Raw genomic sequence first — 64,247 nt, forward strand, 5'->3', positions numbered from 1 at the left:
TCGGTGAATTTTTACATATAAACTACTTGATCCTCCTTGTGATCTATAAGCGTGATGCAGGTGAAGTTGCAGCAAGGTTGCAAAATGTTAATTTTTCAAGTAACTGTTATGCTTGTTCCAGTAGTTTTGAGCCTTTGTTCAAAGCTTGCAATTGTCCACTATATTCTGGTCTGTGCTTGGAGATATAGGCTGTTCAATGCTTCCCTAATTAGTAATTGTAGGTCTCTCTGAAAGTTTACTCTACCAACCAAGAACTTTGTATTATCTGCACACATTCTATCCTATTGTTTAATGTAACCTTTAATTTCACAGGAATTTCCCCTATTATTACTATGAACTGAAGTTCCACATCCCACACACCAATGCCACTCTGCATGTGCTAATGTTGGACACAGTGCTTCTTTGTGGAAACACTGATGACTTCCAGGATGGAACACCAAGTGGGCCTGCAAGTAGTGTGTTGGCCAACCACCAGCTGCTGTGGCTGCAGGAACGCATGCAGAGCTCCACAGCTGATTTCCTGCTTGTGGCTGGTCATTATCCTGTCTGGTCAGTGTCCAAACATGGGCCCACTGACTGCCTGTTGAGAAGGCTTCGCCCCTTGTTGGTGAAGTACAAAGCCACAGCTTACCTGTGTGGACATGATCACAACCTGCAGGTAAGTTTATACAATTGGAAGCTTCTACTTGGGCTGAAGGGATTAATGGTAGGTAGATTTCCCAGTGTAAGCAAGGTCCTAAAGGTGTTCGTCTATGGGACTCTAATTTGGGAAGTTTTGCACATTAGTACATCTTTAAGTGCAGAAGACTGCACTGTTTTGGGTACAGTCCTTTTTGTATGAAATCAGTGGACTGCTAACCCTAGGACAGTGGTAGCTTGGTGGTTAAGGCAGTGGGCTACTGATCAGCAGGTTGTTGGGAAGCCCATTAACTCTAAAGTGCTCCCTTGTATCATGTCAAAGTTGCTATGGAAAAATCAACCAAATGAAGTATATGTGAACTGTGTTCCATGGATGGAGCACTATTACCTGTAATGCAACAAAAATCCAGTGTAACCCATGGTGGGGTGGGGGGGACTCCCTAAGGTATGAGGAAGAAACATTGAGAGTAACTAGACTCAGAAGGGAACCATCCTCATCTGGGTAACAATGGATATTGTAAAAGTTCATTCTGGTTTGTACATGAAGTCTCCGAACTAGTCCACTGTTCACCAAAGGAGACCTGAGTGCAAAACTGCATGTGGTAACTATAGTCCTAAGGCCATAGCAACCATAGTCCCATCAACCACTGTGAGAATGTCCATGTGGAATTGAGGTCCAAAACTATTTCATGGTACTTCAAGTGGTACCATGCTAAGTAATCTACAGACTACCTTCTAGTTGAGAGCTCAATTTCAATGGGATTCAAATCCAGTCTTGACTATTCTATAACCCTCCATTTCTTTTTGAGCCATTCCTTGGATGATTTACTAGTGTGCTTAGGATCATTATCCTGTTGAAGGACCCACTTTTGAACAAATGGCCTTATGTTATCTTTGATAAGCACTCTTTGATATGATGCAGAATTCATAGTTGAATCAATGAATGCAAGTTGTCCAGTCCCTGAGGCAGTGAAGCAACCCCAAACAACCTTTTCAATCAGTGCTTCAGTTGGTATAAGGTGCCTCTCCTGAAAAGCTGTCTTTAGTCTGCACCTGCACTCCCTAAACGGGTTCTAATCACTCCCACCCAATCTTGAACACCAGGTTCTCCTCTTATGGATTTAAAGATGTGAAAAATGTAAGCTGCCCACCCTCTCCCCCCATGAGTTGTGTGTGGGGTTTTTTTTTTTTTTTTTTTTTTTTTTAAAACATAATTTGTATTTGTGAACATTACTATACAATGTAAATTGTCATTTGAGTGCATCACCTTTTAATAGGCACTGTTTCAAAGGGAACCAAATGTTTGCTAGTCAAAGCCAGCTATTTCCATGGGGTGTACATATTTTCACTCATTAGACTGTAGAACAGTCTGAGCAAGTGATTTAAGGGAGAGATTTGAGATGGCATTGCTCTTTTTGGTATTGTAAATTGATTAGATCTAATTCAGATTGTAGGTAGGAATAATATAAATATCCTAATACTTTATTTCTGTTTCAGTATTTCCAGGAGTCCAGTGTTGGTTATGTTGTGAGCGGTGCTGGAAACTTCATTGACCCAGACATGAGGCATAGAAACTCTGTTCCTCGAGATTCTCTGAAGTTCTTCACAGGCAAATCCTCTACGCTTGGTGGCTTTGCTCACATGGAGGTTACAGATAAAAAACTAACTGTAACCTTCATCCAAGCAAGAGGAACTTCACTGTATCGCACTGTGCTACCTAAACGCAACTTGTAATTCACACGTTTTAATTTTTAGTGCATGCTTGTAATTGACTCCAATCTAAATTTTATGAGTTTTACAGCTTTGAATGCTTTCTAGCTTGTATAAGTTTTATATGTATTAAAAATTAAATGTATTGTTTTAAATGCAAATAAATGATCTTTTGATTTAAGAGCAAATTGACTTTGTGCCCTTCTCTTCCTTTTGTGGTCAAGAGTAGCCCATCATAGCAGGGGGAATGCATCCTGACAGCTGGGAATGTTAGTCAGATACTGTTTCCCCCTGCCTTCAATAAGAAAAAGCTGTCAAATTTAGTTTTGAGTAAACAATTGAGTGCTATAAATTAACCATGAGCTTTCTTATTGAATTCAGGGAGAACAGTATCTGACAGTAACATTCCCAGCTGTTGGGATGCCTTCCCCCTGCTATGTTAGACAAATATGGATAGTAGGCTGAAAAACGCAGGACGTACTTGTGGGTAAACAAGCCTGCAGTACAAATTTGACAGTATTACAGGAAACATGGGATAAAAAGCAAGCAGAAATCAGAGTATCCTCTGCTGCACTGATGTCATTGTAACGTCTGTCCACTTGGGGGCCACCTTGGCAATGCTTCTGGGCTTTATTTTCAGTCCTACAAGACAAGCTCCTACCTACTTGAATGAGGAAATACCATTTATACCAGCACAAGATGTTTCAATCACTTGAAATATTTCCGATGGACTTGAAATGGCTGATAAAATCTGACAATTGCACAAATGTTTGTCAATTACCCCCCCCCCCCCCCCCCCCCCCCCCCCCCTTTGAGGCTCTTGCTACTGCACATTTCCATAACTATTAAAGCAAAAACCAGTTTAAGAGTCTGACAGGCCAGACATTTTCTGCTAATGTCTTTTCATAATACAGCTGCAATGTTTTCCTAATAAAATGTAGTGTAAAGTGTCTGTCTTGTTCAAGAGTTTCCTGAGACCAAAAGGGAGAATTAATGTGTAAGGGGAATCAGACCTGTTAGTTGTCCATGCAGCTTAACAAGAAGCATAAGTCCTAGAATTCCACTTGCTTCATAGTCTCACCAGACAAATCTCTACTCTGATTCACCTCTTTTCTCTATAAAATATTTTGATCAATCAGTTAATCAGCCTTAGTCAAAGTATAATCCAATCATGTATAAGGTATGAGAGAGTGTGCATATTAATTAAGGAAACTAGGACAAATTGATGTAATTCTGGCTTGTGGGAAATCACAGCACAGGGCTGTGACTGTGGCCATGACAACCACATCACCTCAGTGGTAGTTTGCCACCGCAATGGTGGAGTGCCATCTGCTGTAGTGTCACATCACACCACATTAATGCTTCTGCTTGAGTGGGCACTATGACAAGTACAAAGTACAACGTTTTATATACAAGTGTACTAACAGTTTTAATATTCATTTGTATTTATAGCCTACCATATAGCTGGAGATTTTATATTAATACACAAATTACGTAATCATAATCAAACGCCTTATATGGTGTTGTCTGTAAGTTTGGTGCGGGTTTGTTTGAACACAGCAAAATCCAGTCATGCCGCTACGATGGATCTTGTTGCGAAACCAAATGTTACATCAGTGATCTGGGAACATTTTGGATTCGTGCTGAACAAGAGAGGTGAACCAATCAATTTGGATGAAGCCATATGTCGGCTTTGTAGTAAAATAAGTGTTAAACAGGCAAACACTTGCCTACAAATCTCAGGAGCCAGCTCTAGGCATGTCAACCAACCAAGTTTTTAAATTTTATTAACTATTTAGATTTTTAACATATTATTTAGGTTACCGTCCTACTGGTATTTCTTTCAAAGTTTTTATAGCCTTGTGGCATACTACACTTGTAAAAGAAACAAAGTATTCGTCAGAGAAACGTGCGACTGTCCACTTCTTCTCCGGTCAATCACAATACCGTAATCCAACAGCGCCTTCAGGCTGTTTTTCATTGCAACAACATGACACTACAAGGATGTATTGAGTTGTTTCACTGATGGAAGTGCAAAAATAAAGCCTCATTTATTTTTTTTTATATTTAGGTTTTTATTTAATTTAAACCTATAAAATGTTGCTATTATTATTATTATTGTATTATATATTACATTATATTATATAGTGATAGAAATTTGGTCATTAACCACAGTGGTGGTAAAAAATGCCATCGTCACAGCCCTAACTGAGCACACATTTCTCACTTCTAGTTTGCATCTTTTTGAAAACAATTGAGCCTGTCCTCTGTATCTTTTTGATAGCTTGGAATGTGTTATTCCTTAGTGGGTATACACTATTATTGCCAAGCTATATGAGTGGTCTATTGTTCAAACTTCAGAAGTTAGAAAAATACAGAATTTCCACGTATGCCAAGGCCCGTGATGGAGATGGAGTCTGGCAGTCGCTTTGCAAACCAACTCGGCTCTATCGCTTTGGTAAAAAAGTCTCTTTTTTTCTCATCAAAAACCCAGACACTCAGAAGTTTTTATTTTTTGCTGAAGAGATTCCATGACATCTCTTACTGTGCTTCTGCTTTCTTGCTATATTTTTCACTCCCTGCTTGAACACATTTACTCTCCATCTCAAACATATATACTGTAGACAGCATCACCAATAAGCCATATCCATGGAAACAACATAGCAACAAGTTGTTCATTGCAACCAATCAGGGGACTCAGTGCCTCTGACTGTAGTCCAGTTGCTTTGGCAGATTGTGAGTTTGCCAAATGTGAATAATTCTAGAGGCATGTTTTGCTTTATGTTATGCTTAGTTGCAGAATTTCCTCCAATATGTCTCTCTCACTCACTCACACACACACACACACACACACCCCTCATGGTCCAGTGACTCACTTTTAAAGGCCTGGTAAACCTAAAAAATACATAGTATCGCTTAGTATACTTCAGTGAACCAATTAAACCAAAAGCTTTCTACAGTCAACTTATTAAAATAAACAATAAAAGAAACATGTTTACATGTTTAAAAACAACAACAAATAAAAAGTCTACACTGCTTAATTGATAAGTATTCACCCACCTATGGTTCAGTAATGTAAATTAGGATGTTGTTGTTAAGCCCAAGAAACTGCCTGTGAAAAAAAAATATGGCATAACAAAAATACTACCAAGATCAGGCCGAACTGAATGTTCGGGCAAGAAGGGCAGTTGTCAGAGAAGTGTACGAGAGTCCAGCTACAATACTGAAGGGGTTACAGAGACCACTGGCTGAAATAGGAGAACCTGTGCAGATCTCAACAATATCATCAGCTCTTCACAGATCCAGCCACTACGAGAGAGTGGCCAGAAGGAAGCCACTTCTGAGAAAGGCCATATTAGAAAATGACAGCTTTTATACAAAAAATTTGCACAGTAATATTGAATAGGTCAATACCATTAAAGCTATTATTACCAATTGTATTCAGGTTTTTAGTGCAGTTATAATTAAGCCTTATATGATTATTACTATGCTTTCAAATGGATAAATCACATTTTGGGGTAGTGTGTATCTGGCACTGTTTAGATCCAGGAACATACAATAATATACAGCAATCAATGGGGAAAGATAGCCAACAGGGTTTCATTGATTAGATAAAGATCTAGTTGCAGTGCTCTCAAGGTGAACATTCACTACATTTTTGATCACTGAGAGAGACAAAAACCAAGCTAACATTCTAACCTGTTTCTAGGAAACAACACTCTTTTTTCCTCTGAAACAAGGAGTATATTAATCAACAATGTGGCATATCCTCAGTGGAAATGGTCACAGCTGCTGTTACTTGGTTTTAGTACTCAAAATCGTTCAGCTTATGCTACTAGGACCACACCATAATTCCATCAAGTCATTGTTGGTTTCAATTCAAACCTTGTTAGTAGCTATAAGTGTCTAACTGATCTTGCTTTTTGAGTTTACATTATATATATTTACATTAAGACTGTTTTGCTATTAATAAAGTCACTGTTAAACATTACTTTTAAATAAAACATTTTTTTTTTTGTAGACGTTTCAGTGTTTGATGTTTATTCAGTTTGATCGCTGCAAATGTTATGTAATTGTGTATGCTTTGAAAATTGTGATGGATGAATGATATGACGAAATAATTCTGGTCATAACTTCATCCAGTTAACCTTATTGTGTAAAAATGGGTATTTACTCATCTTTTTTCATCCAGAAAACTGTGACAAACTGTTATATCATAGCAACTGGGGCTTAGCATGTCTTTCTGTAAGGCATTATACTAAGTGAAGTAAATTATATTGTTGAGAAGATAGTTTCGTGTTTAGGCACATGTATGCCTTTCTTCTGTTATTTAAAAAAACAACTCTTTTCATGGGTGATACTGCATTTTTTTGCCAGTTATCTCCAGTCACATGATTAGTCTCACAGGATGTAGTATCCTAGCAACCGCCCCTCCTCCTGTACCCCTCTCGACTTTCCCCTCCAGCTGTCCTCAGCTGGTTCTTTCCATCACTGGGTGTATGTGGGTGTGACGGACTGATCAGGTGTAATGGGGCAAAGTTATTTATAAATCTGATTGGCATGTGATTGGATGGTGTGTTTTCTAAAATTAAACTATGCCTCTTTCTGTCTAAAGGCCCCTCTCTCTCTCTCTCTCTCTCTCTCTCTCTCTCTCTCTCACACACACACACACACACACGTCAAGTGGGTTTTTATTGTCATTCCTCTATATAGCTTGTATACATTGGACGTTTCTTCAGGACCGTACTGCAGCACGGAACAGTATGCAAGACTACATAAAGTGCAAATACACAACAGTGTGAGGACACACTGGTGGCTTTGCGGGTGCAGTGTTTTTGAAGGAAGTGTTGATGGTGGATAGAAAGACCCCAATGAACTTTTCAGATGTCCTCACAATTCGCTGTAGGGTTTTGTGGTCGGAGGCTGTGCAGTTCCCGTACCACACAGTGAGACAGCTGGTCAGGACGCTCTCTATCGTCCCTCTGTAGAAGGAGGTGAGGATGGGAGGGGGGAGTTTGGCTCTCTTCAGCCGCCGCAGGAAGTGGACGTGCTGCTGGGCCTTCTTGACTAGGCACTTTCCAATTGTGAGGCTTATTCATGGCAAAACTGATGAGCAAGCAGTGACAGACATACAAACATTCTGAAGCCTTGTACAAATACAAATAAGTCAAAATATACGTTTTGAATATCATTTGATGAGGTGCTAAAGACAAATGGAAGATGGAAGATGTTTGAATTCTCATTTAGAGTGATCTATCTTATGTGTAACAGAAGAAAGACTGCTATAACAGGCTGTTACCTGATGTGTGCAAAACTGCATGATTATAATTTGAAACTCTGTTATTTATTGAGGAGTGACACTGTTATGCATGATTTGGAGCTATTACAACAACCCTTTTGACCGGTGGATATAGGTTGACAGTGCTGATCCCTTTTAATGACAAAACTAGGCCACTCCTCTTTTCCCATCCCCCTTTTATCTCTGCATGCATGAATTTATAGTTTATAGATTTACACACATAGACACACACACACACACACACACACACACACACACACACACACACACACACACACACACTCACAGACATCAGTGCTGTGGATGGCACATGCATTTAATACCTACACATCTCAATTCCAATCTTCCTTTCATGTCTTCCCCTTTTTGCTCTATCACTGCTTTGCCTCCTCCCTCACTTTCATGCATCCTCCATTTTCTTCTCCAGCAAGGTCATTACCAATGTCATCATAGCACATCATCTTCCTGCTGATTGGCTGCCACAGTCAGCTGAGGCTTAAAGAGACCGTAAGCATCCTGCCATCTTGGCTTCTCCTGGCCTCACTAAGAACATTCTCAGTGTAGAAGAGATCACACAAAAACAAATACAATAACAAAATAGTGTGCAGCACTTTATTCATAATAAACAAACAGTGGTGGAATACTATCTGAATTTGAGTAACAGGACAAGATTATTTGGGGATTGTCATGGGACTGGTATATTCATTCCTACTGAAGCTACATGTACTGTGACCTGCTCATATAGATATTGCGAGGAAGGAATACACATAGACTGGTGTGGAAAAGAGAGAGGGGGAAAATGGACAAAAAGGAAAAGGAGCAGAGAGACTGGCGTAAAACACAATAGGACTGAAAAAATATGTGAAACATAAACCTGTCTAGGAAGGTCTAGAGAATCTGCAACCCTTCTGGCCATGAGAGGAAAGAAATAGATCCTCAAGAATAATAAAGAGATTGGAGTAAAGGACAAAGATCTGCTAGTGAATAGAACTGTTGTTGCAAAGATCAATAAATGGAAGCTTGTGTTATTGGATCCTAATTGTGTATCCTCAGAGTCAGTGAATAGCTGCAAAGTGAGTACCCTTAAAAAACTCAAAAGTGGCTCATTCCACGCTGGTCCCTTGTGGAGACCGTCTATCATCGTCCCAGAGAGCACGGGTTGCCATCCAACATAGGACACCACATTGAGACTCCCCCAGTAGTGGTGGTACTCAGCCACCCCTATTCTTTACCCCAATGGTCACCAACCCTCTTCCTTGAGATCTACTTTCTCTGCAGGTTTCATTTCCAACCAAAATCGAATACACCTGTTTCAGTTGATCAAGAACTTCTTAAAGCAATGATTAGATGGACAGTTGGGCATGATTATGGTTGGAGCTAAAGTCTTCAAGAAGGTAGATCTCCAGGAACAGGGTTTCTCACCACTGGTTTACCTGAACAGAAGAAAAATGTAGTTTAGGATGAACTCAAGGCTATGTTCAACCTGGGAGTAGTCAAGGAGTTTTTCATTGTTTGATTAAACCACTCAACCAGGCCATCCATTTGCAGCTGGTAAATACTGGTGCAAATGAACTTGACCCTTAATAACTCCTACAGATCACTTAGTGATCATGACATAAACCTCATGCTCTGCTCAGTCAGGATCTCTTTTGGGATCCCAACTCTGGAGATTACTCAGAAGAATGCATTCACATTGAATGCTGAGATGTTGTGAAGCAACACTGCTTTTGGGTATCAGCAGGCTCTCAGACAGACAGGTTCCCAACTGCACAAACTATGGTCTGTCTGACAGGTAGGTCATGGATGTGTCCACCTGCGTTCATCTCATCTACTCTCTCAGCAGGAGGGGTTGGATGGTGTTAAATGTGCTGGAGAAATCAAAGAAAGTGATTCTCACTGTGGTGGAGTTGTAGTCCAGATGGGACTGGGCATTTTTCAGTAGATATATGACTGCATTGTCCACACCTACCTGTGGCAGGTAGGTAAAATGCAGGGGATCCACAGAAAAGCCAACCTGAGGTCTAAGATGGAACAGCACTAGTCTCCTCAGGACCTTCATGACATGTGATGTGAGGGGTATTGGTCTACAGTATAATTGTTCAGGGATGATGGAGTTGTCTTCTTCAGAACAGGAATCAACCTGGCTGCTTAATGCTCCCAGGGACAAGTGTCAGCTCCACCACTAATCCACTCCAATCCACTTCAGACATTACAATGCTCTCACTCACCTGAACACTAACACACCTTCTACCTGTTTGTAAAGCAATCAAACAGTGCATGTTTACACAAAGCTCTGTCAATGTGTGGTTGCCTGTTTTGGACTACGCCTTAGCTTGAAGATTTGGATGTTTGTTCTTGCAACTACATCAACTTGCCTTCCAAAGTCATGATGTCTGTAAAGTGTATGAACAGGGAGGCCATAAAGATATATATATATGAGTTCACCACTTCAAATTCATAAATAATGAATGTATGTACTTTCAATACTTGCCATACAGGTGCATCTAAACAAATTAGAATATCGTGGAAAAGTTAGTTTTTTTCTGTAATTTAATTCAAAAAGTGGAACTTTCGTATATTTTAGATTCATTACACAAAGTGAAATATTTCAAGCCTTTTTTGTTTTAATCTTGATGATTATGGCTTATAGCTCATGGAAATCAAAAAATATTAGAGTAAAGTATTTATAATACAGAAATGTCAACCTTCTGAAAAGTATGTTAATTTATGCACTCAGTACTTGATTGTGGCTCCTTTGCATGAATTACTGCATCAGTGCAGTGTGGCATGGAGACAATCAGCCTGTGGCACTGCTGAGGTGTTATGGAAGCTGTAAGCCATAATCATCAAGATTTAAAAAAAAAAAAAAAAAAAGGCTTGAAATATTTCACTTTATGTGTAATGAATCTAGAAGATATGAAAGTTCCACTTTTTGAATTAAATTATGGAAAAAAAATATGAACTTTTCCACAAATTAATATTTTTTGAGATGCACCAGTACATTTATGTTAAGCATATTAAAGATATTCTGTATATAATTTGGATGATACATCATGGTTGCACCACATGATCATTTTTAAGATGAAAAAGTGCTAAATACACAGACAATTCTGTAAATATAATGTGTATGCCATATTCCAAATGTTTAAACTTGTTTAAACCAAATGTTTAAAAATGTTTAATTGCTAAAGATATGCTTGATTTAAAAAGTTTGCTTTTTCAGAATTCTCATTCATCACTGACTCAAATACACACAATAAAGCATGAGGAAGCCACTCACTGTTACCTGATATAATTAATCACAAATTACCTGCTCAGCAAGGACTGGGTTCTACTCCCGTCAACTAAGAAGAGGAATCTGAGGCTACAACAGGTACAGGCTCAGGGCAGTTGAAAAAAGACTGGGTGGTGTTTTTCACTCTTCAGCTGTCCAGTTTGGGTGAGCCTTTGCCCACTGTAGACTCAGATTTCTGTTCTTAGTTGACAGGAGTGACAACCTATGTGGTTTTCTGCAATTGTAGTCCATTCATCTCAAGGTTGTGTGTGTTGTGTGTTCTGAGGTGCTTTTCTGCTCACCACAGTTGCAAAGACTGGTTATTTGAGCTACCATAGTCTAAATAGTCTCAACACTGACTCAACACTTTTCCTGTTGCAGAACAAAAAAGCCGAATAGTTTTCATTGTAGTAATGTTTTAATTAAGTATTCTTTTTTGAGTTGGAAACATTTGATTAAATTAGCTGTTTCAGTACTTGTTTTTAAGATTTTAAATGGTTTTGCTCCACCAGTTTTTAAGGATGATATATATATATATATATATATATATATATATATATATATATATATATATATATATATATATATATATATATATATATATAATCAAATAACAGGACTGTACACAAGAGCGGGTATAAGGGGTGATAGTAACATACCATTGAGAAGAAGTACCTTTGGCCAGTTATCTTTTGGTTTTAGAGGAACCCATGAATGGAATAGACTTCCAACAGAACTAAAAGAATTAAAACATATCATAACAGGTCATTGTGGAATCTCTAGAAAGCTGAAAATGTGCTTGATGTCGAACCAAAATTGTGAGCATTTTTAGTGATTCTGGTATGATAGTTTTGTATTTGTGTAATGAAAATTTTGTTTGTTTGTTTTATATTTGGTTATTATAATATCAACCTGCCTAGGGACTACAGTCTGTTAGTTCACCTCACCTCCCAATCCGAGTCGTTCTTTTGTCATGTCACTTTTGTCACGTCACATTTGTCACGTCTGTTCCCTGGAAACGGAAATGATTAGTTCAGCTCTCGACTCTTTGGGATCTTCTTGGGTGCAGGAGGTACAGATGCACTATCTTCTGCCACAGCTTTTGTTCAAGGAAACATTATTCCGTTTCTGTTCATCAAATGTCTGTGAAACTTGTTCAGTTTATGTCTTAGCTGTTGAATCTTTTTATTGTAGCCAGGTGTGTGTGAATAGACATGCACCAAAACTTGCTCTCTTTTTCTGGGGTTTTATTTTCTGACTGCTGTTTTGAAAAAAAATCAGCAGTCTATGGAGCTTTTATAAAAAATTAAGTACATTAAACAAAATATGGGTATGTCTTTCTTGAATTGTACTTAATTAAATCTAAAAATAAATAAATAAATAAAATGAACTGGATAACAATACCTCGTAATTACCTATACAATCCCAAATAAAAGTATAAAATATATCAAATTATGATACCAGTTACAAAACACCACAAAGAAATAAAATTAAATCTTATCTATGAAAGACGGCAGTGGATAAACATGAGAGCACATAGAAAAAAGAAATATAATCCAGATTAGTTTAGCCACCTTTAGCTTGATTTCACATTGCACATCTTATCTCTTAAATATAAACACTTTTAATTCAACTCAAGCACTTTAAATAAACAGTTTTATTGAACTGAAGTGTTAACCCAGAAATGCACGATACATATAACAAACGTTACGCTATGCACTTTTCATGAATTATTCTTAAATTTCACATACTTAAACCCTTTTAGTTTCACCACGCGGTCCACTCATGTGAATCTCCATGCAGCTAATAAAATGACACCTCAATTTTAGACTAACACATGAACTAAATAGTGCATCTTTACAATACAAAATGTATATTTATTAAATATAACACTGGGGCATGTGATTGTGGTGGGTGGAAGTGGTAAAATGAGGATATCAAATTTCATTCCTTATTACATGTGTAATAAAGAATAAAATTCCTTGTTGTAGGAAGAGAGACTTTTTTACGATGCATCCTTGCATCCTACTGATCTATCTTTCAGTGTTCTCATCCCTCCTTTCCTCAATCTTTGAAACAGATATAGGCAGAAGACATGGTGTCATGTAATGGAGGTTAGGACGGATGAAATTGCAGTTAAGAGCTTTAATGAGGATTACAATATCCAGAGGGCAAGGCAAAAGACATAAAGAAAGACAGGCAGTGGTCAGGTGATCAGGCAAAGAGGGTAGAGCAGGCAGAAATCAAGGTCAAAGGAGTAAACAAAGTCAAAAACCAGGCTAACAAACACTAGATTAAGGATTGGTACACGACATACAAAAGATCAACTGAGCGTATTACTTTGTAAAGACATTGTGTATGAGAGTCTCTTTTATGTGTAGTGTGATTGTGAGTGTAATTGGGAACAGGTGTCTCTGATTAGGCCTCAGGATAAGGTGTGTAGTTTTGGGACTTGGCAATGTTGTTGACCATGTTTGTAGTTTGTGGTTTGCCATGACATGGCACATGGTACTGCCAATTTATAAATAGTGAAAATAATATATCACTTCAAAAGAAGAAATTTTACTGCAGTTGGTAAGGCTTCATACATATTATATCTATAGGACACGTACACACACACACGGCAGTGCTCAACCGTTTGATGGCAAACAAGAGCACGGCTGCATCCGAAACCGCGTACTTGCCTACTATATAGTAGGTGAAATACACGTATTTTGCTTACTATATAGTAGGTAAGTATGCGGTTTCTGACGCAGCCCACAGCTTCAAGCAGTCGTCTATTTGCACATATAGCATGACAAATAATTAACTGCACTTGAAGCTTTCGTAAAATTAAAAATGAAACATCCAAAACTGTATACGGTACCATAATGAAGACGAACTGAATGTTGATACATGAAATTCTGGAGGGAACGTTGGACGGCTTGGGGACGTAATGACGTGTGACATTAATCCATGTATGTTCTATAACATGTAAAACAGGAAAGGAATGTTCTAAAAGCGACTCATGTAAACATCTTAATCAGAATATCGTCTTATTCAGAATAAGGTCAATAGTTAGATTATTGCTGTCCATGTAAACGTAGTCTCCTTTCTCTTGTCCTACCTGAAAGTCATAAAGATTGCATTAATGATTGCCCTTGACTAATTTACAAGTTTAAGAACATAAAAAAAATGAATTAAAAACAGCAACACAGTGTTTCACCATGGTGTGTTAACAAGGCAGGTAACACTAATTGACCAGACTGATCCTCAAATATAAGTGGATTTTATTATTTTTTTAAACAACACTGATGTAACTATATATACATACTACATACACATGTCTTTGTGGTATATAAATATTTTAAATCAACGCATTTATTGTCTACTAATGACCAAAAATCGCAGTTTTGTCTCTCTAACTGTATGGATTCAAATAGTCTGCAAATAACTTCCTGAAGTCTACATGAATCACGTGACGATCAAGTGTTTTGAACTTCTTTTGTAACTCCCTCTCCCTCCCTCCCTCTCTCACTCAAGGGCTCTGCACAGCACGAACTACTTCTCTCTCACACATGCGCACTGCTTGCCAGACAGAAATCTCACCACACAGCACGAGGATGTCTTAAAGGTGCCACACCAAATTTTTACAGAAAATGATTTTTTAAACCACTTAGCTACATTATGTTAATACAAATATTTACACATGTTAATTTGCTGGAAATAAAGGCAGTTGAATTTGGACGTTTCTTTTTTTTGCTGAGTTAGGAATTGCAGTTTTGGAAATGTATGTTCTTCCTGGCAATTCATATATACTTGTCAAATTTCTGCAGCATTTCTTTGAATGCTGGGTTTTCTATTGTACTGAAAGGCAGTACAATTTCTTTGGATTTCTGTGAGCCATCTAGTACTGTCATGTTGTTATTTAGATACTTGCCCGAAAGCCTCCCTAATATCCAGCTGCCATAAAGAAACTGTCGATACAGCTGGCTTTCCATGTTTAGCGAGTTGGGTGGGGTGGTGGCTCTATAGATGGTTTCTCAGGTTTGTTGTATTAGTACCTTTGACTGCCACCTTTTTATTGCAGATCCAACAAATCACCTCCTGCAAGTTATTGGCCTCTTCTTTTATTTGGCTTAAAACCAAAACGTAACCACAGCAGCCATGTTGTGTTCATTGGGGGAACTTTGGGCAGTACCTGAGGTGGCCTGGTGGGAAAATGTTTTGCTACACATGTGAGGTCATAATCACAATCTGACAACTTTGCTATTACTGATTGGCTATGAAATGAGCCGATGGGAAGGCTCCATTAGATCCAGAAGCAAACTGTTTTCTGATTCCAGGAGAAGTACCCAAAACATTAGTGCCTAATATTTCCATTAGTTTCCTACAGCACTTCTACAGTGCTACTTTCCTGTTGTACTCACCAGTTTGCCCTTCATCCATCTCGCTGTCTCATTTGCTCAATATATTACTGTCTGCCTCATGATTAGGAAGCAAGGTTACTTAGCTCCTGTTACCATGGTGACCTCTGGGACTCTGTGTGTGTGTGTGTGTGTGTGTGAATTATTGAGCAAGTGAGAGAGAGAGAGTGTGTGTTAATAATGGTAGAATGGAAGGGAGAACAAAGATATTGAACCTTGAATGTTGTCAGCCATTTTGTTCTCTAAAGGCACTATTTATAGAGTCAGGTAGGTAGGTATAGAATAGGTTGAGAAATAGAATAGGTTGGGTCAACATGCGCGTAAAAACATGTGCTAATACATTACAGAGAATAATATATTTCAAGCAAGCATAATGTACCGAAACATGTTCAGTGTGTTGTTCAGTGTGTTGCTCATTGTAAATGACCTTCTGTCCCTAGTGTTAATTTAGTATTTATGGCCTTTCTAATATCTTTTTTAAAAAATCTTTCCTGTCTTCCCTTTGTTCTCCACCTTTAACAACGGCTTGCAATAAGGCAAAATATTTCAATATTTGATGCAGCAGAAATTGCTTATATAGAATATTAGGTTTAGACAGTCCATTTGGGGCCATCCTCAGCAGCATCAAGCGACTTCCAACTGATGAGTACTCCAACCAGAAGTAGGACAACAGGATATATCGGTCAGGTCCGGTGAAAAGAAGCGGTCAGGATCACTGGTATGAAAAATTACCTGACTGTGTATGGGATTTTCTGAAATTTCGGCTTTCTCTTTTGGCATAATTATAGGGTTCCTCAGATTAAGTAATCTGAGCAGAGGCCATGTGTATTCTAAAGATTTTTGCTTCCTTCTGGCGGTTCAATGTGGTAAGCAGATTTGCTAAACAGATTAGACGATATAGACTCCTATGTAAAATATTCTGCCTTTGTCTGTCCTGTTTTAATTAACATGTAAACTTCAGTAAATTTCACTTTTGTGAAATTTTTGTGAAAGTATACATATTTGTGTATTAATCATTGCCCTTTTGACATTCAATAGTTTTTTCAGTGTTTTGTACAATAACAAGACATATTCAGCAGGACATATTGTGGTTACATCTAACTGCCAGACAGTGGTTTTGGCCTTAATACTGGCTAACAATGCTGCTTCTGAACCTATATGTTTGCCAATCTCACAATCTCTTTTTCATTACTTGGGAATAAGACCCCAAGGTTAAACTTAAACAGTTCTGCCAGGGGCGAGGTCTCTTGCCCCACCTGACACAATCATTCCACTCCTTTTTGGGGGGAGGGAACCATGTTCTTGGACTTGGAGGCACTGATTTTTTTGCTCAGTGGCAAAATGATTGACGTATCAGAGGTCCAACTAAGATGAATGCAAGAGAATAACATAATCTGCAAATAACAGAGATGTTACCTATAGTCCACCATACTGGACTATCCTTGATTGTGTCTTGATAACCTCTCCATGAAAATGTGGAGATAAGACACACCCTTGAATGATATCCACCTTAAAAAGTTTTAAATCAATGCCAGGAATGCGCACACAACTCTAACTGTGCTTATACAGAGACTGGATTGCACAAATTCTCATACTCCTGCGTTACCTCCCACAATAAATGTTGAGGCACACAATCATGTGCTTTCCACAGAATCCACAAAACTTATGTAGACTAGAATTGCCTACTCTTTTCACCACAAATAAACCTATGCAAGAGTAAAGAGCTGGTCCACCTTTCCATGGAACTGTGATGAACCTACATTGTTCATCATGAATCCTAGGTTCAATTATAAGATGCAGTCTCCTCTCCAGAACCTTGGCATAGACCTTTCCTGTGGGATAAGGTTAAGGTGTGTCATTCCTCGATAATTGGAACATACCTTCTTCTTAATTTTTAAAAAAAATATAGACCCCCATCCTGGTTTGGCAGTCCAAAGGCACTGCCCCAAATCGCCATCAACATTAAAGAGGCATGTTTACCACAGGACCCAAGCCATGTATAGTGCCTTCAACATCTCTGGCCAAATCTCCTCCACCCCTGCAGCACCATGGAGTCAGTAAGAGTTAACCTGCTCCTCTGTCTGTAATAAGGCTGAATACTCCAAGTGATTACTACCTCCAGGCCTGGCTCCAGTGATTCCAGTGTTTTATGTGGGTTTTTAGGATAATTTTTGTATGATTGCTCCCTTCATATCTGTTTACCAAGTGTAGCCCTCCTGGTTGCATTAAGGTCCCAGTGACATTGCCCTGAAGTTCACCAATATAAGCAAGCCCCATCACCATGAAAAAGACTTTTCCTGTTGTAACAACATAATTGGTTTTGTTGCTGCAATGACACTTTGGTCATCAATATACAGTATGTTGTGGCTACAACGTACTGGTTAGCTTGGTACAGACTGACCAATTGTGGATTAATTTAGGGACAAACCTGCTGATATAAAGCACACAATGACCATGAATTGTAGACCAACATCAAGCTGTTTGTAGTGGCAGCCAACTAGTGAACATAATGGAACTGAAAGTCACATTCTCTATTTATAATTTCACATTCTCTGACTTTTTTTTTTAAAGAAATGCTGCATTCATGTCCTGTTATAAATAATGTTAGTTAACAGGGGGATAAAGTGATCAGGAAATGAGAAAAGTATTAATAGTTACTTTCACAAACAATTAATGGCATTTGCCAGAAAAGGCATTAATATGCGTTGCTGGTAGGCGTGTTTGTAGGAGATTAGGTGGATATATATTTTGTGCTCTGCACACACTACACTCTGCCATGAGCTATACTAATAGATTTTAAGCACTGGAGCACACAGCTTTGAACGCAAGCTGACAAGTGCAGTTAGTTTCTGCTCCATCTTCCTCAAAACCAATGTGAATGACCGAAGCATCGCTATTGGCTGATGCGCATATATGCCAACATTGGTTTCTTCAAAAGTTCAACTCTAACGACCTTTTTAACAGACAACAGAGTGTGTTATGTACACTTTAACCTGACCTGGCATGCTTGATGCATTGTTCTCATTGAAATGAATGGTAGTCCTTGTAAACATGACCTTGCATGTTGTGCAGCAGAGAAGTACAGTTGCAATCAAAATTATTCAACCCCCATTGCAAATCAGGTTTAATGTCAAAATGTACAGACTTTCAACTGTTTGCAATGAACAAATCAAACAAAAGCAATTGAAATAGTTCAACACAACGAATGCTTCAAGTGGTTTCCCCAAATTCAACTGAAAATGCAACTTATAATGACTTCTCCAGTTTCAAAATTATTCAACCCCATGAATAGAATCCCTCACAACAGCACAAATATGCAAAACAGGTGTCGTCTCAAGCACACCTGATGCAACTAATCAACGGCTTCATTAGTTGCACCTGGTGTGCTTGAGCTGGAACACATGAAATACCTGAACTGGTTAGGGGCAGAAAATTCTTGAAATAGGGCAGAAAAAGGAAGCTATCAATGGCTGCAACCTGACTTCTGTGAAGGCAGGTTGTGAAAAACACTCGATGGACTGCAAAACACGTGCAGCAAGACTTGGTGCCAACAGGCACAGAGGTTTCAGTGAGCACAGTATGGCACATACTAAACACAGAAGGTTTCCATGCCAGTATTCCAAGATGTACACCACTACTGACCCAAAAGCACAAGAAAAGTCGGCTCAAAATCATATAAATAATAAAAATAATAAATAAGCCACAGAAGTTTTGGGATTCTGTTCTGTGGAGCAATGAAATAAAACAAACTTTTCGGCATGATGGATCAGCGGTATGTCTGGAGGAAGAATGAATAAAGAATACTCTGTCCACAGTCAAGCATGGTGGTGGCTCGGTGATGCTCTCGGGCTGCTTTGCATCTTCTGGCACTGGAAACCTGCAGCGTGTGGAAGGCAAGATGGATTCATTGAAGTATCAGGAAATCCTAGGAGAAAACGTCATGCCGTCTGTGAGGAAGCTGAAGCTTGGGCGGTATTGAACCTTCCCACAGGACAATGATCCCAAATACCTCAAATTTCCTCCACCAAGGCTTGGTTGCATAAGAAGTCCTGGAAGATTATAAAGGGCCATCACAGTCACCTGACTTGAACCCCATAGAAAATCTCTGGTGGGATTTGAAGAAGGTGGTTGCAGCACGCAAACCCAAGAATATTACTGAACTGGGGGCCATTGCTCATGAGGAACGGGCTAAGATTCCTCAGGAATGCTGCCAGAAGCTATGCATCTCATTTGCAGCAGGTCATAACAGCAAAAGGGTTCTCTAATAAGTACTAAAGATGCTTGCCATGAAGAGGTTGAATAATTTTGAAACTGGAGAAGTCATTAAGTTGCATTTTCAGTTGAATTTGGGGAAACCACTTGAAGCATTCGTTGTGTTGAACTATTTCAATTGCTCTAAAAGTCTGTTAATTTTGACAATAAATCTGATTTGCAATGGGGGTTGAATAATTTTGATTGCAACTGTAAATAGCTCTGATTGATTGAATGCTTACTAAGTATGTGTTCATCCATTTATTAATCTTAACTAATTGCTTTATCCTGGTCAGGGTCATGGTGGATCCAGGGCCTTTCCCAGAAATGAACCCAGGACCCTAAAGCTGTAAGATAGCAATGCTTTCCACTGCACTACCTTGATATGTGTTCAGTAATAAAATCTGTCCAATGCCATTGCTTTCTTATCATATTATCTAGCCTTTCTAATTGTATTTTTTATACAAAGCTAGGTTAGTTTATTTTCAACTTAAAGGTTCAATTGGACATGTATTTTATTCTGTGTGTCATATTGTCTTTCATTAGCTAATAATTATTGTTTAATTTGATACATGCAAATCTAATTTTATAATATGGTGTGATTTGTTATGTTTATGTTGTTATGCTTGAATATTCACTGCTATAGTTAAGTAGGTTATGCACTAGTTGGTGTGTTAAAATTTTGATCCACTTTTTAACTTTGAGCAGCTATCCCTCTAAGGCAGGGGTTCTCAAACTTAAGGACTTCCTTTAAATGTGTAAATTTCACATACCCCCACACAAACAGATTTTATTCATATAATTCAAATGATTCAATATTTGGCTCATTATTTACAGTGCCCTCCACTAATATTGGCACTCTTGCTAAATATGAGCAAAGAAGGCCGTGAAAAACCACTGCACTAAGGGTCTCTGCACAGTCCTGCATCACAAATTTGATAAATTAATAATATCTACCCCTGACTAGATGTGCTTTGTAATTTCCATAATGTATCAACTAGTCTAATAGATATTAAATAAAATAAACAAGAACATGTAGGCTATTTAATGTCTGAAATATGGGCCTTTGTTACACTATATGGACAAAATTATCACCCATATGTGGTTCTTCTCCAAACTGTGGCCAAAAAATTTGGAATCACACAATTGTATTGAATGTCTTTGTACACTGTAGCATTACAATTTCCCTTCACTAGAGCTAAAAGCACCAAACTTGTTCCAGCATGACACAAAGTGCAAACAATGTTTATTTTTTAACAGAGCCCACTTTTTTTTTTTTTTTTAGGATAGGCCTAGTATAAGTGACTTATGGCCTTTTTAGTATAAGCCATAAGTCACTTCATGGAAAACATATAAATACATTTGCCAAATACCAAAAACATTTAGAAAAAGTTAAATAAAACCCAGAGGTGGATTTCTGGACCACCTTTCTTGTTACCAACTTCCTGAACAGGAATTTTGCAACAAGAAAATAACTTTCTTGTTGTCAACATCCTGTACAGGAAGTTGGCAACAAGAAAGTGACATTCTTGCTGCAAAATTCCTGTACAGGAAGTTAGAAACAAGAAAATCAATCCAGACATATACTGTACTGTGCAAAAGTTTTATACACATGCAAAAAAAATGCTGTAGAGCAAAGATGCCTTCAAAATAATTAAATTAAATGTTTCTACATTAAACAATACCATAAAGAGCAGTAAACAGTAGTAAATGAAACAAAGTCAATATTTGGTGTGAGAAAAAAAAAAAAATAGTAGTCTCTGGTACAATTTGTGCAGTTTCATAAGGAAATTACCTGTAAGTTTTAGTGAGCATCTTGCAGAACCAGCCACAGTTCTTCTGGAGACTTTGACTTGCTTCTTATTTTTGCAGCAAAACCCAGCAGCCTTCATTGTGTTTTTTTTTTTTGGTCTGAAAAGTGTCTCTTATGTAATATGCTGCTTTCTTCTGCTTTTCTGACATGCAGACATTTTTCTGTAACATTTAATCTTGTGCTAGAAAACTAATGTTTGGGACTTTAAAATGTGTTGTTTTTTTTTGTACTGACTTGATAATGTAGAAATCACCAAATAATAAAATCTATAGCAAAGTTTTATCTATAACAAACCTTTGCACAGTACTATATATATATATATATATATATATATATATATATATATATATATATATATATATATATATATATATATATATATATATATATATATCCCTGAAAAGGAGTAAGCGGTAGTAAGCGGCTTCATTTCCCAGCTCATAGGGTATTTTCCTGGTCACACCCCCACTCTTCTATACTATATTCTCTTGTCAATTCTCTACTATCCCTACCCCAACAAAGCAAAAAAGGCCCCAAAACCAATAAAAACACATTCTTGTGATTTAAACTACTTTAAGGTTCATCTTTTTAACCATATTTTTACCAAATGTTAGTACAAAGTCCAAACAATAAATGTTGTTGTGAATCTTTTTTTATTTAAGAGACCCACTTTGTTAGTCAATTTAAACGAATGTTCTGCATTGTGCTCTCTGTTCTCTTTACAGGCCATATAAATGTAATGATATTATTAGAAAGGCAACATTATCCATTTTCCTTTAGTGCTTAAAACACAAAATGTTTGGAAAAAAATGTGTTAAGCGAATCAAAATGATTGACAGGATAACATTAAACATTAAAACATTATTACTATTACTACTATATGACCTATATATGTAGTATATGGTCATTATTGTCTTTACATATCTCACTCACTTTACACTTAACAATTATTGTGAATTGCTTGCTACTTATAGTAAAAGTTAATAAGTAAAATTATTGTAAGGATTTGACAGCATTTAAAAAAACCTTATGAGAAGACTAGTATATGTTATGCTCCCGCCTGCAGATGGCACTGCGGCGTTGACATGCCCGACCGGCTTTAGAGAGCGCACGTGCGCGAGACTCTTGTATACAGACACGCACCTTTGTTTGTTTTGGTTCTTCCCCTGTTTAAGCATTGGTTGATGTTTGAGGGTGTGGCTTGATTTACTCCAAGTGTCTGTGTTTTATTTTGATTGTGTTTGTTATTTAAACCCCTCGTGTTGCTGTGCACTTCCTACAGTATTAAATGAGTGTTTGAATGAATGAATGAATGAATGAATGAAGTGATGAATACATTTAGTATGCTAAGCGGTCATGTGAGCGTGTCCTGTTCTGTTCCCTCCCTTGCATCCAGTTTCTTGTTTTAATCTTGCCTAGTATAGACTGCATTTCCTGTGTTTTGTCTGCTGTGTAAAAATAAAGACACGGAACTGCACCTGCTCCCGCTTCCAGTCCTGAATTGTAACAGTATACTTACACAATGTGAAAGACTCGAAGCCTGTCATTTTATTCTTACGAAAATAATCGTTAAGGATCCAGAGCTCTGCAAAAGCTATAATTCACACAGCATATCATTCACCGTTCAATACCCTGTGACAAGAAAACACATCATAAAGATATATATATATATATATATATATATATATATATATATATATATATATATATATATATATATATATATATATATATATATATATATATATATATATATATATATAAAAGCTAAAAATATTACTGAAATCTAGTGGCTGCATGCATGGATTTTGCTTCTTCATCATGTCCTGCTGGGTCTACCACAAACACCTGGCTGGATGCTGTGTGGAGATACTGTGCAAGATAAAAAAAAATAGATGAACCTAGAATTAACCTAGAAAAACTTTGAAGTTGGTTTGAAAAAGTCTGGCCTGAAAGTTAAAATTATGGATGGATGGATTAATGAATTCATTCATTCATTCATTCATTCATTCATAATCAATCGTCAATAGTCATAAGAGCAATGCATTTCCCAAAGGTATGAATATTTTTTTCATATTTTTTTCATATATTTCCATTTATGTGGCTGGAGTGTTTTCAGCTCTGAATGATGCAGGATATAAGACCTTTTTTTGTCCTTTGACTGTGTGACGGCAATGACTATCTAACATGCTTTCTTAGACCACAGAGCTTGGATCTGCAATGGGATATTTGAATATAATATAAAAGGTGGTATGAATTAATATGAACAAAAGCTTTATGACATGATTGAGAACTGCGTAATACCTGGGCTGATGTGTCCTCTGAATGATCCTCAGATGTTTGCTTTGTCTTGTGTCTTTTTGGTTGGGGCACTGCTTCTGGTGGATCAAAATACTTTGAACAATACTTTGCTGGTCCTTGAGTTTGTGATCTCTTGTCCCATTGCTCTTCTTGTTGGTCAATGGTCTGTTGCATTGGAGATGTTCCTTGAGACAGACTATCAAGATTATGCATCATCTGATGCTGTGTGTACCTTCCTTGCAGAGAGTTAAACATCTTTGTAATGAAATCTGCAGGCTGCAGGAACCTGTTTCTGCGTAATATGTGATTCTTCACTATTGAGAACCATTGCTCCACATGGCAATTTGTTTCCCTTGTTTTTATTTCTTTAGTATTCTCTTTGGAGAATCTGCTCATGTCCCCAAGCAATATGCCATTCCAAAGGGGGGAAATGTCTGTAAATATCAAAAATCTAAAGGGTATTTCTCATACCTGACACCTAGATGAACACTTTCCAGTTGGTTTTGTTTACATTCCCTTCAAATGCTAATGAGCTTTAAATTATGGTATATTTTGTGTATGGGCCCATTCTGCAGTGAAATTCATGTCTAATTTAAATGTGATTTAATAGTTTACTTTGATAAATATCAAAAATTACAAGGTGTTTCTCAAAGCAAACACCTAGACGAACACTTTCCAGTTGGTTTTGTGACTGTAAGTCATTCCCTTCAAATGCTATTGAAGTTAGAATCGCGTCTAAAAATGACGTGCGTAACTTTAGAGACGGTCCCTTGACTTCCGCATATCTGCGAATATCGAACGTCCAACGTCAAACAATCTTTATTCCAGTCTTTTTTTGTCTGCGTATAGTGTAGACAGGATTCGAATACATTCACTCAGCAGAGAGAGAGAGAGAGAGAGAGAGCACATTTTCCAAGCTCGTGATAAATGAAACTGTTTTGTGGCGCGGAGTGAGCGGCTGTGACGCGGCGCTTGCGGCGGAGGGATCACATCACAGCACTTTATTATCAGCATCAGGGGTCGCGCCTGTTTCAGTGCTCTTCCTCAGTGCGCTCTGCTTCTTGCACCGTGTCCTCCTGTCTGCTCACCTTATCTAATTAGATTAATACAAACATCCCGATGTGCTTTTGTCTAAAGCCATTCTCTTCATGAGCTTGCTCGTTTCTATTATTTATACACGAGATAAGGAATGGGTTACCCATTTAACGGATAGAATATTTTTTGGAGCATCCGCTTGTGTCTGAAGAGGTTTTTTTTTTCTCCTGCAGGACGCGACATCCTCGACCTCTACATCTTTATTTCTGATCGACTGAAAATAAACGCCGTTTGATCACCGCTGAAATGGGGGTAAGATTTTCTCGCCACCTCTTCTTTCTCTAGACGCACACTCGCATGTTTTACTTCACCGTAATTTCTGAGTCATTCTGATGTCTAGGCTCTTCCACGCCCTTTTCTTACCTCCATGGAAAAAGACAAACGTAACCTCTCGAATATCCCAGGTTACCATGCAGAGAATGAAACACTAGTATTGGGTAGTACAGGTAACGCACTACTAATCAAAATACTGTTTATTGCGGAAACATGACGTTTTGGAATGAAAAAAAGAAAAAAAATGCGCATGTTTCAAGATGCCTCCGCCTGATTGCGTCAAACCTGTCTGAAATGTGACGGTTTGTACTGTTGCGTCGTGATGCGGATAAACCAGGGGGAAAAAACCGGAAACTAATCGCGTTTTCACGGTTCTCCAGGCTCTCCGACATCTTTTAGAAGCTGAAGCATCATTTATACGCAACAGCTGGCACAGCCTCGCCTTGTAAACAGGCGTAAATAAGAGCAGTCACCGACGCCCATTTTCCACCACATATATGTGTGTAGAAGAGTCGCAGGGTTAATCCGCTATATCTGGCAACATCAGTGTGTGTGCATTTAGTGGTACATATGAACACCAGAATTCATGATTTCATTTTCTAGACTCTCCTAGTGTCTGGAAGAAAAAAGAAATAAACAAAACCATGGTGCAATACTGTCCAGGATATGAACAAATTCCTAAGGTTGGAAATATCTGACACACCGCTTTCTTTGGAGAACTTTCCAAATTTATACATTCTGCACACTGGATTTGTGACGCCACTGTAAAAGGGAAAGAGGTGCTTCAAGATGGATGCTCCACCAGTTTCCACTTCATGACTGATTCAGGGGGTTGTGTACAACACAGGCCTGCGTTTCCTAACCATAGGACTCCTTCAGTAATATCCAAGCCTTATCAAATATCCAATCCACTGGGTTGGGCAAATGTAGTCTACTGATTATGCAAATGTGTGGGTGTTTCTAAAAATGTTGTCATCGTTAATTAAGTCAAACCGACCAAAGCATGTGTCAGGTACTGCTGAAGGTCAGGTAGATACGCCTCAGATTTATTATTATTATTATTATTATTATTGTATGAATGAAACAGAGAAAGAGGGAGAAGGTAGAAGAAGGGGGGGGGGGGGGTGGAGATGTTGTGACCTTCAGGTGGGTTCACTCTGTAGGAATCAGAGGATGGAGAGCTGGCACAGCGTACTAAAGCAGGCGCTCAGTCGAGGGAAGGAAATTCCGGCTCTGACGCACTAGGGAGGGAAGCCAATCAGGAGGCTCACAGAAAATAAAGGACGTGACTACAGATCAAGTTAAAAGACACTATGACAACAAGCTCTGTGCAAAGGTGCATAAATAGTTGCCGAATTATGGTGGCATTTGCGTTCTGTGACCAGATATACCTTACATCCTTGCAAAGATGCAGGTCACTTCCAGATACAGAAAATGTTCATTTAAGTTCTCTATAATTAAATTTTGACTAGTAATAATGACGTCACAATTGCAGTTGAGTTGTATGAAAGCTCCAGCCCAAGATTTCTGCATTTCATTTCTGACTATCCGAACCTAAGTTGTAGATACGGTTCTTGTATTTCGGATATCATGAATGATACTAGTCAGCCAGCGTTTGTAGATATCTTAGGGTATTTTCACATATTGCCGAATTTAAAAGAGCCAAACTCAGTTCACTAAAAGGTTGTTGAGAGAAAGAGAACCAAGTTCTATTTGCATTCACACTTGACTCACTTGCTTGACCCTGCGCTCCGATCCTAGCTTCCTAATAAGCTTTGATATGCAAAGAAAAGGATTTCACAGAACTGTAATGTATACATGACAAATAAAGGGTTCTTCAGCTTTTATGAAGCTTCGAGTCCCCATGAAATCAAAATGAAAGTTTTGTGGCTTTTAGTATGAATATGTTAATATAAGCTATTGTGCTAAAGCTAGTGTACTAAAGTAGTCTCTTGTAGTAGTTCATTTGGAGCATTCACATATGGTCCAGGTAGAGAAAAGCGTCCTTGAATGAAAAAACACCCTTAAATGATTGTTCTGATTGTAGAAAAAAAAAGATGTTTTTCATGTTGCTTGATCCTGATGAATGCTGTTGCAAGGAGAACTGCGTAGCAGTGATATCGGGTGAACCACGGTGTCTGAATCACAGTCAAGCATTTTTATTTTTAATGGAGTTTTCAATGCTGGCTGTGCATGACGGAAATTGTTAATAGCCTGTGCCATTATAGCCTACTCAAATTCTGCAGGCTTCAGTTTACAAGACCCAGTTGGAATGCTTTATGTAAGGCACATTATTTATCATTTAGATATCTGAAAATATCATTTTGGCTAGATATAAAAGAATTAAGAGATATTGCTATCATTTGGGATTTGTGAAGCTTCACGTTATGATTATGGTATGATTTAGATGTCTTTGACTTGTCAAAATGTAAACCCTTTTTTATCATGAGAGGACTTGTCTTAGACAAAGCTGTAGAGCTTGGTCATATAATGTCATGATATCATGATGGCACGGTTAGTCAGTAAGTCATCTTGTTAGATAGCCAGACTGGATGAGTTTTCATTTAAACTGAGTGTTCGGAGCTTTCAAGTCCTTACAGTGGGAAGCTGTTGTTGTGTCATATTAGCTGCACAAGCAGCGCCCATAGGTTAAAATCATGGACTGTAAAAACGGTGTAATAAGTAATGTAAGAGAACATTTTTCTATACACTACATTGACATTTTCTATCTTTTAGTGGGTTTTAGGGGAATACTTACATTCATACAGGCTGTGATAATTGGTTATTTTATGGAAAACCAATCATCCCAGCCAAAATGTATTTCCATTTATAAAATGTGCAGCAATAAAAGACAATGAAGGACACCTACCCTTTCTCATCAGCATGTGAACTACTCAGTATTCCAAACAATCAATTTATTTGCTAAACTGGGACCATTTTTTGATGGTCATGATTAAATGCAAACTGAGGACTGATGTTAAAAATTTATATTAATGAACTAATTTTTTTCAATTATGAGAATTTGTTTGCTTTTATTTCATATGTTCCTTAACCCTTTCATGCATAGTGGTCACTGCAGTGGACAGCTATTCAAAAGCCATTTTCTGGCTATATCAGGGATTTCAATAGAATAACTGCATAACAGCTACTAGAGTGGACACTAATTCAAAAATTTTGAAAGCATCCAGTCCACTGAACACTTCAGTAACTTTTTTGAAAAATGTATGTAAAAGTAAATGAAGGTGAAATTATTAATTTTTTTTATGCCTTGATCAGGATTTCATCAGTAATGCATTAAAGGGTTAAGGACATCAATGATGTTGGCACATATATGAATATATTATTCTGAAAAGTCATTTTAATGGAAATGATGTTATTGTTAGGACAGAGATAGTTTCTCCTTTTTTTTCTGTGGAAAATGATTGTGCGTAATGTTTATTTTAACAAAAACATTTAAGCACACTGTATCAGCATTGTTCTGAAAGTAAATTAGATTGGGTTTTGAGTTTATAATCTGTTTTTCACCTGCTTGCTGTACACCGTGTTATCTGAGCGTGCTGCAGATTTGCCAGGTCTCATGTAAGATGCATCCCGCAATGCACCATTCATAAACAAAATTCATCCTTGGCCTTAATGGACAACAGCATCTTCATTCTGACGTGCTCAAAAAAAAAAAAAGAGTTGTGACTCTTTTGAAAGAATTCTGGTTAGAATTTCTTGCTCTGGCTTCGCTGTGCTGTTTGAATTATTTGGACTTGAATGCTTTTGTCTTATCCTCTTTGGGTTTTGTGGGATTTTATCATACAAACAGAAACAAATCTGTAGAGTATTGGCTTTTTAATACACTCATCTAAATAATATACGTATTTTAAAAATGGGTTAATCAGACAATTAGGTTCAAAACAACTTTCACACTGGGTTAATCCAACTGTAGTTGTACACTTACAGCTAGGATCAGGCAAGGTCTTGACAGATGGTGAGATTACCTTTAGTTTCTGTCTCTCCCACACACACACACAAATACTGTAAACATGGACTAATAGAAATGGTTTTGTGGTTTTATTTATAGAAGTTTATGATATCGATCATGATATTCAGACATTAAGACCAGGACATAGGATTGCATCAGACCATAAAACCGTTTCCCAACAGATATATTTAAATAACTTCATCAAAATAGCTTGTTTTGACTGTGTATGATAAGCAGGTTTTGTTCAGGTAAAACCTGCTGGCAGTCTTGCTTAATAAATAAAAATCCTCCCACGTCTTTTTAACAGTCTATAAAATAGGAACATGTAGGAACAGTGGTTAGGTGTTTCCCCCACTAGAGCACTGTGAAAGAATCTTTGCATGTTTATGAAGTGTTTCACAGATTTCACAGCGTTTCACAGACACAGTCAGGAGTCCTCGTGTGATCTCGTGAAACCATGAGCCTGCCTCCTCAATTCATTAGCACAGATGAGATCATCAACGTGTGTGTGTGAGAGAGAGAGAGAGAGAGAGAGAGAGAGAGAGAGAGAGAGAGGGAGAGAGGGAGGGAGGGAGGGAGGGAGAGAGAGAGAGAGAGAGAGAGAGCGAAATGGGGTGCAGTGATATTACATGCGGGGGAGGACAGCTGACAAAGGGAGTGGTGTGTGTGTGTGTGTGTGTGTGTGTGTGTGTGTGTGAAATGTAGGCAGGGTTATAGGAAAGATGTTTTTGGTGAGAACAAGAGTGAGTATGAAATTAAAGTGGAACATACTGTACGTACTCTACCCCAGGGCTAATTGATGTGTGGCCTATACATAAAAAAAGCATGAACATAAAAAGTACTGCATATACAAGTTTTTTTCTTTACGTTCAGCAGTATAAATATAGAATGAATGGTAAATAGATGGAATCATCAGCACTGCGTGGATTAAACACACAGCAGAATGAATTAGAAGAAGTGATTCATTATGTAATGTTTTAGGGTAACATCAAAAAGGTTGTAACCTCGGGAATCTTAAGAAGAATGATGGTTGGCTTGTACATACTAGCTCGTTTTGTTAGGTCAGTGGTCCCGGATAATGTTTTGCTGAATGAACTGGACTCATTCTACTTTTTCTTTACGTTTCCCTGTAGTATGGGCGGTCAGACAGCTACCGCGTGGCAACCACGAAGGACAATGACAATGTTGAGAAGGAGTCTCCCAAGAAGAAGGGAGGGAAAGATCTTGATGACCTGAAGAAAGAGGTGCCACTGGTAAGACCAAAACACACCTGGTGAATTATAATAAACCAAACTCTAACCTTAACTTAAGTAACTAGACTGCATTCAACATGTTATGTACAAAACCAGCATGTAAACCTAAAAGCACAGATAAAGCACTGTGTATGCGGCAAAAACTCCTTATATACGCATTTGAGTGATGACCGTGCCAAAAAAGCTGGGGTAGTAAGAATGTGACTAATTACATAGTACATCTGCTGTACTAAAACTTGGGCTAAATAAACTATATGGTCAAAAGTATGTGCACCCTGATCATCACACCCATATGTGGTTCTTCCCCAAACTGTTGCCACAAAGTCAGAAGCGCACAATTGTACAGAATGTATTTGTATGCTGTAGCATTACAGTTTCCCTTCACTAGAACTAAGATTCCCAAAGCTGTTCCAGCATGACATAAAGTGCACAAAGTGATCTCCATGAAGACATGGCGTGTTAAGGTTTGAAGAAGGTGGAAGAACTCAAGTGTCCTGCACAGAGTCCTGACCTCAACCCCACTGAACACCTTTGGGATGAACTGGAACTGGAGCCTCCTCATCCAATATCAGCGCCTGACCTCAACCTCACTAATGCTCTTGTAGCTGAATGAACACAGATCCCCACAGCCACGCCCCAAAATCTAATTGAAAGCCTTATCAGCAGAAAGAGTGGAGCTTATTATAACAGCAAAAGGGGAATAAATCTGGGATGTTCAACAAGCACATATGGGTGTGATGGGCAGGTGTCCACAAACTTTTGGCCGTATAGTGTGTTCACCTATGTCAGTAACACGTACGTTAAACGGGCCTTTTAATGCCGATTTTACAAATGTTACAGGAACTGCAGTCAAACACATGAAAAATAAATCATCACTTTTTTTTTTTTTTTTAGTTAAGTAGCTTGTTCTGTATATAACTGTCTTTTAAAACCAGTTACTAAGCAAAGGGTATATTAGGTATATTGTTGACTTAGACATTGTTCATGTGTTCTTTATTTAATAGGAACTTAATTTATTTAATTTAACACATTATCTACAGTAGATTACTGAATCTTTTTGATAGCTTTACAGTTGACAATTTCCGGGCTTTTAATTGCACCGTAGACTGCATTGAGTAGGCAGTCCCAGGCATGGTTTGTGTTATGTATTACAGCGTTACTTATGTAAAGATTAATTTCAGGTGCGTTAATGGGCACATTTTGTGGTCACATCCAGTTGTGTTTTGCTCTGTGCTTCCTTACATGTAATTTAACAAGAATAAGAACAAGAAACAAAATCTATAAAAGTAAGGAGGAAGCCAAAACGACTAGTTCAGTGTAGAAAGTGTGGCACTTAAATGGAGATAGGAGCAGACTTGAGAATACCAGTGCTAAATTGGTGCTTGAATATCGGGGCTGCAAAATCAACAAGTATACTAAAGTCCTTCTGTCACTGTTTGATACAAAGTGATATCCTCAGTGTGATTAATACCTTCCTAAATATCCTCTCTTTCTTTCTCCCACTCACTCTGTCTATAATATTTCTCACTCTCATGCTGCTTTCTGTATGTTAGACGGAGCATAAGATGTCCATTGAGGAAGTATGCCAAAAGTTCAACACTGATATTGTGCAGGTAGGTTTTATAGATCCTTTATTTACACCTTTTCTTATTCCCTCATTTACTCATTCTAGCTGCCTAAAGCATGGGAGACCAAGCAAAACCTACATACATGTAACAGCAAAAATAAAAACCCATGTGCAGTGCCTATAATTCACAATCCTTTTCTGGTATTGATACACATTATTGCTCATGTTCAGTGTTATGCCACTACGACCCTGAAGTGTAACAGCAGCAGGATTTTTATCGTTCAGAGAATTTGTAGAGCCACAGCTGTATGTGTTACATATGAGGAAAATTGGAAAATGTAACAAAAATATTATGTAAAACAATCGCTTAAATTTTTTAGCCATTAGTAATGCTCTTTTACCCGCGTAAACTTTGGTGGTGTAGTGGTTAGCACGTTTGCCTCACACCGCCAGGGTTGGGGGTTCGATTCTGTGTGTGCGGAGTTTGCATGTTCTCCCCGTGCTGCGGGGGTTTCCTCCGGGTACTCCGGTTTCCTCCCCCAGTCCAAAGACGTGCGTGGTAGGTTGATTGGCATGTCCAAAGTGTCCGTAGAGTATGAGTGAGTGTGTGTGTGTGATTGTGTGCCCTACCCCGCCTTGTGCCCGATGCTCCCTGGGATAGGCTCCAGGTTCCCCGTGTCCCTGAAAAGGATAAGCGGTATAGAAGATGGATGGATGGATTTTACTGTACTTAAGACATGTGCCATGACATCACTGTAAACTAGGGGCAAGGCTTATTTGGTTGACAAGCTCTGAAAACAAATCACTGTGCTGGACTCTCCAACAGAAGAGAAAATCAAAACGCACTGTTTAAGGGGGCCGGGTCATGGTGCGGTAAATAATAAAGCAGAAAAAATATCTGGCAGTAGTGAATTTCTATCCTCCGAGTACATCCTTGCAAGTGACTGTAGTCATCTTCATGGCTGATGAGTGTATTTTTATTGAGTGTGTACAGTGTGGATGGATATATGATAAATCTTTTGATGCCTATGATGTTAAATTATTATTAATGAAAGCTACGAGACAGGATGGTAATTATTGTAATGCATTGTAAGAACAGATTTAGTAAAAGATACATAGTGATACAGGTCTCACACTCTCTTGTTTTCTCTCCAGGGTCTAACTAATGCTAAAGCAGCTGAGTATCTGATCCGGGATGGTCCAAACGCACTCACTCCTCCACCCACTACCCCAGAGTGGGTTAAGTTTTGCCGCCAGCTCTTTGGTGGATTCTCTATCCTGCTGTGGATTGGAGCCATCCTCTGCTTCCTGGCCTATGCCATCCAGGCGGCCACAGAAGACGAACCAGCTGGAGACAACGTGAGGATACGAACACAGATTAGTTGGGGCAGGAGATAGAAGCATTTGGGGAGGCTAGAGAGGAATAGAGAAGAGTAAGGGTGTTTATGGATAAGGACAAGAATTTATAATATCTTAGTGCTGGGGAGCCTCTTGCACTTGGTGTCACTGCATTCTCTGAAAAACGCAAAGCTGTATAGAAAGACAGGAAATTGTTGGAATGGTTGAACCGTACCTCAAAATAATGACATTTTCTTATGCATTTAACCTTCCTAATTTGTATTTGCTTGTCCCTTTGTCAGTTGTACCTGGGCATCGTGTTATCTGCGGTGGTCATCATTACCGGCTGCTTCTCCTACTTCCAGGATGCTAAGAGCTCAAAGATCATGGAGTCCTTCAAAAATATGGTGCCCCAGGTATTGACAACCAGTTGCTAAAAATGCAAAGTTATTATTATTTTTTGTTTTCAATAAAAGCTCAATTCCATTCTCTGTGATTTACAATAATTCAGTTATTATATGTATAAATGAAATTTCCATTCTGACTCTGTCTCTCTGTGTATGTGTGTGTGTGTGACATAGCAAGCATTAGTAATCCGTGAGGGTGAAAAGCTGCAGATTAATGCTGAGGAGGTGGTAGCTGGAGATTTGGTGGAGGTGAAAGGAGGAGACAGGATCCCTGCTGACCTAAGGGTCATCTCCGCTCATGGTTGCAAGGTAAACACACACACACACACACACACACACACACACACACACACACACACACACACACACACACACACACTAGGGGTGTGACACAATACCATTATCATCTGTATCTGTCTAGTGCTGTTTAGTGCACCCATAAATGGGTGTGGTCTGGATGCAGTGCTGCTGATGGGGTCTTTCATGTGACATTTCATTATAATGTCATTTTCATGAGAATATTGCATCTCCTATTTATATAATGTTCATGAGTTTGCGCTTTTTTTTGTAAGTTCCATGAGAAGGGCTGCCAGGTTTCTCGTGTAATTGCCACATATTACAGATTAATAACATAACATATAAAGTGCAAATCAGAAATGCACACCGCTATTCCAACAAAAACACAAAATAGAAGAAAAAAATCTTACGTCTTTTCCTATACCTAAAAATGTTGGTCTAATTTGAAGTCTTTTTGTTTGGTTTATGAGTTGAGTTAGGGTTGGAATTTTGCTGAAACCTGGCCATCCTTCCCAAAAAAACCAAGAACAATACTCTGGCTATTATTCATATCTGTATTGGTGTTTGTTTAGGATGCAGTATCTTTTCAATCTGAATAATGTATTTAGTTACATCACACACAAACACACTTTAGCCTTTCAAAACTAGGAAGCCTTTGGTAGTGGGCTTACAATTTTCCCCCCAATAATATTGCTGTTAAACTGCCTGTTTGTGAAGTCAATACACATGATTTTATTTGTATGGTTTTTTAAAATTTCAGGTTGACAACTCCTCACTGACTGGTGAATCAGAGCCTCAGACCAGGTCACCTGACTGCACCCATGACAACCCCCTGGAGACCCGCAACATTGCCTTTTTCTCAACCAACTGCGTTGAAGGTACAGTTGTCCTAGCAACCGCCTCACTGTTCCATCTTCTGGATGCTTTCCTTTAATCTTTTCACGCAACTCTGCTTCATGCTGTGGTTTTGTTTTCATTCTGCCATGAAATGGATGATGAGAAAGTGTTGTCATGACAACAAGCTCCCTCATTTCCTCTGCATGTTGTCGTTCATCAGTTGCTCAAAATGTCATTTTCACTGCCTTTCAAACATATGTCTTTTAAACAAATTAAACCCAATTGCTACACAGTAAATGCATAAAAAAGAAGAGATTTTACACATGTGCACCACCATGTTTATACCCCAGGCACGAAAAGGGCAAGTTTAAAGGTAGTTTCTAGGGACTGATGAAAGTAATGTTTTTTTTTCTTTCATGAATGACAATATGTTGGAATTTATTTAAAATATTCCTTATTGTCAATCACTGTAGCACATATCTTTTTGAAGAATAACACCCATTATTTTTAAAAGTAGGTTTAATGAGAATGAGCCAGGTTGTCCATCTGCCTGTCTGTACTTCTGTTCAAGATTATCATTACTGCGATATTTCACGGGTTGAATGTTTGTAGGATTTATGTGAAGTTATCATTGTAAGCAGCAGATGAACTGATTTGATTTTGGAATGGCTCAAGGTCTCAGCAAGCTCAAATGTCTGAAATAGTTTTTCTTCAATAGCTTCCTTTCCTGTTTGTTTTAAGGGACAAATTTGTAACAAGGACTAGACATGTTGGTGTCTGTGTCTTACTTGTTGACTAAATGTGTTGAATTATTGTGTTATGGTTTCTGGACACTGATAATTGGCCTTCAATGACAGATTAACATCCTACCAAGTTATGTAGTATGCAGTATCTAGATAGCGGTGCAGATTAATTTTGGTAATAACATTCTAATCAGGGAAAACTATGAATTAAAAAGTTGACAGCGTTCATTCTGATAACTTATGTTCAAATGGATTTTAAAAAGTGGCCCCTCCTTCAGTCACAAACAGAACAATTACAGAGCGAAGATTAAGTAAAGTGATAACCGCTCCAATGGGCCTCTGTTAGCACTTATTGCAGTACACAATTTTGACTGATAAGTGCATGAAAAACATCCTCTTTTATTTTGTCCTGTGGGATCCTAGTCCGCACACCTTAATGACTTGGGTTTCACCATTTTGTCTGTTGTAATGGTTTCTGCCATTTTCCTTCAAATGTAATTTCACTTTTAATGACATGACGTAGTGTGTGCCACAGTGTACTTCATTAATTAGACCAAGTAGTTAATAATAAAATTCATTACCATCTGAAAAGGAGAGAGAGGTCAGGAGTGAGTAGGCAGCTGACTTGAAACCAGTGGGACTGTTGGTGAGAACAGATCCACTCTAGTCAAGTCAGGTTTCAGAATATTTATTGTAAATTCAAGCATGTATTTATGCAAATTTGTTAGGTATAGGAGAGCATGGGGGATCGCGTAAACCTGGGAGAGGGATAAGGTGAGCAACTGGCCTAGTGAACCTTCTGTCCTTTACTTGTTCTTGACATCAGCAACCCTACAACAACCATCCTTGCTGGAATGGAGGGAAATTACTTTACCCATTGGCCACAAGGATCGTGGAAGCTGAGGATCAAGAATTAGAACAACAGTGTTAAGTTGGAGGTTAGGGTTGTCAGTGCACCACTTCTGTCTACACTGAAGAGCGGGAAGGTAACTTCTAAGGAAATGAGCCCAAAAGTGGTTAGAGAGAATTCAGTAACTGCTTTATACCCATCAGTCATAACATTAAAACCACTGCCTGGTAACATGAATAACATTTGATTGTCTCGGTACAATGTCAAGGGGTGGGATATATTAGCCGGCAAGTGAACGGTCAGTTCTCCAAGTTGATGTGTTGGAAGCAGGAAAAATGGGCAAGCATAAGTATCTGAGTGACTTTGACAAGGGCCAAATTGTGATGGCTGGGTCAGAGCGACTCCAAAACTGCAGGTCTTGTGGAGTGTTCCTGGTATGCGTTGGAAGGACAACTAGTGAACTGGTAACACCTCGTAATTTACAGGACTTAAAGGATCTGCTGCTAACATCTTGGTGCCACATAACACAGCACACCTTCAGAGGTCTTGTGGAGTCCATGCCTTGACGGGTCAGAGTTTTTTTTTGGTAGCACAAGAGGGACCGACACTATATTAGGCTGGTGGTTTTAATGTTATGGCTGATCGGTGTATACTGGTTAGGGTCGCAGTAGACCTGGAGTCTATCCTGGGAACACTGGGCATGATGCCAGTCCATTGCAATGCAGCATGTCCATACACATTCAAACTTAGAAGCAAAATATCTTAGCCAATCCACATCCATCTACTGGCATTTACTGGGAAGTGGGAGAACCTAGCAAAAAACCTATGCGGACACAGGGATGACATACGCAGAAACTCCACACAGACAGTAAGCTGAACTCGAGATCAAATCTGGGATCCTGGAGCTGTGAGGTGGCAACAATAAGTTGTTTCAGCTGTATAAAATGTTGTGAAACTGCATTTATAACCAATATAAAATATAGCTAATTGGGGACTGTTCCAGAATAGACTGTACAACATGGTTAGTGGTTTACATTTACCTTTACTGACTTAGCAGTTGCTTTACCCAAAATGACTTTGGGTATGAGCTATTTGAGATGCTGTCAGCAATACAAACTCTAGAAATAAATAGAACTGAACTACTGAACACAGTAGTTGGATAAATGGGGTACATAGGTCTCTCTCTCACTCTCTCTGTCTCTCTCTCTCTCTCTCTCTATATATATATATATATATATATATATATATATATATATATATATATATATATATATATATATATATATATATATATATATATATATATATATATATATATATATATATATATATATAATATTAGTATTTGTATTTGTGTTCCCTATTTGTGGACGCACAAATTGTGACATCATTCAAATGAAAGTGCAAATCGCGTATTACCGTTTGTATTTTTCATTTACACGAACCTGTATTGCCTGCCAAATTTCAAATGGAAATGCAAAGTTACGAATTATGACCCTGTCATATCGAAATAGCAATAGCAATTAAGGCGTTTCACTTCCTCGGGTCGCTTATGGAGCCTGCCAAAATTCAAACGGAATCGCAAATACCTTTGCATTTGCATTTACAATGCCTTGCACAGAAACCGGCTAATCAGTGTTGGAGGTGGGAATACACTAGGGGCGTGTTTGTATTTGGACACTGAGGAAATGAAATAGCAAACGGGGTCATTTCTATTGCTATTTCGATATGACAGGATCATAACTTGTAGCAGACAGGAAATGCAATTGCAAATGGACTTTGCGTTTCCATTTGAAATTTGGCACTGTACATTAATGTAAATGAAAATGCAAATGGTAATATGAGATTTGCATTTTCGTTTGAATTATGTCACAGTTTATGTGTACACAAATAGGAAACGGAATTGTAAATACAGTTTGCACAAACTTTGCTATAGATTTTATTTGATGATTTCTGCATTATAGAATCAGTACAAAAACGTTTTAGATTTCCAAACATTACTTTTCCAGTACAAAATGAAATGAAAAATGACAATGTTTGTATGTCAGTAATGAAAGCAGCATATTTGTCACGATTTGGAGGCGGAGACGGATGCAAGTGCGGATTTTCAGTTTTAATGAAGACCCAAAACAAAACTCAAAACAAGAACTTTAAACAGGAAGCAAAACACTAAGGGAAGAATCAAACATTAACAAAAACCATGAACACAAAGACAGAACCGACAGCAACGCAATACTTTGAGTGCAGTGCAAACTGTGGCTATATACACATAGGGTGCCCGTTAAGTGAATGTGATTCAGGTGCAGGTGGCCATGTGACCGTGACATGATGCAGTAAGGTGCAGTGGCTGCTGGGAACTGTAGTCCAGAGTTCCTTCTCTGATATTACATGACAATATTATGTAAGATTATTTTTCAGACAAAAAACATAATGAAGGCTGCTGGGTTTCGCTGTAGAAATAAGAAGCGAGTACGGCAGTCAAAGTCTCCAGAAGAACTGTTAATTTCCTTATAAAACTGGACACATTGTACCTGACACTACAATCTTTTTTTTTTAAAGCCATCACACCAAATACTGCCTTTGCTTCATTTATTACTGTTTACTGCTCTAGTATTTTTTTTTAAAGTAGAAACATTTAATTTCCGTATTTTTGAAGGCATCTTTGCTCTACAGCATTTCTTTGCATGTGAAACTGTGTGTATAGGTATGATGTTAGTGAATAAGATACTTATTATTAATATTAAGTATTTAGTCATACTAATAATTACTAAATAATTACTTGGCTCGCCAACCCAAGATCTACTATTTTTATGAGAGAAAATGAGATGATTACAGTGGCTGTTTCAAAGCATCTTATTTTTTTATAGCAGACCTGCTGGAATATCCAGTGTGTAAATGCAGCACATAATCACTAACATAAGAACACTTAAGACAAGTTTCAGTGTTCTGTTGCTTTCTGTTACACAGGTACGGCGCGCGGTATTGTGGTGTGCACTGGTGATCGAACGGTCATGGGTCGCATTGCCACACTGACCTCCGGCCTTGAGACGGGCAAGACCCCCATCGCCAAAGAGATTGAGCACTTCATCCACATCATCACAGGCGTGGCAGTTTTCCTGGGACTCACCTTTTTCATCCTGTCCATCGTCTTAGGCTACACCTGGTTAGAGGCTGTCATCTTCCTCATTGGCATCATTGTGGCAAATGTGCCTGAAGGACTCCTAGCCACTGTCACTGTAAGAGTCTCTTAATTTTCTTATTTGGATACCTCAGACATTTGTGTGTGTGTGTCTGTGTGTGAACGTGTGACTTCTATGTTCAGCCGCTTTGTGATGGTGTGGGTGGTAGCAATTATACATATTGTGCTATGTGTCAAGCTGTGTGTGTGTGTGTGTGTGTGTGTGTGTGTGTGTGTGTGTGTGTGTGTGTGTGCAGAGGTGCCAACATCTACAGTTTAGCCATAGCATTTATACAGTTTTTGCCCCTTGCTACAGCCACCTGAAAATGATGCTTTTCTGCCTTTTCATTAAAAAAACTATTAATATTACTATTAACAATTAATAAACTGTGCATATCTTTCACTAGATTTTAGATAGTTTATTATGTTTAACTGTACATGCATTTAATTAATTTTGTAACAATTGTAAAAACTAAGCTTATATACTCAGTTAATTGCTTATAAATTCAGACATTTCTAAAGATTGAAAATATCAGTTCTATCACCTCTCCTAACTGCCATGCACAGTGAGAATCGCCTGAATATTTCAACACCTGCAGCTATCACGACCTCTGTGACATTTAATCTTGCTGTGAGTCCTGGCTGTGGATGCCACCACATGTGGTTGGCATAGTCTGTGCTGTTACACATGTGTAAATCAACCCTGTTAAACCTACTCTATGTACCAAGGTCAATCATGGAGAAGGTCATGTCTCTGAAACTAGAAACCAGTGCAGCTAAATGGCCTCACCACATGGCACCCTCATTTTGGCACAGCTGTGCTCATCAGCTAGGTGCCCACATACGTATCACTGGCCTTGTGAGATCCCTAAATTGACACATGCTCAGGTCCCTAGCCCCCCCTTTTACACCATGTCCGATTCTAGATTTGAGAGGACTGAGTTAGTTCCTAAAAGTTTATTAAGATTGTTATTTCTTTCTGTGAATCCACAAGACTGGTTCACACCATTGGATCTGTGTGATGCATATTTTTATGTTCCCATCACTCTGTACTGTGAAACGCTGTACTGTGAATCGGTTTTGCAGCATTTCACTGAATCTGAGCATTAAGTATATCTCTACACACTTCAGAATTCATCCTGCTGCTTGTATCAGCAGTCCCATCATCAATAAACACCTGTGACACAGTTCCATTGGCAGCCATAGATGCCCATGCCATAACACTGTCTCCACCATGTTTGACAGATGATGTGATATGCTTTGGAACATAAGCCTTTTGTTTCATTCTCTATACTCTTCTCTTCCAATCATTCTGTTACAGGTTCATCTTGGTTTCATCTGCCCAAAGAATCTTGTTTCAGAACTGCACAGGGTTTAAAAAATGTTTTTTTTTAGATGTTTTCTAGCAATGTCTAATCTGGCCTTTCTGTTCTTGTGTGTGGTTTGCATCTTGAGGTATTAAACTGCTTATCAGTCAATTATCCAATTAATTTTGATTCTGTGAAAATGGAGCTGCTGTAAAAAAAAAAAAAAAAAAAGGCTGTAATTCCTGAACAGTGAATGCAATGAATTAAATCTGAAAGTCTACACTTCAATCGCATCTTGATTGTGTCTTTTCAAATCTAGTGTGTACAGAGGCAAAATTATGGAAAAATGTGTCACTGTCCAAATACTTGTGGACCTTACTTTATGCATGTTACTGACATAATAAAATGTTCAAATGTTACAGTAGTAACATATATATCTGGAATAAAAAAGTAGGATAGTCAAGGCTTGAGGTCAGAGAAAATATCCCTTTGTGATCGTTTGCCCAAAACGTTAGGGAACCCCTGGTCTACAGGCAAGCCGAAAGCACACCCCCTCCTGTGATGTCACTCTATCAGGAGTGTCATGTCCTCATTATTTAGAAGCAGGCTGCTATAGAAAGACTGTGCTGCTGAGTGTTACTTCAAACCTTCTCCATGTTCTACATGGTTAACACCATCTCTCCCAGTGGCATGAGTGTGGTCATCTACAAACACCTTTCTGGTCAAATATAAGATTGGTTTGCTCGTCCTGACATAGGGACATAGGTTATCCAGGTGATTCTCACTGCCTCTGGTATTCATAGAACCAGTTACTAGTGTTCCGCCTTTATTATATAAGCGGTCTTGTCCACCAACACAAGTTTTTTGTGATCAAATCGTGTTTTTCCTCTGCCTGCTAGGATTTTCTTAGCAATGTTGGTGCGTGCGTGTGTGCGTGTGTGCGAAACATGTTTTCTACTCTCTGTTTTAATGAGCAAGTCTTTGTAGTTCTTTCCAACAACTGCTCTTTGTAAAATTGCTTTTGTAGAATCAGTGTTTTTTTATTCCTTGGTGTTGGTGAATGTCCTGTTCCTGTCCTAGTCTTTCTGTGACAGTGTGTGTGTGTGTGTGTGTCTGTGACAGCTCTGTGACTCTTATGTCTTTTGTGGCTTTGTACCATCTTCATTCCTCTCTTTCTGTAACTATTCATGACTATGACTCTATCGCTGTCTCTGTGTTTTCTCTTTTTCTCTTGTCCTCATGTTTCAGACTCTCACTGTTGAAGGCCTAGGCCAGTGTGAAAAGCTGAAAAAGTATTACACTCTGGGAGATGTAGTTTGCTTGCACTGGCTGATTTATGAGAGCTTTGACACTCTTGAAGTTGCGGGCTGTCGTTGTTGCTTGGCTTAGCTGTGCTTGCTCACTGTGCTACAAATCCAGAATGTGCTCGAGCTGTAGCTGTGCTGCACCTGTGCTTTGCTTTTGCTTTTGATGGGCTTCAATCTTGAATGATCTGCAAGTGCACTGGAATGCAATGTGTCAGTAAAATGTCTGATGGAATTTCACTAACAATGATTCTCTTTGTTTTCTCTCTTTTTCTCACATTTTTTTCTACATTCTCTTTAACATCCTAAAACTTTTTTCCTGCCTCTCCAACTTCTGCAATCTTTACTTTCTATCTTTTCCTCTGTCTGGTTTTCATCCTGTTCCTGTCTCTTCACCACCCTGGTCCTCTCACTCTATCCTACTGTCTTGCTCTCTGATTCTCTGTTTAGGTATGTCTGACCCTTACAGCTAAACGCATGGCACGTAAAAATTGCCTGGTGAAGAACCTTGAAGCTGTTGAGACTTTGGGTTCCACTTCCACCATCTGCTCAGATAAGACTGGCACCCTGACACAGAACCGCATGACTGTCGCCCATATGTGGTTCGATAATCAGATCCACGAGGCCGACACTACTGAGGACCAGTCCGGTGAGACAAGAAATACTAAATGCTACATTAATACTTTATTAATACTAAATGAAAGCTATTAGGGAGCAGCTACTTTCCACTCACTTGCATTCACATCAGCATTTTCATTGGAATTTTTTCATTTTGCAACTTCTCTACCGATATACCCCATATATGTGATATGCAGACAAATTGTTAGATTATGTTATATAGCTATGTCATGTACGCTGTAGTGAAGTCATGTATGTTTTATAGTGTGGTATAATGGACAAAACTCCACAGAAGGGCATTTATTTCAGTATTAAAGCAGGTGGGGGAACTGGAGTGAAGAAGATGCATGTGCTGTGTAGGCTGGTGTGTGTCGTGAGAGTGCTCTTGGTGAGCGGAAAAAGCTGTGTGGTCCCCATGATAATTCTGGGGTAGAGGTAGCAGGTCATCGTCAGAGTCTAGAAAAAAGGCATAGAACAAACACTGTTAGGCAAGACATGTGTGATGGTTTTGGTGGGTGGTGCTGTGGCCTGGTGTCACAACATACAATAGATTAAGAAGGGCAACATAAAGGCATTTCACATCAACAGCATTAAGTTTAGGGATTGCAGCTGAAAAAAAAAAAACACATTATTTTAAAAACCACTTTCGTTTCAGGAACATCCTTTGATAAAACATCTGTGACATGGGTGTCACTGGCCCGTGTGGCATCACTCTGTAATAGGGCAGTGTTTAAGGCAGGGCAGGAGTCTCTGCCAATTCTCAAGAGGGATGTTGCCGGTGATGCTTCTGAATCAGCTCTGCTGAAGTGTATCGAGCTCTCCTGTGGCTCGGTCAAAGCCTTGAGGGACAAGAACAAGAAGGTGGCTGAGATTCCCTTTAACTCGACTAACAAGTACCAGGTGAGTATTTGCTTTAGGGTCAATTATTAGAATTTGAATGACAATTAGACACTAATTACAAGGCATTTTTTGGGTTTGGGGGATTTTCACTCAACTGGAAGGCCTAGTACTTGGTTTTCTAATAAAAGGAAAGAAGCTGAGAACATTTGTTGTCCCTCTCATTTCTTTAAATAAACTGCTTTTTAAGAATAAATCACAACCTGCTGAAAAATATAATACATTTATCCAACCTATTAGAAAGGAAAAAACATTTGCAGTTCTGCCTGATAGGTTGGTTCATGACAGTCTACAGATGGTTTTTAGAGTATCTTTAGAGGACTTGCCACAAGATTGATTTACTTTTGCTGAGTTTACCTCATAACCTCAGCAGCTTTTGGAGAGTAGGAAACTTGTAGAGGGTGTTGTCTTTCTTAATCAGTGGAAATGTTAATAATATTGAAGACCATATCTGATATGATGATATCCAGGTATTCTACTGTAACTGTTTTGCATGTTTATTCCTTTTCCAGCTTTCAGTGCATGAGACAGAGGAGACAGATGATAACTCCTACCTGCTGGTAATGAAGGGGGCACCAGAGCGTATTCTGGAACGTTGTTCCACCATCATGGTTCAGGGTAAAGAGCAGCCTATGGATGAGGAGATGAAGGAGGCCTTCCAGAATGCCTATTTGGAGTTGGGAGGACTGGGAGAGAGAGTCCTGGGTGAGTGTGAGATTATCAAACCATGAAGAAACAGGAATACGCCTGTAGGGAACAATAACGTAACAATGACAGTGATATCAAAGCCAACAATTCAGAATTGTATTGGGGCACAGGATATGTTTGATTTGGGTGAATCAAAGGGAGTTGGAAGAGTTTTCCAGAAATCTCCACTTAAGTAAAGGCACAATGGTAAGGTCAGTAGTTCTGTTTCACCCTTCCATAACTGACAGACACTGAGCGTCATCTGAGTCCTTTTAACAAAGTCACAGAGTGGTGTATGATGCAATATTTGCAATAAAACCCACTGACATAAAGCCATAATTTTCTAATATAACAATATGTATCTATCCACTTGGCAGTTTGTGACTGGTTTCCTGTCCTCCAAAACTGTCTCCTCTCATCTCTTCTGCTATAATTAATTTTTTTTTTTTTTTTTTTTTTAAATATATATTCCTTACACCCTTTTTTGGAACATGCTACAGAACTGTGTGGTTCAAATCACCCATCCCATGATAGAATCCCAAGTCTATCACCTATTCTCACCTCGTCATATTCTCTACAAGCTTGTGGCACGTGCATCTCATTCTCCCTTCTGGTCAGTTTCTTATTCAGTATTATTTCTCTGAGTGTTCTACATCTCCTGCCATCTCGTTGACTCATGGGCCTGTGGCGTCATGCTACTATGGTGGCTGAGTCCACATGACACACCCATATCATAAAGCCTGTCTGTAACTGCATAAAATTATTGAAATTATTCATGTACAATAACTTTCATACTTTCTGTTCAGACTGAAGTTGTTCGGCAGGTCTACATTGGTTGTCATAGTAACAACACTATCTTTAATATACACTGAACATTAATTTCTGATCGTCTTTCTGATAGCATTTTTTTATCTATCTTTAGTATGCTAATATTCAGCTGCTTAAATGCATTTTAACACATGGGGAATTCTTGCTAGGACAGGAAAGGAGGACTCTGGAGAACGTCAAATTTTAACAGAGCTTCAGGTTTCTTCTATCTGTTTTTATCCAGAGCAAAAGTTTTTCAGAACATTTCTGAAAAACTACAAACCAAAAAGACCAAGCCATTCACTGCTCGTCTGACATTCAGATTTGAACTCAATTACAAGTTAGATTTCAAGTGTGTGCACACACGTGTGTTGTGTTAGCTCTACCAGATCTCTCTGGTTCGCAGCCTCTATAGCAGGGAAAAACAACCATATAAGTAGGCTATGATAATAACACACAGGTGAGAACAATCACTTGATGCCTCAATGCCGGTTTAGTCCCCTCTATCTATCAACAACTGATGCTTGACCCCACCCCGCTACCACATGGCGTTATCCTCTTTCCCAATATAGTATTGCCGTTTAATCCTTGGGTGGTTTTAGGACCTTGGAAAGGTCATGTCCAGAATTTCAACATCTGCATTAGCTATGGTTGAATCCCTGTAGAACAGTGCATGTGTAAAGGGGGATTTATTGGGAGAACCTCACACTGAATTGACTGTCTTTTTCTTTGCTGTTTTCTATGCAGGTTTCTGCCATTTGTTTTTGCCTGAGGACCAGTACCCTAAAGGGTTTGCTTTTGATACAGATGATGTGAACTTCCAGACAGATAATCTTTGTTTTGTGGGTATGATGTCTATGATTGACCCTCCACGTGCTGCGGTGCCTGATGCTGTGGGCAAATGCAGATCGGCTGGCATTAAAGTCATCATGGTGACAGGCGACCACCCAATCACAGCCAAGGCCATTGCCAAGGGAGTAGGTATCATCTCTGAAGGCACAGAGACAGTGGAGGATATCGCGGCCCGTCTTAATATCCCTGTTAGCCAGGTTAACCCCAGGTACTGTACCCTTCACATAGTATATGTAGCATACTACACCACACTCAGTATTGAAGTAGAAATGCTTAACACAATAGCTGCGTTTACATGGACAACAATAATCCACTCTTAATCCGATTAAGACCATACTCTAAGAAACTACCATGTAAACAGCAGTTTTTACTTACCTTAATCTAATTAAGGTCATAATCGAAGTAAGCTATAATCTAATTAAGACAGGTGGAGTACTCCTGTTTTAGTCGCATTATGGACATGTAGTAGTGACATGTAAACACCTTAATCACATTATGAACGTCGTGTGGGAGTTTTCACCGCATTTTGCGACAGGACACGATCACACACGGCAGTTTTATGGCGAACAAGAGAGTTCGGCTGTGTCCCAAATCGCATACTTTCCTACTATAGGTCGGTAGTGGGGAAAAATACATGTATCTCCGCTACTATATAGACGGTAACTACGCGATTTGCGACACACCCACCGCCTCAAGCAGTTGTCTATTAGCACGTATAGCATGACAGATAATTAACTGCGTTATTATTAATAATGATTATGATGATGATGATGATGATGATGATGATAATGATGATGATGATAATAATGATAATAATAATAATAATAATAATAATAATAATAATAATAATAATAAAGCATTCGTAAAAATAAATAAATAAATAAATAAAAACACCCAAAACTGTATACGGTACCATAACAAAGACGAACTGTATGTTCATACGTGAAATTCTGGAGGGACGTGGGACGGCGTGGCGCTGTGACGTAATGACGTGGGCTGTTAATCTGATTATGTTCTAAAACATGTATAACGGGAACATGACAGGAGTATTCTAAAAGCGACTCATGTAAACACCTTAATCACAATATTATCTTACTCAGTGTAAGGTCAATAATTAGATTACTGCTGTCCATGTAAACGTAGTCAGTGTTTTTATATACAGGACCAGTCTGTTCCTGAAGATCTACACTGTGGCATTTAGTTCCAGCTAGGATATTCTAGAGAAATATGGTCTTTATGACCATACAGTACTGTGCTAAAGTCTTAGGCGTACATACAGAAAAAAATCTGTGAAAAATAAAAACAGCAGTAAAAGTAAAACTTAATATTTGGTTTAAAGACTCTTTGCTATTAAAATTGCATCAGTTGTTCTAGGGACTGATGTACAGATTTATAAGGAAATCATCTGGTAGGTTGTTCCAAATATCTTGGAGACATTGTAACAGTTCTTCTACAGGTTTTGGCTCAGCTTCTGCAGGGAATTTCAGATAGGCTACTTTTCAGATTGGTGAAGCTATTACTTAATATCCTCCTTTCTTTAACAATATATTTTTTCTTTTTTAATGAATGTTTGAAAAGTTTTTAATTTACTCTTTTCTACTGACATAATAATATAATGTCTTGTCTGCACACCATCTCCTTAATTGTTGAAATACCATTTAAACATGTATCCTCCGAGGCTGTTAGACATCATCACAAAATGAGAAACACTAGTTTGCATTTGGAATCTGTTATGCATTATATTGGATGCATAAATTTGACTGCCTCTACCGAGAGGTTCAGACCTGGCCATAAACAGTTTCTATTGGGGTAAAATCCCGGTGTCCTGGTGAAATTCCCACATTAGCCCTTATCCATTATGGCCCCTTAATAATCTCCATTACTGAACTGGCTACATCACTCTCCATCAATAACTGGAGTGTGGTGGGTATTCTGGTGCATTATGTCTGCCATCACATCATCCAGGTGGATGTTACACACTGGTGGTGGTTTGAGGAGACCCCCCCCCCCATACAATGTAAAGCGCTTTGAGTGTCTAGAAAAACACTAAATAAATCTAAGGAATTATTATTATTATTATTATTATTATTATTATAATATTTGTAGATGTTCTTCATGGAGAGGTGGACCACAATCCCACTACTAGCATCTCCAACCTGTTTAGGCATTACAGGAAGATATTCAATGTTCTCCAGGGCTGGTGTCACAAAATATTATAAATGTTTTATATAAAATATTATGTTAGAGTTCAAATTTGCATATTGTTGTTTTTTCTATTATCCTATTTTGCTCATTTTCATGAAAGATGACAATAATTAGTAAATTAATTTCATTGTCATACATTGTGGTCATTTATGGACTTTTACTTGATTTACTTGATTCACATTGCTTGTTTCTAGCCAACTTATTTAATAACTACTTGACATTATTATCTATACACACCAAATTGAGCCCACACACAAACTGTTTGTTTGATGCACTGTTTGATCCCCTTTTTGTATTAAAATGTTTTTTTTGTTAGAAGTACACTGCTAGCTTCACTTAACTGGGCTTCATATCCTTAGAGCATTGCTTTTACATGAAAACAACATTGGGTAACACTTTACATTAACAGTACATGAATAATCATGCACCAATACCTGAATTAATATTTAGTTAAATATGAAATAGTGATGAGTTAAGAAATAGTGATGAGTTAAGACATAGCCAGACATGAACTAATGAAGAACTATCCTTAACTATGACGCGAGTCTTATGAATTCATTCGTGAATAACAACTACCTTAAGTAGGTTAGTACATGTTTGTTAGTTAATCTATTAATTAACATGTAGGAGTAAACTAAATCAAACATGCTCTATAAGAAAGAATATGATGACATTTTGAGGGGCAGTGGTCCAAAACATGAGAAGTGGGTGACCGTTCATAACGATTTAAAGCCGGGAGACCTGATTGACATAGACGCAGTAAAGCAGTCAAAATAAATGCAGCAGTTCTGAGAATCTGAGACTAAAAAAAACAGAAAATATTCTTATAGAACACTGGTTTTAAATGGTAATAGATAATAGCATCTGTTGAATGAATAAATGTTAATGTATTAATTTCACCCTTGTGGGGAAAAAGAGCAGTGCCCTGGGCCCGAACCGCACAGAACATGTACAGTTGCAATCATAATTATTCAACCCCCACTGCAAATGAGGTTTATTGTCAAAATTTACAGACTTTCAGCTGTTTGCAATGAACAAATTAAACAAAAAGCAATTGAAATAGTTCAACACAACGAATGCTTCAAGTGGTTTCCCTGAATTCAACTGAAAATGCAACTTATAATGACTTCTCCAGTTTCAAAATTATTCAACCTCTTCATGGCAAGCATCTTTAATAGTTAAGTGCATGCCTTAACTCATCATTAGTTCATATTTAAGTAAGTATTAATTCAGGGATTAGTGCATGATTGTTTGTGTACTGTTGTTGCAAAGTGTTACCCAACGTTGTATTTCCTCTAAATAAAGTAGAGCCGATGTTCTGGATGAAACTATAAGCTGTGTATAAGTAATTTACTAGTCAATTAAAATAAAAACAATTCATGACTGACTCTACAAACAGAATGTAATCGTTCTCTATTTACAGTGTTGATGAGCAGCTGGAATTAGATGGTTAGCAAAGTTATGTAACCTTGTCATATTAATAATGTGAACAACAGATTTGTTTGGAGCAGGAAAAACACGAAACAAAGATCTATTACACTGACTTTGATTTGTGCTTTGCTGTTTATCAGGGATGCAAAAGCATGTGTGATCCATGGCTCTGATCTGAAGGATCTGACCCATGAGCAGATGGACGATATTCTGAGGAACCACACTGAGATTGTCTTTGCCAGGACCTCCCCACAACAGAAGCTCATCATTGTAGAGGGCTGCCAGAGACAGGTACACACACAAACACACATATACAGTGCTGTGAAAAAGTATTTACCCCATCCTGAATTATTCTGTTTTTGTGTATATCTCATAATAAAGTTTTATATCTTCAAACGAAATACAACATAAACAAAGGCAACCTGAGTTAACAAACAATACGGTTTTTATTTTTTAATTACACCTTAGTTTAGTTTAGAACTTTACTAATGTCACAATTACCACCCATGTGAAAAACTAATTTCCCCATAAACTTAAAATCTGTTTGTGCCACAATAACCAGCAGCAATAGCTGCAAATGGATGCTTCCGATAAGTGGAAGTCAGTCTTTCACTGATGGAATTTTGGCCCACTCCTCTTTGCAGAACTGCTTTAGTTCAGCCACACTGGTGAGTTATTGAGCATAAACTGCCTGTTTACGGTCCTGCCTCAGCTTCTCAATTGGTTCAAGTCAGGACTTTGACTAGGCCACTGCAAAACTTTAATTTAGTTTTTTTTTTTTTTTTTTTTTTTTTTTGAGCCATTCAGAGTTGGATTTACTCGTATGCTTTGGATCATTGTCTTTCTGCATAATCCAGTTGTTCTTGAGTTTCAACTTAGGGACTGAAGACCGTACATTCTCCTTTAGGATTTTCTGGTAGAGAGCAGAGTTCATGTTTCCCTCAATTACTACAAGTTGCCCAGGCCCTGAAGCAGCAAAGCATCCCCACACCATCACACTTCCACCACCATGCTTGACCGTAGGCATGATGTTCTTTTTGTGGAATTCTGTGTTTAGTTTAAGCCAGATGAACAGAACTCCTGTCTTCCAAACAGTTCCATGTTTGACTCATCAGTCCACAAAACATTCTCCCAAAAGGTTCAAGGATCATCAAAGTGTGTTTTGGCAAAATTCAGACATTGTTCTGGGTTATCAGTGGCTTTCACCTCGCCACTCTTCCATGAATACCATTTTTGCCCAGAGTCTTTCTGATAGTGGAGTCATGAACAGTGACCTTTATTGATGCAAGAGAGGCCTGTAGTGCCTTTGATGTTGTCCATGGCTCTTTTGTGACTTCATGAGTTTTTTCCATTTGGAGATAATGGCACTTACTCTTACTATGGTTCTTTGGAGTCCCAGAGCCTTTGAAATAGCTTTGTAACTCTTCCCAGACTGATGTATTTCAGTCACCTTCTTTTTCATCATTTCTGGAATTTCTTTCAATTTTGGCATAGTGTGTTACTGGGTAAGACATTTTAACCAACTTCATGCTGTTGAAAAGTTCTATTTAAGTGTTGATTTGATTGAACAGGGTTTGCACTAATCAGGCCTGGTTGTGTCTAGTCCAGCTGAACCCCATGATGAATGCAGTTTCATAGATTTGGAGAATTAGTAACTACAGGGGCAAATACATTTTCACACAGGTCCACTTGGTATTAGATAACTTTTTTGCTTCAAGAAAAATAAAATTATCAAAGAACTGTATGTTGTGTTTACTCAGGTTGCCTTAGTTTTATCTTAGATTTTGTTTTAATTTCTGCAATACTTACTAGCAGAGCTTGTGATCAAATCTTGGGGTTCTTGGAGACTTCTTTTTGCATCAGACGGTCTGCTCTTGGGCTGAATTTGCTGGGTTGGCCAGCCCTGGACAAATTGGAAGTCGTCTGAAATCTGCACAATTTTAAACGGTTTTCTGTACAGTGGAATAATGAATTTCAAATAATTTGGAGATCTTTTTTAAATCCCTTTCCAGATTCATAGGGATCCACAAGCTTTATTCTGAAGGCCTTACAGCACTCTTTAAATCTTGGCATGATGACAACACACACCTCAATAACAAGGGAAAACCAAACACTAGATATGAGAGGGGTATAAATAAGACAGGTTCCACCTGCACTCCCTGAGCAGGTTCTAATCACTGGCACCCAATCGTCAACACCTGATTCTAATTTTATGGATTTGAAGGTGTGACAAATGTAGGGGTGTACTTACTTTTTCCATGTGACTGATCTGTTTTTTGTTAATGGTTAAAATGACTACAAAAGGTAAAATTTGTCATTTGATAGCGTGTATTAATTTATTAATAGGCATGGTTTCAAGGAGGATAAAATGTTTGCTTGTCGAAATATGAAAAAACAAACAAAAAAACAATTTACACAGGATGTACTTGTTTTTACACATTACTATATAAGTATGAACAAACTTACAGGACAACTTTCTGAACTACTTTCAATCATTCCCAGATATAAGAGTGCTTTAATGAACTTTTTTTTCCTTATGTCAGTTTTATTTCTGGATGTATTAACATGTCTCTGTATATCTCAGGGTGCCATTGTGGCTGTGACTGGCGATGGTGTAAATGACTCTCCAGCTTTGAAGAAGGCAGACATTGGTGTGGCCATGGGCATCTCAGGCTCAGATGTTTCCAAACAGGCAGCTGACATGATCCTGCTAGATGACAACTTTGCCTCCATTGTCACTGGTGTGGAAGAGGGTGAGTAAGAGAAGGGAGAAAGAAGAGGGAGAGTGGGGTTGTTACTGTTTTAATATATATTTACTGTGATCCTGAAAATGTTCTAATGAATGTGTTTGTGTTTTTATATGTTTTATGTGTGCAGGGCGTCTGATCTTTGATAACCTAAAGAAATCAATCGCTTACACCTTGACAAGCAACATTCCTGAAATCACTCCCTTTCTGTTCTTCATTTTGGTTAACATTCCTCTTCCTCTTGGGACCATCACCATTCTGTGCATTGACCTGGGTACTGACATGGTAAGACACACATCTACAGTGATGACACCCATGCAAATACAGAATATTGAAAATACAGTACCTGCAGCATTTGAGCAAACTTGCATGCACACACACACACACACACCATTATCAGTCTGTCTGCTCTTCCAGGTGCCTGCCATCTCCTTAGCCTATGAAGCAGCAGAGAGTGACATCATGAAGCGCCAGCCCCGTAACCCTCTGAGAGACAAGCTGGTTAATGAGCGTCTCATTAGCATTGCCTATGGACAGATAGGTTTGCACACAACTATACTACAGTACACTACACTACTGTACACACCCTGAACCAATTTTAAAGCCAATGCCAAAGCGTAATCATTTTAATTGACTAGTGGTCTAATCCTGCCTGTACCATTGAAAAGTGACAGGGTGATGTCGAGGGTGATGATTACATAATCAATTGCCTTTAAAAATATAGACTTGCCAAATTAAAAAAAAATTTTTTAAAAAATATATCTTAATGAAATATCTTATACGTCCATGCCACAATTAGCTGCACTCTGATTGGGTGGAAAGAAGGTCTTGCACTCTATTCTCTTGGAATACTTTATAACTGATGGAAGAGATCACTAGCATTGACATTTGTACTGATCCAGCATTCTCTCTCATCTGGACTGTGTAGGGATGATTCAGGCTCTAGGAGGTTTCTTTGCCTACTTTGTGATCATGGCTGAGAATGGTTTCTTGCCCTCCGTGCTGGTGGGCATTCGACTTAACTGGGATGATCGGTCCAACAATGACCTGGAGGACAGCTATGGCCAACAATGGGTTAGTTATCGTTATAACAGTGAAGAGTGTTGCATGTAAGACAAGTAGCCTAGTTTTTTAATTCATAGGAAAAATATTGCATATATAATAAGGTCTGACATTCTGAGTCTATTAGCATCTGTTTTTATTTCATTAGTTATGAAAAACTAATGCTGTGTCATGCAATTGTACGTGTCACCAGTAACATACTGTGGGTTCAAAAAGTATTCAGACCTGGTCACTTTTTGGAGTGTCAGCCATGGGTCGGATGTTTTTTAAATTTGTTATTATAGATTATTGTGTGTAGATTAATGGCAGAAAAAGGCACTTAAACAATTTCAAATTACATTGTAACGCAATAAAGTGTGCAAAACCTGAAACTGTAAAGCGCACATAACCCATAGAGGTCTTTACTAATTCAATCAAGTGGTGGTGGGTCATTTAAACCCCTTATTAACACGGAGTGCATACATTTGTTAGCGTTTTATTCAACCAGTTTTAAAGGTGCATTAGTCACGCTTAGTCAAAGTTTGTCAGGATACGTTCACTAACAGTAGGTAAGTAGGTGTGGTCACCATTTGAATAATTTTTTTTTACTCCTTGAGTCTTTTATTCCCCCTATTCCCACCCATGTTCCCAAAACGCAAAGCTCCACCCCCCCGGATGTATGATGGCCCATTAGGATTAGCAAAGGATTAGCATTTGCAAGGATTAACATTATAATGATGTCACATTCCAGTTTTTATATACACCAATCAGCCATAACATTAAAATGACCAAAAGGTGACGTGAATAACATTGATTGATTATCGTTGATTTAGTCGCTCCTGTCAAGGTGTGGGATATATAAGGCAGCAAGTAAATAGTCAGATCTCAAAGTGATCTGGATCTGAGCGACTTTGACAAGGGCCAAATTCTGGCCTGGTCTGATGAATCACGGTTCCTTTTACATCATTTGGATGGTCGTTTTTGTGTGTCTCTCTTACCTGGAACGTTCTGCTGGGAAACCTTGGGTCCTGACGTTCATGTGGATGTTACTTTGACACATACCGCCTACCGAAACATTGATGCAGACCAAATACATCCGTGCATGGCAATGGTGTTCACTAATGGCAGTGTCCTCTTTCAGCAGGATAATGCGCCCTGCCACACTGCAAACATTGTTCAGGAATGGTTTGAGAACATGACAAAGAATTCAAGGCAGGGGTGGGCAATCTTATCCGGAAAGGGCTGGTGTGGGTGCAGGTTTTCATTCCAACCAAACAGGAAGCACACCTGATTCCAACTGTTTAATCAGTTGTTCTTGGCTTTCAGTAGATTCAGGGGTGGCTTCTGCTTGGTTGGAATGAAAACCTGCACCCACACCGGCCCTTTCCGGATAAGATTGCCCACCCCTGATTCAAGGTGTTGACTTGGCCTCCAAATTCCCCAGATCTCAATCCGATCGAGCATCTGTGGGATGTGCTGGACAAACAAGACCGATCCATGGAGGTGCCAGATACCACAGCACACCTTCAGAGGCTCTGTGGAGTCCATGTCTTGATGGGTCGGAGTTGTTTTGGAGGCACAAGGGGGACTTACACAATAATAGGCAGGTGGTTTTAATGTTATGGCTGATCAGTAGCATTGCTTGATAGGAGACCCAAATAAACAAAAATGCTTGATGGGTGACCCAAATAAACAAAAATGCTTGATGGGTGACCCAAATAAACAAAAATGCTTGATAGGAGACTCAAATAAAATTTATTGGAGGTGATGTCAGTCGTCCTCTTTCAACGAAAGTTAATAATGTGACCTTAGGCTAGTTTATATACAGGATGGCTATGCTTGCCAACGTTGCGACCCCTCTCTTATAATGCAGGATCATCCTGTACTGAACAACATAATGTTGCTTATTGAGTCACTAAGGGAGGCGATTCATCCCATATTTTCGTATAATTATTCACTGATAGAAAATAATTAGCCATTAGCTCTTTAAAAAAAAAAAAAAAAAAAAAGTAGTTTAAGAAGTTAGCAGCTCCTGTGCGTGTCTTTCAGAAACTGAGCTATTAGATTAACATCTCCCCTTGGCAGGTGCTGGTTTATTGGTTTTGGTAATTAATAACCAATAGATTTCCTTTATCCTGAGTGACTTACGGTCTAATCAAGTTACAGAACTACTTTGCTTATGTGCTGGCTGACTGATGCCGTGTGTCTGTCTCTTTCTCTCTCTCTCTCTCTCTCTCTCTCTCTCAGACCTATGAGCAGAGGAAAATCGTGGAGTTCACCTGTCATACAGCTTTCTTCGTGAGCATTGTGGTAGTGCAGTGGGCCGATGTCATAATCTGCAAGACCCGTCGCAACTCTGTGTTCCAGCAGGGCATGAAGTCAGTGCCTCATCTCCTCCTTCCCTCCATTTCACTGTCTTTATCTTTCCTTCACTCTATCTCCCCGTTTCATCTAATTTTGATTCAGAACCTTTTGCTTGCACGTCTCAGACTTGCCAAATTTGCCATTTGTGTTTGGCATCTATGGACTTAACTTTTCTTGTTATATGTTAAGTTCATTTTTCTGATGCAATAGAATTCTAAAAACCAAAATTATTATTATTATATTGGAATGTGTATGACGTCTCTGCTGAAGAAATAGTTTAGACCGTCAACATTGCTAAAGCATGCTGGTTTAAGTTTGGTTAGTGATGGTCTGGTACTAGTTTAGCTGATTAATCAGTGGGATAATGTACAGTAAAGCTGGCTGTCTACTGTTCAGTAAAGCTGGTCTTGCTGGTTGCCATGTTACCCCCATTATGCATTTATACTGGTCAAGCTGGAAACCAGCAGTATAGCTCCCCCCCCCCTTTAAGGCACTGAACAACCACACATTTTAGCCTTAACAATTCAGAACTTTTACTTTTTTAATGACATTTCATGCATCAGACCATTTTGGTTGTACAGAATGCAACAGAATCCCATTTGCATTTCATGTAATTGACTAAAGCAATAAATGATGAGGAAGGCAATGAAGCAAAAGGAGGCTGGTTATCATGATCTCAGTCTAACGCTAACACATACCGTTATTCTCCTACTTAGTGACCTCAGTTGAGTCATTTCTGCTCATATACATTGACTGAAACAAGTATTTTCATTTTTCAGCATATTTCACGTTTTTCCCTCTCACTCTCCAGGAATAAGATTCTGATCTTTGGCCTTTTTGAGGAGACAGCTTTAGCTGCATTCCTTTCTTATTGCCCAGGCATGGACGTGGCCCTGAGAATGTACCCACTGAAGTTAGTGACACACACACACGCGCACACACACGCACGCACACACACACTTAATAAAGACCTTTCACTGATTTCATTGACGAAGCCTTTATTGAAAGCTGTGAAAAAATATTTCCCTCTAGTGGTAAAGATGGGTATTGTGAAATGTAGTCAGACCTGTTGACAGTTGTTTTAGCTTATTGCATTATGCGATTCATATAATGTATGTATATATAACATTTTCTTCAGGCCCAGTTGGTGGTTCTGTGCATTTCCGTACAGCTTCCTCATCTTTGTTTATGATGAAATTCGAAAACTCATCTTGCGCAGAAACCCAGGAGGTTTGGAACATGCACACTCTCTCACACTCAAACACACACATACATACATACATACATACATACATACATACATACATACATACACACACACACTATGATGTGCACTGATATTACAAATTAAGTAAACCTCACTCTTTCTCTCTGTCTGTGTTCTGCAGGTTGGATTGAGAGAGAGACCTACTATTAAATCATCACTTCGTCCTATGTTTCATTCTGTTCCTATTTGCCTGCACAGCTTCCCTTCTCTCCCTCTCTCTCTCTCTCTCGCTCTCGCTCTCGCTCTCTCTAACTAACAACTAAAAGAGAATAAGCAAAACCAGACCATAATAAAACCTTATCCTATTGCCTTCTTTCAAGAAATAAAAAAAAGAATTACAAAGATGCCAATAAGATGTTAGAACCAACAGTGATAGAGGGAATGAGGTTGCTCTCCTGTCTCTCTGTTCACTTTTTTTTTTTTCTACTGTGACCAAAACATTACAGCTGATTTTCTGCCAGTCTCTTCTCCATGCTGTTTACTGCTATCGTTCAACACTGTCAATGTTGTACTGAATACTAGTGACACTAATAATTCTTGTTGTAATTTAAGTCGTGACCAACTTAGGACGCAAATGTCCTGTGCATACACTGCCACTTATTTATATGTCCTTCACTCTCTCTTTTAACTACTCTCCTCCCGCCCTGCATCCTTCTTGTTTCCCTCTGCTCAAATATAAGTGTATTTAAATGACAGTTACTGCCTTTCAATAGTCTAAGAAATGAACAGCGCCTTCATCTCTAGTCTATTTCTCTTTTTCAATACCCCCATAACTCTCCCCCAGGCTGCGCTCTCTCTCTCTCTCTCTCTCTCTCTCTCTCTCTCTCTCTCTCTCTCTCTCTTTTCTTTCTGACACTGTGTTGTTTTTGTTACTTTTATGTTCAGAGTGGCTCTGAGTGCTGTCTGTTTTTTTTCCCCTCCTCCTTACATGACAAGCACATTGCCATCCTCTCCATACCATCCAAACAACTACCCCCTTGCCCTGCACTGACCTAACATCCCTCCCTCTCTGTTTGGATGTCTGTTTGTGAATAACCCCTTCAGAAACCCACCTCTCCCTCTCTCCTTTCAAGAAATGAAGAAAATACCGTCTTTGTGTGTTTTAGGAATCCAGTTTCATTCTTTAAATAAGTGGGGAAAATAGATGAAAAAAATAAATAAGGCTATGTACCTTACCTGCAAAGAGCAGCAAGAAAATGAAATAAAAAAGAAGAACCTCTCTTTTTTCAGTTTGGTGTCAATTTGTTTTTGTGTGTGACCTTATTGAATTGCCAAGTTATAGATATAAGCATTCAGTGGTCTGTGTAATTCATACAGTGCATTAATCTTTTTATTGTTGACATATATAAATTAGGACTGGGACAACATGATGATGATATAATTATGGTATGATTATTGTAGAATTCAATATCATGGTGTTCTTTATGTTAAGGTGTGTGCTTTCTGCGGCTGCAGATAATGGTTTCCTCTACAACTGAAAAGAACAACAGTAAACATGTTACAGCAGAAAGTTGGGAAATTTGCTAGAACATTTACTTAAAATAAAAAATATTGAAAAAATCTGATGTTCACCTGGCATGTGTTGTTCTTTAAAAGGTAGAGTACTCTGTAGAAAAAAAAAAAAAAGTGTGTGTATATATATGACGCCACTGTGTCCGGATGTCATCCTGGTCACTCTGCTTAGACTCTGCTTTTATTTACTTTTTTTTTTTTTTTTTTTTTTTTTTTTTTAACCTATTTCTAATCTCTCCTTTTGCGCTCACATTATCTGCACTGATCATTTGACAACAGACCACTTTTGAACATCGGTAACCACAGCATTTTATCCACTGACCCAACGTGATTATGAGATACTATGCGGCACAGAGGGGAACAATGGCTATGCGAGAGCTGTTCGGAGGCCATGGAAAAAGAAACACATAGGAAAATGCTCTGTGGTTTGCAACCGGCTGAGAAGCAAAGCATACAGTCCTCCCCTGCCCAGTATTCTACTCGTTAATGTTCAGTCTCTTGACAACAAGATGGACGATCTCAGAGCCAGGATAGGATTCCAGTGGGACATCGGGGACTGTAACATACTTTGTCTGAAACATGGCTAACTCCCTCGGTACTGGACCCAGCTGTAGCACTGTCCAGTAACTTCTCCATTCTCCGGATGGACAGAACAGTGGAGGCTGGTAAATCCAGAGGTGGAAGGGTTTGTTTCATGGTCAACAACAAATGGTATGACCCAAGTTGCATTACCACTGTCGCGTTCCTGCTTGCCTCACCTGGAACATCTGAAAATGATGTACCGTCCATTCTACCTGCCTGTGAGTTTACATCGGTCATTGCCACTGCTGTGTATATCCCTCCTCAGGCGGACACAAGCATGGCTCTGTCTGATGTGCTCAGCGTCTATCTAAACAAACATCCGGACGCTGCCTTCATCGTGGTGGGGGACTTTGCATGTCCTGACAAGTTTGATGGTTCTGCTGAGAAATGCCAGGGGTTTCTATGCCAGTGTACAATCCATTTCTCCAATCAACCTGAATCATTTAGTCAAGACTCCAAAAAATGTGGTTTCATGATGTCATTACTTACAGGAAAAGCTCTCGACTGGGCCTCTGCTGTCAAACCTAATCAAACCTTGTTTGATTACATCACTCAACAGATCCATGAAGTATTTAAATATCCACTGTGTGGTCAAGATACTTCGATCCAGCCATTTCATTTACACCAGGGCCATTGGTCAGCAGCGGATCATGCAATACAGTTCAGGACATCAGCGGCTCAAAGCAGGTGGAACGATGTGGCTCTAAAGACCGTTTTTCATGAGAGGCTGCGCCACGAACTCAAAGTTGAACTCCCATGAAAGGGTGAGGAATCCACTCTTTCTGAATTCATTTCTATGGCCATCAAGATAGATAATCTGCTTCATAATGCCCCATGATCCAGAGCTTGCCCCGTCCCACAGTCTACAGTCTCAATACAAGCCCAAGCATGCCCTGACTGACCTGAACCCAAGCAAGTTGCACTAGCATGTGTTTCCAATGAAGAACACCAATGCCAACACAAAGAACGGCTCTGCTGTTACTGTGGTGAACCCGGTCATCTCCATGCTTTCTGCCCATACAAGAAATCTAGTCCACCAGAGTCAAGATTGAAAGTAAGTACAATTATTTTTGTACCCTCCAATCACAGTTTTTCATTGCCCGTGGAAGTTTCCAGTAACAAGAATGTTAAATGTGTTACAGCATTAGTGGATTCTGGAGCTGCTGTAAATCTCATTAATCAAGATCTGGTACTCCGTATACCCACAATGTATCCCTTCCTTATACAATATATCCCTTCCTTCATCACCACTGTCAACAACATTCCCATTGGTTCTGGTGTAACTCAACAGACTGTTCCTGTAACACAAGATTGGACTGTTTCATGGTGAAAATGTCTCTCTATACATCATTAACTCTCCCAAACATCATCTTGGGTTATCCCTGGCTTGCTGTACATGATCCATTGATCTCCTGGAACCAAAGTGAGCTCACGCAATGGTCAAGTTTTTGTCAAGAGCACTGTCTACATGTCACTGTTGCCATGCCATGTTTAACCACCAGAATAGAAAGCCCTAATGTTTAACCACCAGAATAGAAAGCCCTAATGTTTAAGGTGAAACCAAGATCCCTGCTGATTATGCTGAGTTTGCTGAAGTGTTTAGTAAGGCCAAAGCCACCCACCTTCCTCTTCATTGCCCTTGGGGCTGTGCCAGTGAACTGTTACCCAACACAGCTCCACTGAAAAATTAAGCCTACAAATTGTCCCAACCCGAAACTCTAGGCATGGAAACTCTTGCCAGTTTCATTCATCCACCTCTCCTGCAGCAGCTGGCTTTTTCTTTGTGGAGAAAAAATATGGAGGGCTATGCCCAAGCACTGAATCCTAAAGGGTTGAACGCAGTCACAGTCAAATATAGCTACCCACTGCCACGCGTCCCTTCAGCCCTAGAACAGCTCTGTGAGGCACAAATCTATACTAGGTTTCATCTATGAAGTGCATACAATCTTGTCAGGATCAGTGAAGGGGATCATTAGAAGACTGCATATATCACCACTAGCGGACACTATGAATATCTGGTGATGCTTTATGGTCTAATTAATGGCCAAGCAGTGTTTCAGTCTTTAATCAACTGTGTAGTGGCTTAAATTGACAACATCCTCATCTACTCACGGAGCAAAGAGGAACGTCAAGCATGTCAAGACAGTCCTGTCACGTCTCCAGAAACACCAACTATAAGAGAAATGTGCGTTTCATACCACCCACACCACTTTCCTTGGTTACAATATCAGTCACCAGGGTGTAGAGCTGGACATTGCAAAGGTCACTGCAGTCACAGAATGGTCAAGACCAAGCACTGTTAAAGAACTGCAACGATTCCTGGGGTTCGTTAACTTCTATTGTCACTTTATACACAACTACAACTACACTCACATCACTGCTGAATGGCAACTCCCCCCCCCCCCCCAAGTTACCATGAAATGATGCAGCCAACAAAGCCTTCCTCTCCTCAAATCCAGCTTCACAACTGCTCCCATAGTCAAACACTCAGATCGCAATATCCCCTTCATCGTTGAGGTTGATGCCTCAGATTGTGGAATAGGAGTGGTTCTTTCTCAACATAATGGCACCTCAGGCGAACTCTACCCCTGTGCATTCTTTTCAAGAAAACTGAACTTGGCAGAATGCAACTATGATGTAGGGAACAAGGAACTATTAATCAATGCAGGCATCATTAGAAGAATGGTGTCACTGGTTAGAGGGGTAGTTCATCTGTTCAAAGTCATAACGGACCTTGAATACATCAAAGCAGCAGAAAGACTGGATCCATGCCAAGCTTGATGGTCATTGTTTTTCACCTGATTGAATTTCACCACCACTTACCATCCTGATAGCAAAAATAGCAAAGCAGATGCACTTTCACACAGACATGACCCTCCCCATGAACAACCTGACCCTGAATGCATAGTTCCACCATCAGTCATCATTGCACCCATCAGCTGGGATATAACTGAGGAAATACAGAGAGCACAACAGGATGAACCATCACCACCTTACTGCACCCCTACTAAGCACTATGTTCCTAAGACCCTACATCAGAGAACCATTCAGTGGGTCCACACTTCATTGAGCACAGGATACTCTGGTATCCAGAGGACAATCACGCTGGCACGTAACGCATTCTGGTGGCCAACCCTGATTTCCGATGTTACTATGTGAAGTCTTGTCAAATCTGTTCTCAGTCCAAAACACCTAAGGAAGTGCCAGCAGGTTTACTCCAGCCTCTGCCAATACCCCAAAGACCATGGTCCCACCTGTCCATAGATTTTGTCACCAATCTTCCAAACTCCAATGGATTCACCCTGATTCTGGTAATCATGGGCCGCTTCTCACAATCTTACAGACTTGCTCCTCTCATGGGTTTACCCACTGCCATGGAAACTGTTAAAGCTTTGTTTCACCAAGTGTTCAGGGTCTATGGATTGCCAGAAGACATTGGCACAGATCAAAGGTCACAGTTCACATTCCGGGTCTGGAAGGCTTTCTGTAGGCAGTTGGATATCAACACGAGTCTCACCTCGGGCTATCATCCCCAAGCCAATGGACAGGTGGAATGTCTGAACCAGGAGACTGGCAGATACTTTCGGACCTACTGCAGCCGTGAGTAGGATAAACGGAGTGATTTCCTGCCATGGGCCGAGTATGCACAGAACTCATCTCATTCCTCACTCGTACCTCTACAGGTAGTACCCCCTTCTAATGCATGCTGGGCTACCAACCCCCGATGTTCCCTTGGTGAGGAGAACCATCTATGGTGCCAGCGGTGGATCATTGAATCAGGAGGAGCGAGAGGGTGTGGAACAGTGTACACATCCAGTTGCAGCATGTAGTTCCTGCCCAACGCATCCAAGCTGACTGGCGGAGACGTCCCCACCCCAACTATCAGCCTGGACAGGGGGTCTGGTTGTCCACAAGGGATCTGTAATGAATGAGGCTACCCCTCATTCATCCACCCACCAGAGGGAGCCCTCACCCGAATACTGATCGTGGACTTTTGCTTCTCTACTCATTTCCTGTTTGCCATCATATTTAAACATGCCATTTCCATTACACCACTGCAAAGTATTGTCAGTTTACCCTACCTTACTGACCGGTTTTCCACTGCCTTCATTTGTTTGCTTCTTTTTATGACTATTGCCTGTTTCTTTGGATTATCTATTTTTTTGTTTGCCTGGTTGGACTGTCTGTTTGGTTTATTGGATTTATCTGCCTGCACCTCGACTATGTCTCTCTGCCTGCCGATTTGGATTGTTTGTGTGTATTTTAATAAACTTCCCTTCCTGCACACCCTAACACTGTCTCCATGGTCAGTTCCTCACTATATACATGTATGTATGTATGTATGTATGTATGTATGTGTGTGTATGTATGTGTATATATATATTATATATATATATAATGTATGTGTATATATATATTATATATATATATATAATGTATGTGTATATATATATTATATATATATAATGTATGTGTGTATATATATATTATATATATAATGTATGTGTGTGTGTATATATATATATATATATATATATATAATGTGTGTATATATATATATATATATATATATATATATATATATATATATATATATATATATATAATTATATATATAATGTGTATATATATATATATATATAATGTGTATATATATATATATATATATATATATATATATATATATATATATATATATATATATATATATACACATACATACATTTTTATATATATATATATATATATATAATGTATGTATGTATATATACAGTGAGGGGAAAAAAGTATTTGATCCCCTTCTGATTTTGTACGTTTGCCCACTGACAAAGAAATGATCAGTCTATAATTTTAATGGTAGATTTATTTGAACAGTGAGATACAGAATAACAACAAAAAAATCCAGAAAAACGCATGTCAAAAATTTTATAAATTGATTTGCATTTTAATGAGGGAAATATGTATTTGACCCCTCTGCAAAACATGACTTAGTACTTGGTTTAAAAACCCTTGTTGGCAATCACAGAGGTCAGACGTTTCTTGTAGTTGGCCACCAGGTTTGCACACATCTCAGGAGGGATTTTGTCCCACTCCTCTTTGCAGATCTTCTCCAAATCATTAAGGT

The 64,247-nt window shown here is 38.9% G+C and overlaps 2 protein-coding genes across 2 annotated transcripts in view; both read left to right on the top strand.

The window, feature by feature from the left end:
* Positions 1-2,537, top strand: part of acp5a (acid phosphatase 5a, tartrate resistant) — a gene marked incomplete at its 5' end in the record, with an annotated part of 4,015 nt that extends 1,478 nt beyond the window's left edge. The window contains 2 exon segments of the mRNA NM_001200561.1: positions 313-658; positions 2,137-2,537. Coding sequence (NP_001187490.1) covers positions 313-658; positions 2,137-2,373 — 583 coding nt within the window. The 3' untranslated portion in view covers positions 2,374-2,537.
* Positions 2,538-24,557: 22,020 nt separating this feature from the next.
* atp1a3a (ATPase Na+/K+ transporting subunit alpha 3a) lies at positions 24,558-58,257 on the top strand. Its single transcript, XM_053684182.1, has 22 exons — positions 24,558-24,740; positions 24,962-25,040; positions 30,165-30,284; positions 31,838-31,897; positions 33,007-33,210; positions 33,492-33,605; positions 33,771-33,905; positions 34,654-34,771; positions 39,291-39,559; positions 42,563-42,761; positions 43,386-43,630; positions 44,140-44,332; positions 45,869-46,181; positions 49,750-49,900; positions 52,194-52,362; positions 52,487-52,641; positions 52,774-52,897; positions 53,285-53,430; positions 55,645-55,775; positions 56,573-56,674; positions 56,900-56,991; positions 57,150-58,257. Exons 2-22 carry the CDS (start codon positions 25,035-25,037, stop codon positions 57,176-57,178), a joined length of 3,075 nt encoding a protein of 1,024 aa, XP_053540157.1. The 5' UTR covers positions 24,558-24,740; positions 24,962-25,034; the 3' UTR covers positions 57,179-58,257.
* Positions 58,258-64,247: the final 5,990 nt, after the last annotated feature.

Source organism: Ictalurus punctatus, chromosome 12 (assembly GCF_001660625.3).
Source record: "Ictalurus punctatus breed USDA103 chromosome 12, Coco_2.0, whole genome shotgun sequence".
In the NCBI taxonomy this organism is placed as follows: domain Eukaryota; kingdom Metazoa; phylum Chordata; class Actinopteri; order Siluriformes; family Ictaluridae; genus Ictalurus; species Ictalurus punctatus.

Coding starts and splice junctions, on each gene's coding strand:
- atp1a3a (XM_053684182.1), top strand. Junction 52,363..52,486: donor TGTCACTGGTGTGGAAGAGG/GTGAGTAAGAGA, acceptor TTATGTGTGCAG/GGCGTCTGATCTTTGATAAC. Junction 55,776..56,572: donor GTGTTCCAGCAGGGCATGAA/GTCAGTGCCTCA, acceptor CTCACTCTCCAG/GAATAAGATTCTGATCTTTG.